Raw genomic sequence first — 72089 nt, forward strand, 5'->3', positions numbered from 1 at the left:
ACAAATGCTTTGTGAGACTCAGGCCTTCCTAATCAAGAGGGTGTTTAGGGGCCACATCAAGAGGGAGATAGCTAGAGCCAGAAGGGTTTCAAACAACAGCCCTCACTTTTGTTGAAGACAGAGTGGGACTGGATTTACAGTAACCAGCTGCTGTGCGTTTGAGCTACACCAAACTTGTCTGTTGTGACTGAGCTTGGGGGCGGACCTCTGGGAGACATTGAGGATAGCTCCCACAATGGGAACAGTGCGCTTTTAAAAGAGAAGGCAGAGTGTGTATTCTCTAGCGTTCTCCTCTTCCTTCTTCCCCCCTTCCCCTACCCCGTTTCTCATCTCTCCTCTCTCTCCTTCTTATACTCCCCACCTCACTGTGAGGACACAGTGGTAAGGCAGCTATCTACAAGCCAAGGGAGGTGCTCACAGGAAGCTGGCCATCTTGGTGTCTTGATCTTGGACTCCCATCTTCCAGAGCGCGAGAACACGTTTGTTTCCCTTCTTGTGCACGTCTTATCCAGCACCTCACACTGACCCAGGGGTCACAGTTTCCCAGGACTCTGCGATTCCTGATATTCTAAATTTGTAGTTTTCCAATCCAGAAGATCCCAGGAACACAGGGACAAGTGATATTGGGATGGAGTCTCCCTTCAGAGAAAGTCTAAAAGTTAAGGGAAAAAACACTTGCATGATCTTCATTGTTAATCCTAACAGACGATATTGACTTTCTTGTACAGTTACTGCTTACTCTTTCCAAACGTTTTAAACTCCTTTTTATTTATGTAGGCATGCGTATATTTATCTGAAAACTATGGTCTTTGGAAAAGCACAGGCTTTTACAGTTCTTCTCCCTGGCCATTTTAGCTTCCTTTGTACTCTCAAAAACGCAGCTCTGAGGCAGGTACAGTGGTTTGATCCTGTAATCCTAGCACTCAGGAGGCAGAGGCAGGAAGATTGGGAATTTGGGCTAGTGTGGGCTAGATAGCAAGATTCCATATCAAAAACCAAACCAAACAAACAGATCTGTAGGGGGAAAAATGACCCTTCCCTTTTACTAAAGGAGTCAATCTTGGAATTATAGATTGTAGCAGACTCTGAACTATGTGATGTCTAACAATGAAAAAAATAGAAAGTTATGATACATCTTAGTATTATTATAATGCAATTATCGTATTGGAGTGTTTAGTATTATGTAACTTTAAAGGCACAGTCATCATAGAAACAATTAGAGCAACACAGAAAATGCTGGACCTTCAGGAAAGTGTTGTATGTACCATAAAAAGTGGATGGTAAATAAACATGAACTCATCTGCTAGGAGGGATTGTGTGGAAGTTTCCTTGATTTTTTCAAATGATATTGCTCATCATTTCAATAAAAATATTAAAAATGAAAGTATAAAGCTGGAGGAAGCTGTGCTTAATTCTTATGTGATGCCAGTTATGGATGATTATGATCAATGTGATCCTGAAACCAGGACCTTTGTCGATGACCTGAAACCTCCTCACACTTCCTCTGCCCATCACCTCTCTCCTCTGAAGGCTGTGAGCTCAATGTCACTCTGGCTTTATGGTTCTAGGTGACTGAAGCTCGGAATGGTTAGATCCTGTTATGATGAGTGGATTTGGGACAGTGGGCTTCCAAAAACTTATGAAGGCACAGAGGACCTCAGCTCTCAGAACCAGGGATGGGAATGTCAGCATTGCTGGACACAGTCTCATAGGTAGGTACTGGTGGGACAACTATGAGTTCCATCTGCCTATTCCTGACATCATGGTACCAATCCCAGTACCAAAGATCCTATTTAGTTGACTCCAACACACTACTGGGCCAGAGTGGTAAATATGCAGTCACCAGACCCCTACTGGGACCCCAAGCTCATGTCCTATACCCACCTGCCTCCCAGGCACTCAGAGTACCCCTATCTAAGCTGGCCCAGAGTGTCTCCCACCAGGAGCTCTGTGGTGCCTGGTTGTTCTGTGGAGGACAAACCTTTCCCTCCCCACCCTCTTGGAAGAAACCACAAAAAAGCCTGTGCCAGCTTCAACCTAAGAGGACTATTCCACTCCTCTCCAACACTGTGCAGCTCTTTGGCCTAGAGCATAGGTGATGAAACCTTTATGAGGCTTCCTGGACGTGCTATGGAAGCTGATGTTTTTTATGTTTGTTCATCTTCTAAGTGCCAGTATTTACAAACAGACCTTACTAGTGCTCCTGAAAGCATGCCTTCCCTCTGAGTCCTGACTTCATCTCTGTTCAATAAATCAGTCATACTCTATTTTGTATGTTGGTGTCTTCTTGGTGGTTTTGCAAGGTCATGAATTACTCATGGGTCATATTTTACATTTCTTTATAGTCTGGCTGCTAACATAGTATACAACACTGAATAAATGGCTTTTGACAATCTGGAACCAACCCCAAATGATCAGCAGCAGAAGAATGGATAAACAACGTATGGTTTGCACACTAGAATATCTCTCCATTTTAAAAAAGAATGACATTGTATCCATGCAACAACATAGATGACTCTCAAAAATAATTCCATTGAGTGAAAAAGAGAGAAACCCTGCCTGATGTGCAAGAGTACAGACTGCGTGATCCCATTTGCACAAAGCTTTAGAACCACTGATACTAACCCACGTACTAGAGGCCTGTTGTGGACTGGGTGTGTGTTTGTTCCCAAATTCATACATTGAACCCTAGTCCCCAATGAAACTCAAAACCCCAGATTCTAAAGGAGCAATTGGAGTAACAGATGTCATAAGGATGGCACCCTGCTCCAATGGGATTATTGTCCTTATTCAAAGAAACACTGGGAAACTCCCACTCACTCCTTTTCACTGCACTATCACAAAGGTTACTCTGAGTTATCTACTAGACTGAGAATCTGAGCCTCTAGACATGCCTGTCAGGATAGATCTTGATTATGTTACTAGAGATAAGACCTGTCCACTGTGGCTGGTGTCATTCCCTGGGCTGGGATCCTAGACTGTATAAAAAGGAGAAAGCGAACTGAACAACAGCATTCATTCCCCTCCCTCTGCTTCTGACTATAGCTGCCCCATGCTCCTGACCCCAAGCTTTCCCTGACATGGAGGACTGACTATTCTCTGGAACTGTGAGCACAAACCCTTCTTTCCCTGAGTTGTTTTTGTCAGGGTGGTTTATCCCAGCAACAGAGAGGGAACTAAGACAAAATACCATGTGAGGATGGAGAGAGAAGAGAGCCATCTGCAAGACGCAGAGAGATCGGTCCTGAGGAAACAGAGCTGACTGGAACTTTGACCTTTGAGTTGTAGCTGCTAGACTGTGGCATTTTGTTATGAAAGTACAAATAAACCAGACTAAAGCAAGGTAAGAATAATAGTGTTACAGTCAGCTCAGGCAGCTGTAACAAAAATGCGGTGGAGTAGAGGCCAAGCAATGGGCATGACTGCCTGACCGTGGCTCTCCTCCTGGTTCACAGATGAAAGTCCTCTTGTTGGAAAGGGGTTTGCTTTTGTCTCTTCCTCTGTAAGAACACGAATCACACTTTGGAGATCCACCTTCGTGACCTCTTCTCTCAAGGACTCCGACTTCAAACACCATCCAGCTGGAGACTGGGGCTTCAATACACAAGTCCCGGAGGGAAAAAGTCAGTAGCAAGTGGTTGCATAGGGCTAGCAGGTGGGGTGCTTACTGAATGTACAGGGAACTTTGTAGGGAGATAGAAACTTCCTGTGGGTTTTTTTTTCAGAATACACAAAAATGCACTGAGTGGCATGCTGAAGATGTATGCATTTTACATACATGTAAAACTGCATCTCAGCAGAGAACTGAAATGAAAATCTGTTGGGGATATTGAACACGTCCTCCCCTCCTCACTTTTTTCTTTCAGTTTGGGAAGATTTATCAAGCACAGCATAGGCTCTGGCACCATAGTATGCAAGGGGCTAGGGGATGGGGATCAGCAGCCCCACTTCCTGGGTCTTTGGGAGACTTTCCAGCTCCAAAAACAGTTTCTGAAAATTCTCAGATCACAGCCATGAAGGCAGATTGTGCCAAATGCTAACAGCTTGTTAGGAGACTGAGGCACCAGGGAAATAGCATTAACTCCTTCATGTTTCCATGGAGGCAGCTGCGTCCCATTCCTTTGAGAACCAGCCAAAGCTTAGATCTGCTCAGCTGCTGGCCAGTTCCACTGGGAGAAACGAAAAGGAGCCAGGAAAGCCAGTGCGGAGCATCTTCATGAGGCTTTCAGCTGAAGTTCTGACCTTACCTGCAGTTCAGACACCCTGCACGCAAGCAAATCATGCAGAAGATGACTTACTCCATCCTTCTGCATGGTCTGCTCTGGATGGTGCAGCATTTATGGAGGTCTTGGCGCCTTAAGACAAAAATAAGGACCTTTTCCCAGGTGGTTCACATTCCTTTCTAGGACTTTGTCAACACTAATATGATGCAGTTAAACACCATAAAAACTTTGTGACAGGCAAAGGTTGGGGGGAATATGTACTCTCCTTTGGGGACACCAAACTATTTGAAAAACACCCTCCCCCCAAAAAAAAGCACAAAAAGATTTACAACCTATTTTCATGATTCTCTATGTGTGGCATGTAATATGTGGCACATGTATCCTTTATCCCCTTCTCTGTGCCTTAGCAGACATTATTAATAGATCACAGCCTAATCATCACTGAGCCCAGTTCTGGAATCAATAATGTGCTTATCCAGCTGGTACTAGTTCATGAGGGCCAATGATTTTCTTTTCTCCATTGCTAGCCAGTTGTTAATACATTGATTAAAAATTTATTTGTGAGGTTATAATTAAATGAATTATGCCAAAATATCATGGCTATCTGAAATTCTTCATTCTCTTCTTATTTACAATTATCTATCATCCTGAGGTTGATTACTTTTGTATAACTGAGAGTCTATGGACTAGTAAGTGTCCATTTCTTTCCAACTTTGTGTCCAGAAATCAGTGGCCTGAAATAAGTAACAATGCCAGCATGGCAGTATGTACATCATGGAACTGGGAAAATACTACAATTCAATGCATTTCTACATCCTATGCTTCCTACTGGGTCAGACAAGCCCAGGGAGACGTTTGTCTGTCAATCAAGTCCCTGCTGGCTGTGAGAGAGGCAGGGAGTGTCACCTTCCCACAGGACACTAGGCAGGAGATGTGTAGGTTCAAGAACTAGATCCAGCCATGCCTGAAGTCAGCCTCGCTGTCCCTAGACCAATGTGAGACTTGCTGAGGGGTCATTTTCCTATTCTTAGGTGCTATATGAACCAGTATCTTGGCCCCAGAGGACATGGGTTTTCTCTAGCATCTTCTGAGCTGGTACCTGAAATAGTCAGCCAGGCACCACTAAAAGTCAGTCAAAGCCAGGGGCAAGGATGGAGACCTCCTTCTGGAGGCAGTGAGTAGAGGGTGGGCCTTGGGGAGGCTGTCAGTCCTGAGCAGGTTGCAAGCCAAGAATGAAGCCTCAGAGCTGGTGTGGGATTCCTCCCTCCCAGGTCACCTGACCTGAATGCTTGGGGCAGAGGGCTTGAAGGCCCTGCCTCTGGGAATCACAGCAGAGAGGTTTTCCCTTTACTCTTGGCTGTGAACCATATGACAGGCAAGTCCCTGACCATGTGGGTGAAAAGAGGGGAACATAGGCATGGTGGAGTGGCCTCCAGTTCCACCTCCCGAGTCACCTCTCAGTCAACAACTTTCTACTGTCTCAGTGTCTTCTCTGCTCCTTCAACTGTTTTTTTTTTTTTTTTTTTTTTTTTTTTTTTTTTTTTTAAACTAAAGAATCTGTTTCTCTAAGAATCCTCCAGCCCTTTAGTTCCTGACTTGGACTACTGAGGCACCCATGGACTGAGAGGCTACTGGTCCTCTGCCTCTCCAGTGTACTAACAGCTACTGCGGGCTACTTAGCCAGAACCTTGTAAACCAAGCTAAAAACACTCCCCTTATAGTACACATTCATTCTATCCATCCTGCTCCTCTAGGAAACCCTACCAGAGCACTGGAGCACAAATACTCAGGCTGGGGAGTGTCTCTCAGACTTCCCACTGAAGCTGTCTTCTGGCCTCTCCTCACCATTGCAACATGGAACAGATGATGGCTTTCACCAGCCCTCTGTCCTCCGCAATCAAGGACACAGTTACCCTGATTTACAAGCTCCGCTCCACAATCTGGGAGAGGGACCTTGCTGTTGGTTGGAGTGCTGCCACAGTCCATTGTTTTAATTAATTAATTTGATTTATTTTCAGAGTTATAAGAGGGCTTTTTGAAATAAAAATGCAAATGTAATTTAAATTTTAAATGGTTATTTTGAGCCAAGGACACGGATATGTGGGCTAGTCTTAAACACTTGAAGGAGTGCTTTTCCTGGGGGGACAGTCTGGTTCTTTACGTGTACAGATGCCAGGAACTCAGTGAGCAAGGAGGTGGTGTCAGACACTGTGGCCAGAAGAATCACTACAGAAAGTCCCTGGGTGTGTCCTTGAAGGATTATCTAGATTATGTTAATGTAAGTGGGATGGCCCACGTTGAGTGTGGGTAGCACACACATTTCCACAGCATGGTCCAACTGCATAAGAAGCTGAGCACCAGTATCCTTCTGGTTCTGCCTCCTGACTGCAGATACAACGTGCCTGACTGCTTCAAGCTCCTGCCTCTGGTGACTTCGTGCTCGTGGAGGACTGCATCCTCAAACCACAGCCCTAAACACACTCTTCCTTCCTTCACCTGCTTTCCTTTTTTTGTTATTTGTTATTTGTTATAATGGCCACGCAGTAACTAATACAGATGGGCAAAATCTTTTCACTTTTTTCCTATTGCCTAATTTAGAAGACCTGTATGAACTGCTCAGGTATGGGCTGTTGAGATGGCTCAGCAGGTGACTTGGTACTAAGCCTGGCAACCCAAGTTCAATCTCCATGACAACATCCCCATAAGTTCTATACACACACACACCCCAAATATGATAAAAAAAAATTAACTTCTCAGGCAAAATATGCAATATTACAGACAATATGCCTGACATCCATGCTGAAAGTGTTGGAAAGGGGTAGCACTTCCCCTTGTGAATAAAAGATTAAGAGGCTTGTCCAGGGTCACCTGGTGTTTGGACTGGGATCCAGTCCCTATGGTATTGCCAATCAAGCCAGAATCAGATGCAGAAAGTTCACATCTAGCATCCTGTGTCAATTTCTCAAGAGATTTCCTCCAGCCCCAGGTGTCTCCAATCCATTCAATATATTCAAGATGTTCCCACAACACCTTTGTGTGTCAGCCATCAGGATGCATGGCCATCTGTACACAAACTGGGGACTCTTGGAGGCAAGCAGAGTTCTCTGCAGCCCCCAATCTGTCTCTTCTGTTGTCAGGGAACCCCTCCTTCTTGCTTGCCTGCTCCTGCTTATAGAAAACCCAACATCAACATCATCTTCTATCAGGAACCAATCATACTTTTGAAGAGATCACTCTTCAAGGCTTTCTTCAGAGGCAGCCTGAACTTGCAAAGGGGAATATGCTACAGATGACATACCAGGAGATGACCCAGTCCACCACTTGGGGTGGTTGCCCTGCCTTGCTGAACTGAAACTTCCCAACCACCGAGTATTTACAGAGGACACAGCAGGTGAAAAAGTGAGAAAGACTAGGGACAGTCTCCTTTCTGCCCCCGCCCCTGGGGAGGTGTGGAGAGGACAAGCTTTGAGTGCTCACAAATTCATCTCCTCTGCATCAACTCAGATTCTCTCTCCAGGGCCTTTCCGCCTCAAATGGCAGCTGACAGTAGAAGAGCTCAGGCCCAGGCATGCTTCCAAGAAGTCATGAGTTACAGGCATGGGACTGGTCGTTTGGTGTTCAAGGTTCTAGTACACTAGCTGGCTGGAGTTCATTACACACACACACACACACACACACACACACACACACACACACACCACTGACTCCTGCTCTCAGCCAGCCTACAGCGGCAGGGAGGCAGAGGTTTTCCAAAGCCAAGGTAAACAATGAGCTCGCAGCCCAGCCCTCAACAGCCCTGCCAAGAAAACAGTCTCAGCGGTGACAGAAGCCATGAGTCCACTCTGGGTCAAGGAATTAGGGTGGTGGGTCTAAGCAGGCAGGGCTCATAGGTTGGGAGAGCCATTTAGAGCAGCCCCTTAGGACTGAAAGAAGCTCACACACAGAAGCTTGCTTTCTCCCCTGGCTTTGAGTCCCCAGGGCAGGAACCAGCTCGTCACTAATAACCAATAATCCAGCTGCCTTCCCCAGAAGGACTCCAGAAATGACCATTGCAATGTCACAAGAGTGGTTTTAGAAACATCAGCCAGTCTTTATTTCCCTCATGCCTCTGCTCTGGATTCTCTCTGCCTATGGACCAGTTTCTTGGGAAGTTGCTAGGTCTGGGTCCTCACTCCCTGTGCCATCAAGATGGTTAATATTGATTGTAAACTTGATAGGATCTAGAACCATTCAGAAGACATACCTCCGGGCATATCTGTGAGAGAGTTTTCAGACAGAGCAAGCTGTGTTATTCCATGGGGTAGGATCCCAGACTGAATAAAAGGAGAAAGTGAGCTGAGCCCTGAATTTATTTCTCTCCTTCCTGAACTTGGATGCAAAGTGAGCAGCTGCCTCCCACTTCTGCCACCATTCCTTCCCCTCTCTAATGGGCTGCATCCTCAAAACCGTGAGCCCAAGTACCCCTTCCCTCCCTAAGTAGCTTTTGTTGAGTGTCTTGTCACAACACTGGAAAAAGTAATTAGTACAATCATAAACAGACTTTCCTATACCAATATGGCAGCCCCAGAGCACCAAGACCCATGGACAGCTGGTTGACTTTATAATGTGTTCATTAGCTGGGCAGATTTGCAGGAACTTCTTTCCTATATGTTTTTGGTTAGATGTGGAGTGAGGATCATTTCTGCAGTCTCTGATATTTGAAAGGTCTCCTAGTGAGGGTGCCTACTGCTGTGATGGAACACCACAACCAAAAGCAAATTGGGGAAGAAAGTGTTTATTTAGCTCACAGTTCAGCATTGCTGGTCATCATGAGAGGAAGCCAGGACAGGAACTCAAGCAGGGCAGGAACCTGGAGACAGGAGCTAAAGCAAAGGCCATGGAGGGGTACTGCTTACTGGCTTGTTCACCGTGGCTTGCTCAGACTGACTTCTTATAGAACCCAGGACCACCAGTCCAGGTATGGCACCACCCACAATGGACTGGGCCTTCTCCCACCAATTCCTAATAAAGAAAATACCTTACAATGTATCTTATGGAAGCATTTTCTCAAGTGAGGCTCCCTTCTCTCTAATGATTCTCGCTTATATCAATATGACATAAGACTAGCCAGGACAAAAAGAATTCCCAGGTTCCACAGAGTTCTCAAATAAGACTAAAAGCAAAGTTTCCAGCTGTGTTTGGTGGTGTACAGCCTTGACCCAGCTCACTGGAGGCAGAGGTAGGAGGATCAAGTTTGACCCAACTTAGTCTACATAGCAAGACCCTATCTCAAAAGACACAAGGAAACAAGCAAACAAAAACTAAAGGATGCAGCCTGGGGAGGCAGCTCAGTTGCTACAGTGCTTGCCTGGCGTGCACTAAGTCCTGAGTTTGATCACTAGTACTGAATGGTGCTTCATGCATCAAATCCCAACACTTGAGGAAGATCCAAAGGTTGCCCTCAGCCACCCAGCAAGTTCAAGGGAAGCCTGTGTCAGGAACCCTGGCTTCTGGAGACCCACTGCTGAGCACTAGGTGGTTCTCACATAGGCAAGCCTAGTCTGTCACACTGGCCGGGTGGTTGCAAACCCCTCTGAAGAAAGCTGCACTGAACATGGCAGGGAGCTTTGGATTTTAACCTACAGATTCCACCATACTTGCTTTGGGATGAGTCAAAAGTTAGATACTTGGGCACCCTACAAGTCAGAGAGCTCTGCCAGCTTCTGAGGTAAGATGCAGAAGAGGCCCTCAGAAGCAGATGAGCTGAGGAGGTGATGGCCACTGAAGCCAACAAATGTCACTGATGATGCACCTCACTGGCAGGAAGGGACTGTGGTTGTTCTATCTCCCTAGCTGTTCTACAGCACTCTGTTCCCACAGTTGTGGGCCCTGTGCCTCAGCTTTTCCACAATGCCTGTTCCAGCTATTGGAAGCAACAGGAGTTAGCATGAATGTAGTCTACCTTTATGTGCTCTACTTTGGGCTTATGGATATCTCTACTGTGTATCCATCTGTCCTTCCCAAGAGTCCACCCTGCAGGTGGAAAACCAGGGAGGCTGACTGATGGGAGCCATAAGCCTAAGGGACCCTTGACACACATGCTGCCATATTTAGGCTTCTCTCCTCTTTTCTTATATCTAGACCTTGCTTAAGTCTCCATAGCACCAGAACCTCTTCCCACAGGTACCAGAACCTCTTCTCAGATATCAGGTGAATGAGCTGCAGTTAACAATTAGGCAGTTAGACAAGGGTAGATAGATAGAGATGGCAGCTGTCTGCTTGAAGGACAAGTGGAGTTGTCTCACTGAAGTCATCCCCTGAAGGGCTATCTTCATTGTATCCAAAGCTGTCCAAACACTGGTCCCCACTTCTGCTCCCTCCACCCTCATGGACCTGTGGCCAATGATCCCCGAGGAAGAAAAAGACCCACACGTTAGAGACTTCCAGAAGTCATGACAAAAAAGTGATCCTTAGACATCTCATAAACCTTGGGGGATGTGGGGATGATCTAGCTGCAGCATCTGTCACCCCATTTAGCACTAGGGCCCATCCAGCTGACCTGGCTGGCTAGGCACGTGTCCCCTTCTTTCCTCAGCACTCTAGAGGTATTCCTTCTGTAGCTGTGTGCTTGATTGAAAAGGCTGGCCTTCTCCAATAAGGATGGCTGATCTTAGGTCAAGGGTATACAAGTAAATATGTTCTTTTGATAGAACCTCTGAATAAGCTCCCACAGTCCTTGAGGCAGCTGTTGAAGTGCCCAGGGTACATCTCTGACACAACTCCCAGTGGACACACAGAAGTTTTCCCCAGGTGGCAATTCAAAGCTATCGCTTAAGAGCCTCATTGACACCAGTGGGTACTGCCCAAATGTTTACCAAACAACAACTTACATTCCTGCTAACAGCCACAAGAGTCCCTTTTCTGGTGTATTTGACTGAATTCTATATTAACTATTTAAACTTTTAGATAGTTTAGCTAGGTTGTATCTAGATTCCTTGCTCTGATCCATTGATTTGTTTTTTCCTTCTCACTCATGTGTCAATACCACGTTTAGTTAGCAGTTACACACTACAATTTGGACTTAAGTGCCCACCCAAAACCCATGTGTTTGATGCTGGATCCCGCATGGTACTATGAGGAGGTAGGAGAAACTTTGAGAAGTGGAGCCTACTGGGAGGTGTAGCTGGAGACCTTCTCTCCAGCCCCCGCCAAGCCCTGTTAGTCCAACAGCCCACTTATAAAATAAACACACAGACGTTTATATTATATTATAATAGTCAAGGTGAAGATAAACTCTATATAGAGTGTCTTTGATGCCCATCCTCCTCTCTGAAGTAAATTAGTGCTGCCAGGAGCAGACATATTTCACTGTCTAGAAAGTATACATTTTAAAAAATATTTTAAATGCCATATTCTGTAGATCTTTGAAGTGTTTGAAGATTACCTGTCTATCTGAAATATATCTATGTATACCTAGAAGACTTAAGCTCAAGTATGATTATTATAGATGACTAATTATTAATCTATTTTTAATTATCCATTACAATTTTAAATGAGCTTTACAAATGTAATACCTTAAACAGAGTAGAAATATACACACAGTATAACAAAATTAACTTTAAGTTTGTATCCATAAACTAAAATCTATACCAATGTAAAACATTTCAAACAAGTTGTTGCTCTTTAAACGTAAGTTCATTAATTTACCCTTTCATCCTGTTATATCTATATCATATCCCCTTTTCTTCTTTAGAAAGAGATCGCACCTGATTTAAATAAAAATATTGTTTTTTCTCTGTCCCACACTAGAGGCTCTTGATTTAGGACACAGAATCTCTTAACCTTTTATTTTAGCAATATGTCTGGGTTTAGAGAAGGAGTGAGCCAATTCCATCTCCAAAGCCAGCTTAGTATATTTGGGAAATTGGGCATAGTTTTTCTTACTACTTCCTGCTGGAGGGGGGCGCTGTATCTTATGGGGACATAAAGAAAATTTTAGGATTATGGAGTAATCCGTGAGGGTATATCTTTTGAGCCAGTTGCCTTGAAACCATTCTGGATGTTGGATCATCTGGGCCGTGGTGTCATAGGAAACCTTTCAGGGGGTCTTGGCTGGTCAAACCTGATGTATCTTAATCTGGAACAAATCCATAGCCTCTTGCTTTCTGTGGAAACAAAAGCAGAGCCTCTTTTCCAAAGCAACATATCCTTACATCCAAATTTTGAAGTTAAGGTATCTTTAAAATATACAGATTGGCTTAACTCATTAAATATCTCTCTTTAGTTAAAAATCCCAAAGACAACACAATCCAGATTCTCTGTGTAATAGTCATCTTTACATGATTTATTTTTTTATGCTACCTTTATTGTCTCTTTAAAGACTATTTCTAAAAACTATCTATTTGTTTATATAACTGTATATATATATATATATATTCCTTTTTCGTACATTTTTACACACATTGTATAGCCTTTACAGTCTTGTTTCATCTGAATCTGTCTTATTATGAATCTATTGTTTTAAACTGCAGCATTACTAGGACTAAAGTAGCAGCTTTGGCTGGTGGCTCTGCCCACCTCAGTTTTCCAATTTGGCAGTGGTATGTTTACTACCATCTATGGGAGCCACAGTCAACTCTTAGAAATAGTGGTTCTATGCTTTTATCACAGCAGCATGTAGTCCAGAAACCTCTTTTTTTTTTTTTCTTTTTTTTTTTGTTCTAGCAAAGGCTAAATCCATCACACAGTGTAATGTGCCGCTTACAGACGCCTCATTTCTGCCACACGGCTGGTCAAACACACATGCCAGGAACCCACCAACTTAAGAGAGAGAACTAGGAAGCTGTTTATAGCTTCATTTTGAATTGGTTATTAAATATACTCAGGTTTAAGGTGGAAACTCAAGCTGTTGGGTGCCATTTGTAGCTGGAGACCTTCTCTCCAGCTCCCACCCAAGCCCTGTTAGTCTGACAACCCACTTATAAAATAAACACACAGATGTTTATATTATTTAAACTGCTTGGCCATTAGCTCAGGCCTACCATTGTCTAGCTCTTACTCTTATATTTAGCTCATTTCTATTAATCTATACTTTGCCACATGGCTCATGTACCTTACATCTTCCTCCTCCTGGTGGCCAATACAGTATCTCCTCCTGCCTTCCTCTTAGTCCCACCTATACTTCCTTCCTGGCTACTGACCAATCAGTGTTTTATTTACCAATGAATCATCCATAGCAGGGAGGTCACAGGTTATTGGGGTGTGCCCTTGAGGGAGGTAATGGAACTCTGGCCCATCTTCTTCCTTCTCTTTTTTGTGCCTCTCCAGGAGGTGTGCAGTTTTCTTCTGCCATATTGTATTGTTTCAATACAGGCTCAAAGCACCTCTTGGAGAGGAGAAACTGAGTCAAAAGTAGAAACACTTCTACCTGAAAATTTAAAGCTAACGTTCTAAGATCAAAATCAAAACAGAAAATAATGATCAAGTTTACTTCAAGAATACCACAGTGGCAATTTACCCATATCATGGCTACATCTATAAAAAGAAATGCAGCTCATGGCACAGTCAGCTACCCTTCTCCAAACATTGGACCCAGAACCCAAGATCTCTTAGTATTTTCCATCCCTGTGACAGTTAATGTTAACTGTCAACTTGACCTACTTGGAATTGTCTGAAGAGCGAGAATCTCAATGTGGGACTGTCTATGTTGGGCAGGCCTGGGGAATGTCTGGGGAGATTGTCTTAATTCATTGATGTGGGAAGACCCGTGGTGGATGGCACCATTCCCTAGTCAGGGGTGCTGAACTTTGTAAGAGTGAAGAGATCTAGTTTAGCACAGGCAAGCAAACTTGTGTGTGTTCATTTCTCACCTGACTGTGGTATGATAGGACCATTTGAAGTTCTTGCCTTGATTTTCCTACCAAGATTGACTGTAACCTGGAACTATAAATTTAAATAAACTCCTTTCCCCCCTAAGCTGCGTTCTATTGTATTTTACCACAGCATCAGAAATGAAACTAGAATAATCCCTTCTCTCTGTTGTCTGGACATGCCCTCAGTGGACTCACACCTCAAACCAGATTCTCTCTGTTGTCAGGACACACCTTCAGTGGCCTCAGATCTCAGACTGGATCATCATCTCCATGTGGCTGAGTACACAGCATCACAGCTGCAAGGTGGCCCTCTCTGCTACCATCCAGGAAACTGAGTTGGCATGCATCCCACCGACACTTTATCTTCTCTTGGACATCTGCCAGACACTGCCAGTGTCTCCTATCCCCAGATAAGCCATTGCTATTCATCTCCCTCACCTGCTCCCTGCCTTCAGCACTCAGTTGATGACAACTTTAGTCTTCTATGTGGAACCCTTCTGATGACTTCTTGTGGAACCCTTCCTTGACTTGTCTCTCTCATATACCAGATTTATTAGTACACACTACAGGTTCTTTCTTAAAATCCATCTGTCATGTTCAGTTCTCATCATCTCTGCTGACATCACTTTGAGCTTCACCAGTCTCTGCCTCTATCCTTCATCATCTCAATCCAACAGGATTCAGTTAAAACCCAGGTCAGACTGTCTCCCTTCTTCCCACAGGCCTCCAAGGGTTCTCGTCTCTCTTAGAGGAAAAGCCAAGGTCTCTTCCATGCACTATGAAGATGTCCTTCCTCATTCTTCACCCCGGCTCTCTGTCGTCATCTGTAGTGACCGACCTTCTATCACCCCACTTCCCACCCTGCCTCACCTCCATGGTCTTCAGCTTCCATGATGCTCTACCTAGCGTCGTATTCACATCTCATGAATTGAAACATTCCCTAGGGGAAGGAGAGGTTCAGAAAAGAAGCAAAAGGTCACATGTCTGGGAAAGTAGAAACCTGGAAGATTCTCAGAGGCCCCTCCCCTGCTTTCTGGAGGACTCTTCTTGGGGAGGAGACTGGCCAGTAGAGCTGCAGAGATTTGCTGGACCCGATGAGCTGCCTGCATGTTGTACATAGAGCTCTGTGTTGCAGCTCTCATGAGCCATCACCCGTGCTGGGGTGTGCTTCTCGGGTGGTGCAGCTGCCTTTCTGCATTATCCCTGTCCCTGACCCATACTCCTGCTAGTGACCCCAGTAAAGACTCCTTGACCTGCCAAACTAGACTTTGGTGCAATCATTGCTTTGGTCAATTGTGGGTTCCTTTTCTAGGGTGAGTGGACATGTGCCTGTCACACAACCGTGTTCCATCTCCCATCTTTGCTTCCGTTCCATTGCCTCACCTCTGATTGCACTTCACCTCCCATCATGCTCCACCTCCTATCGTGGGCCATCTCCCATTGTTCCACCCCCAGTGATGTTCCACTTCCCATTGTACTACACTTCCCAGCATGCCCCACCTCACTTCTCATTATTCCGCCTCCCATCATGCTCCGCCCCCTGTTGCGTTCCACCTCCTGTTGCGTTCTGTCTCCTGTTGCTCCTCTCTCCTCGTGCTCCTTTCCCATCATGCTCCGTCACACCATGCTTGGCCTGTGCTATTCTGGCAACACTGGCTCTTTGCTGTTCCACATATCAGGCCTACTCCTTTTAGAACCTCACCTCTGATATTTCTTCTGCCCAGCTCTCTCCTCAGACAGATGCTGGCTCTTCCAGGAAAACTGGAGTGCACCTTAAGACTAATTTTCAGCCCCAGCCCATATTTCCCAACTCCCATCTCTATCTCACTTTTTTTCCCTTCTTGACCTTTGACATAGTCTGACCCACTGCATACTCTAATGAATCATCTCGTCATCTCCCTCATTGTCATAGAAGCTCCATGAGGTCTCAGCTTGACTTTCTTTGTGCTGTACTCCTGGTCCAGGGGACAGTTTGGGGCATACAGTAGCTGCTCATCATACGTGTGAGTTGAATGGAGTTTGCAGACTGAAAGAGCTTGAAGCACGCCTCACAGCCTCCAAGTGCTCTGCGGGACCCAGGTAGCAGGACTGACAAGAGCTCCCCAGCCCCCACTTCTAGAAAGGGAGGGCTAGTGGGCCTTAGGAAAGAGCACAACAGAGCTGGGACTTATGTGGGAGGCTGAAGGTACTGACAGACAGCTGGCTCCTGGCATCTGCGTCACCTTGGCAGCCTGTTGAGCCAGGAGGGAACTCTCCTTCCTGCTCCTCTGGGTGGGGAGAGGATGCCTCCCTGTGAATGAAGCTCAAGTCCGAACTCCTGGGAGGATGCTGTTTTTTTAACTGGCTCTTGGGGTGATGCTGTGTGGTTGTGCAAAGCCTGGAACAGTGAGGGCATTAGGACCAGGAGCCAGACGCATGTTTGGCTCCCATTGTATCTGGCAGAGGGTTCGTGCAGAGCTGGAGCTATGTGTGAAAGGAAATCAGGCAGTGCCTGCCGGCTTTACATCTGTTGATCTGACCTGACTCAAGTCGTCCAAAGGAGGGTGTCTGTCACCCTGGCTTGACGGAATCCCCAGCAACTCGCCCCAGACATCTCATAGAAGTTAACCATTCATGCAGAGGGGGGAAGAAACATGGGACTAACCACCAGAGCAGAGTGGACAAGAGCAGGCTGAGAAGGGAGCAAGCAATACGGCTGCCGACCACCGGGAGACCCTTTTCAGAAGACAATTAACAAAATCCAGAAAGGACCCTGGCTGGCCCGGCTCCCATGGCTTTCTGATTCCAAGGGAAGTGGATCTTACAAATGCTGTTGGCAAATGTCAGATGGGATAAAAGGAGCAGGTGACTGGAAAAAAGCCTCTCAACTGGAATGAACAGCCCAGGTTCAATGACAAGCTTGAAGGTACTTGGAGTACAACGAGGAAGCAGACCTGATCAGGACCTGTTGCTTTGGGCAAGCGGCTGCGACATGCTCCTAAGGAAGTGGCCCAGGAATGGATGTTGCAGGCTTCAGTTCCTCCTGCTCTTCCTGACACTGGGATGTGTCCTGATGATGGTGACCATGTTGCATCCTCCCCCACCCACCCTGCACCAGGCTGTCACAGCCCAGACTGGCAGACACAGTTCTGACACTGGGGATCCCCTGGTCTTTGGGGACTCCCAGGAATGGGTTCTGGAGGCTGAGGATGAGAGTGAGGAGTACAGCTTCTTGGATGGTCTGCCACCCTTTATCTCCCTGCAGGAGGATCAGTTGCTGGTGGCTGTGGCCTCACCCAGGGCTAGGAGGAATCAGAGCCAGGGCAGGAGACGAGGCAGCTACCAGTTCATCAAACACCCGAGCAGGAGGCAGGATGAGGAAGCCCCTGAGAGGGATTGGAGGTCTGAGGGGGATGGGGAGGAATCAGAAGAGGCACTGCCCCCACTCAGCATGAACTCAGATGGCCTCAACATGGCACTCAGTGCCCGCCTGCCCCTGAGGAGAGTCCTGCCTGAGGTGCGGCACCCAATGTAAGTAAGGCCCCTGCTTTCCCTTCTCTGGTCTAAGTGTATGATTCAGTGGTAGCAAAGTCAGGCATGCTGCCTCTCCTGTCCTTGGGACAGTGCTGCTTGAGAGTGGTTCCAAGGGCCCCATAAGCCTTGATGACGAAACACTAGAATCGAAGATTCTCAAATCCCATCTCAGACCTGCTCAGTCAGAAGCCTCAGATCCACAGATCTGCCCCTAACAAGTCCCGAAGGAGAGAAAATCTCACTTGTTGACTCTCTGCCCAGTCCTGGGTGGTTCTGTTCCCACCATAAGTCCCCCCTGGGTCACATGGCTTTAATAGGGAGATGGAAGCAGAAGTTCTTCAAGGCTTCTTCCACTTCTCCTGCTGGAAGTTTGATTTTTCACACTGGTTTATTATTAGTGTTTGCCTTTATCTGGGATCAAACATGCATCGAAAAAATGCAAGAAATGCTTATGTTCTTCTTGCTCTGTGCCTGGTTCTCATCTAAGCTTTCCATGTGCAGCCCCTAAAGTCCTAGAGAGTCCTCTGCCTTATGCTAGGTTAGCTCCATGCCTGGTTTGTACAGTGGAAAGTAAGGAATAGAGAGGCCCTGTGACTTGCCCGCTGTCACACAGCTGATAAGAGTCAAAGTCGAAATTTGAGTTCAGGCATGTAAGCACTGATTGGGCCTGAAGTCCCACTCTCTACCACCCTCCTCAGTCCCAACAAGAACAGAACAGTTCCCGTGCCCGAGAGGTCACATACTGACCACAGCTCAGGTTGCTGGGTGCCCCACCCCAGGAGTGGGAAGTGTATGTGACATGCAGATCTGTGGATAGCCACACCATGGAGAGCCACATAGACAGATGAGATTGCTTCCTCAAATTCAGAAGCAATATGGCTGGAAAGCTGAAATGGTCTAGGGCCCTGCCCTAGAAGCCATGGCTCTTTCCACAGCCCATTGAGCTTTCTGAAAAGCGAGCATATCTTCTACCCCTGGAAGCAAAAGGATACATGTGCAGTGACTGCCGAGAGCAGGACCCTGACTCTTTGGACCCTGGATCCCTTTCAGCCTGGCTGCTCAGCCACTGATCACCAGAGAGCACAGATCTCCTTAGGTTGTGTGTCCTGGAGCACTCGCCTGCCCATAGTCCCAGCTCTGCTGTGCTGACTTCACACCTTGGTTTAGAAGTTCTGCCCAGGAACCTGCCCACTCCAGTTTCAGGCTTGCTCTGATCTCACAGCTCCTCACAGCTCCTCACAGTACAGACACCAATAGCCATCAGCATGTCCATTTGGGCAGTGCTGGCTTCCCCACTGTGCTGAGAGTCTGCAGAAGGTCAACTGTGCCCTGCATGTCTCAGTATCTAGCACACACAACCTGGTACAGAAATGACCTCTGGATAAAGGAACAACTTTCCAGTTCTTTCCATGTGTATTTTCATTGGCTGAGAGCAAGAGTGAACATCTTTATTCTGTAAACCAGAAACATTGGCTCTGGCTTTGGGAATGTGTGTGCGACTCTGGTTTCCAGAGCACTCTGCATGTGCACACTTGTGGATGAACTGCATGTGTGCTTGTGCACATATGCACTGTGTTGAGTATGCATTATTCTGTGTATATTAAACAGATGAGTGTTGTGTGTAACACATGTGTATAGTAGTTTGGGGTTTGGTATATGCAGGTTGTGTATGTGGGTCATACCACTCATTGTAGGGCACAGGTGTGAGCTGTATTGGTATGGTGTAATGTGTGTATGCATGTTGTATTTGCTGATGTGTGTAGTACATACTTATGTGTAGTGTATCTCTTGTACATTGGAGCCTGTATTATGTGGAACTGTGTGTGTGTGTTTTGATGTGTGTTTGTCTTGTATGTGTTTATGTAGTGTATATTGTGCTGTGGGACTGTTTCATATGTATTACATACCTTTCTGGGTACAGTACCAGGGTATATATTGTATGAGTTGTAAGTATTGTATGTGTTGTATATGTGCTGTAATTGTACTGTATGTAGGACACATACAGTGCATGTGTTATGCATTTATTATGTAGTGCATGGATATGTTGTGTTTACAGTACAAAGTGGGTGCATTTTGTGGTCTGAGTGCCATACACAGGTGTAGATGTACTATGTATGGGATACATGAGTATATTGCATATACCTGTAGTCTATGCTGTGTGTTTGATGTGATGTGCACATGTACTGTGCCTCTATGCATATGTATACATTATGAAACAGTTTATTTTTCATGACATATGGAGCATGTGTGAGTTATATGTTACAAGTGTTTAACATATGTCTTATAAATGTTTCTTGCAATGGTCATGTGCTTGTGTTCAAGTGTGATGTTGTATTATGCTTGTAGTATGATGTGCATGTGTGAATGAGGAGTTGGTGGTACAAGCAGATACAGATATACCAGGTGGGTTTTATGTAAGCAAGCTTGTACACTTGCGTATATGTTGGGCAGACCACTCTGCTGGATGTTTCTTCCCTCCATGGTAACCAGTGTGTTTCAGCTGTCTGGGACCTGCCCCGTTTTAACACTGAGAGACTTACCAGTGTATTTCATTTGTCTGGGACCTGCCCCGTTTTTAACACTGAGAGACTTACCAGTGTGTTTCAGTTGTCTGGGACCTGCCCCCTTTTAACCCGGAGAGACTCTAATAGTCAAGAAACCTTTCCACCTCAAGTGAAACATATAGTTGGGATCTCTAGCCCATGGTTCTCACAGTTACCAGCTCTAAGCAGAGGTGAACATCGCCCTCTGCTGGTCTGCACCAGTGAGTGCAGTCAGTGCTGCCAGCTCGCATCTGCAATCAGACTTCAGGGCCCCACTACCTTCCTAGCCTTCCTGAAGGCTCCTGGATACTCAAGAGTCCCTGCAAAGCCAGGCACAGCCCCTATCCACTATCCAAGGTGGCGGTGCTCTCCTCCCCTTCACCTTCCAGTGGGTGGAAAGACAAGAAACCCTACATATTAAACATCTGTGTGCTGTGTGGGGACCTGAGCGTTCCTACCAGAGGCAGGAGACCTCTGCCTCTGGTGTCCTCTGTCCCACACTCCTCCAGTCTCCCAGCTTCCTGCAAGCTCCTAACCCAGGTGTGTTCTTCTAACCTTCACCCCGACCCCACACCACGCCGGCTTTTGTCAGTCCCCTTGCTAGGTTCCAGATCTCCTCTAGGAACATGGCTGGAGGCCAGTTTGCACAGGGGCATTCAAGGGAATTGCCGATAATGCAAGACTGAAATAGTAAAATATTAGAGTAAAAGGAACCAAAAGACAGGCTCTGGGGCCAGGCGTGATGGAACATGCCTGTGCCTCCAGCACTTGGCGAAAGGAGGTGAAGGCAGGAGCGTTGTGAGTTTGAGGACAGCCTGGGCTACACAGTGAGACCCTGCCTCAGAACAAGTGTCTCTGGAAAGAGAGGCAAAACTCTAGTGAGTTTTTAGTGAGCACTTAATACACACTAGAGACCTCAATAAGTGGGTTTACTTCCTTAATCAGCTTCACAGATCTGGGCAGTAGCTTTCATTTTACTACTGAGAAAGATCAAGATGTAGAAAGGTGAGTAGATTGGTGCCGTGTGACCTGACAGCCTGTTCGACGCCAAAGTCAAGCTCTTAACCATCGTGATAGACTCTGAGTCTGGCAATTTCCAGACCAGACCCGGGCAAGTCACCAAGGCTGCAAGCATTTAAGTTTGCCAATCCTCAAGCCAGCCACCTCCTACGGCCCCTGAGTACACTTAGGTGGGTGACTACCACAGCATCCCCAGTAGTACCTAGGAGCTGAAGGAGCCCAGCATCTCATCCTAGGACACTAGAGGGCTGGATACAACCTACAAAATGCCCACCTGGCTTAATACTTAATATTTATGGTGCCATCCAATCACTCAGAAGGCTTGTTGAAGTTACAAGTTCAGACATCCTCCATGGCTCCTGGGCACTCCAGCTGCTCTGAAGATACATCCATTTTCAAAAAGCCCTTGTGAATACCCTGCTGAGGGGAGAAGCCAGACACAGAGACCCCCAAGACAACATCCATGGTGGAGGTGTGAACTGTACTTTATATGCTTTATAGGACAGTTCAGACTCACTGTGAGGGCTGCACTATGGGGAGGGGACACACACACAAATCAGAATACACAGACAAAATAAAGAGAAAGACCCTTGATGGGAGTCAGGAGCTGAGGCAAGGGGTTAGCTAAACCCTGAAGCTGCTGTCACTGAGGGCCAAGGGTCACGAACGTCCTGCTCACTGGTGTCCCACAGCACTGACAGCTTGCAAAGCTCTCCTAGTTCCCCTGCCCCACCCTTCTTTGATTGCCCTGGCCTCCAATGTAGACAAGGAGGGGCCAAGATCAAAGAGGCTCGCAGGGAGGGAGTGTATTGGATCTCAGAGTCCAGGCTAGCCGCTCTGCTGCTCTATGTAATACTTGTGCTGCCTTCCCAGCTCCCAGAAGGCTTATTGAAATACAGGTTCAGGCATCCTCCATGGGCTCCTGAGCACTGCAGCTGCTCTGAGATGCTACAGGGAACTCTGTTCAAAGTCAACTCTCTGGGCCAGGTGGGCCAGAGCAGGGATCCTCTAACTTCAACACGCCTGTGAACATACAGCAATGTGTTGACAGGCAGAGCTGGATTCAAGAGGCCGGGGCTGCAGCCTGAGATGTTAAGCTCCAGTGGTCCACAGGCCCTACTTTCAGCAGCCAGGGGTCACACCATCGAGTCCCAACTATGTGCATGGCTGGTTCACCCACCATGTATTAAAACACAGAAATTTGGACTCTGTGCTGACCTCCTATTTGATCCATCCAAGGGAGGTGGTCTAGCATACAGCTAGGCTGAAAAACCAGGGCTTTGTCACACCAGTGTCCCCAGCTTTGAAAGCCAGAGGGGAGCTGGGGAGGAATCTCTTTGCCTGAGCCAGGATCAGAGCAGGGAAGGGAAGCATTTGGTGGTAGCTGTGTTGTCAAGCAGAAAGCAGTACAATTTACAGGGTTCATTCAGTTCCCTGTGATGCCCGGGGCCTGCCAGGCAGTGAGTCACTGGATGACTCCTTGTTCATCCTGAGTTCAACAGCCTGACCTGTAAGAGGAAAAGGAGCTGTGGCTGACAGCATCAGTCAGTCAGAAGGCAATCTGAGAAGCAGAGAGAGGGGAAGCAGGACTAGGCAGGGACCCAGCTTCCCCATTCCCACTGAAATGGAGGGACAAGACCCAACATCATCAGCAAATTTCTGCACCTTGGCCTAGCTGGCCACGTCGTGAAGGCAATCCACAAGCACCATGCTTCTAGCCCTTGAGGCTCACGTGGTGTGGCCATGGGGGACAGTGCTTCCTCTGATCCCTCCCCTGTCATATGGCAGAAACATCTCCATATAAGCCATGGTTCCAAAGTGCTTGGTGCTGGTGTGAGAGAGGCTTGCTCTATGCTGCCAACATTCCAGCTGGCCATGGGGATCTGAGGAGAGGAGGTCAGTCTGCACATTGTTCCCTTTCTTTTTTTTATTGTTGTTGTTTTGTTTTGTTTTGTCTCTGAGACAGGGTTTCTCCGTGTAGCCTTGGCTGTCCTGGAACTCACTCTGTAGACCAGGCTGGCCCCAAACTCAGAGATCCACCTGCCTCTGCCTCCCGAGTGCTGGGGTTAAAGGTAAGTGCCACCACCACTAGCCTATGTTCCCTTTAATTTCTAAGGAGGGGTTTTACACCAGTGTTAGGTACCTGGTACTACTCCCAGTGGGGTCCCTAGACCTGCAACATCAATCCTGCAGACTCCAGGGCCCCACTCAGACCAGTGGGATGAAAATCTCTACTTTAACATGATTCCTGGGGTGTTTATACTCGTGTTAAAGTTTGATGCTCGGCACATAGCTCAGTGGAAGGGCACTTGCCTAGCCCATGCGTGGTCCAAGAATCAACCCCCAGTACTGGGGGCAGGGATGTGAGGGCTGGAGAGATAGCTCAGAGGTTAAGTCTGCACTGTTCTTGCAGACAATTTGAGTTTGGTTCCCAGTATCCATGCCATGTAGTTCACAGCTGCCTATAAATCCATCTCCAGAGGAGCCAATGCCCTCTTCTGACCTCTGCAGGCACCTGTATGCACACACACACACACACACACACACACACACACACACACACACACAAGCACGTGCACATGAGCGCACTTTTTTATAATTTTTTTTCATCTGTCAATGAGAAAGCAGACAAGTACCAGACTTCTATTTCAGTTGTATTTGATAACTCCTCAGTTTAATTCACAATCTTTTCCGACATATATCCATATGATTTGAGGTCACTTTTCTGAAAATGCACTAAAATTACTTATGCTTGCCTGCAGCTTTTTAAAATGCTGATGAAGGAATATTTAAATGTGTGTTCTCAGGGTGTTAAATGGGGGATGCTAGAAATGAAGTTACGTCACAACAAGAACCTAGGTTAGAAGGCATGAGGCAAGTAGAGGGCCCCTCTGGCTGTGGCCACACGCACACTCCAGTTAGACCAGACTCTCCAGGTTTTTCTGTGCTCACAGGCTGACATGGCCCTGTAGATCAACCTTGCTTTATTGTGTTCTATCTTGTTCCATATTTGCTTGTTTCACCGTTTCATAATTAGAGAAAAGTGAGAGGTCTAATTAGTCTAAGAATGCTTAGCCATACCTCAAACCATCTTACTCAAATACTTTTATCCTTCTGAATGTATATCTAACTTCCACCTACAATTATTTTTAAAAAATATACGGTAAGTCAGCTGAAAGACAGGTGGAGCATGGGCTAAGGATTGCCACCATCCTTGGGCATGGTGAGTGAGTTGCCAGTGGTGGTGGGCAGGACCAGCTAGTGGGTCTTCCATAGGAAGGTTTGCAGGGCCTGAAGCATTGCTGGTCCACCAGCTCAGAAGTCAGTCATTACCATTACAGGGATCTCCAACAATGAGTTGTTTCTGTGGCTCATAGCTCCCAAGTAGCACAATGTTAGGGCTCCAGTTTTTAACTTGATTGTTTTTTCTGTTCAGATCTCTTGGATTATTTTCATCCATACATAGCATATAATAACCAGATGTGGCAAAGTCTTCTCTCATAATCTGCCATGCAATGTGGGCTCACTGGGGTCCATGTTTTCTCACACAGCTCTGCCCTCGATAATCAGGGGGTTCCCGCTTCACAGGTAGATGTAGCTGCATTTTCTATCCTCCAATTATCTGAAACATTTCCATCAGTTACTCATTTTCTGAAAACTGCCTCTGCAATGGGCAACTACCAAATGTCACCGAGGCACATGAATAGTACTGACTTAGACCCAACCCTGGAGCCCAGTGTCCTCGGCAGCACATACAACTTTTTTTTTAATGTGTGAAACCCTGATGAGTCTCCAATAGGATTGGCTGGAACTCACCTTCTGAGTGATTCTAATATGTGAGCAGCCAAGAGCATTTACAAAGTCCTCTTAGGTATAAAGACAGAGATGCTCACTTTATTTAAGGGAGTGGCCTTAGATTAGTCTACAGTAAGGATGTGAGGGATGGACAAGACTGGAGAGCAGGGACATATTAGAGACTCCCAATCCACTGCCAAGGATCTGGGTTTCCTGACACCCCAGAAATAGGCATTCTGACTCCTGTCCAACTCCTTTGCTCTGTCTCTTTGCCTGCTACTGTCCTGCAATTACAGCTGCGGCCCAGGGCTTCCATGTCACTCAAGAGTCTGCCTGAAATGCAAGGCTTCAGGGGCCCATGCAGACATAATGTGACCCTACATTTAACAAGATCCCATTGATTGTGGTGCCCAGTGGTATCAGAGCTCTCTGAGCTAGCTCTCCCAGGGTGTTCCACTTCTTCAGAGACCTCCTCTCGATGGCTGGTTTTCTCTGAACTTCTGAGGAGCAAACTCTTTGGATAAACATTCTGGAAGGTTTGTCTGGATGTTGTCCAGGGAAGGCTGGCCCTGGAAGATAGAAATGTTGCTTTAGGACACTTCTTGGGTCTCTGATCAGGGTTCAGACCCATGACTCCCATTTGGTGCCCATCTGTGATCCAGAGCAAGGAGCCAGGGTCAGAGGTGACAAGGGACACCATGGAGTCCCTGGGAAAGGGTGCTGCTGCCTCAAGAGTGTGTGCCTTGGTGGAAAATGGCAGGGGGCAGAGACAGCCTACTCTGTAGACTGCCTTTTCCATGTACCTGTCCATCTGTGAGCATCTGGGCCACTCTCCTGAGGGTTGCTATTCCCACCAATTACCCACAGGCAAGATACAATGTTAGGATTTTTTTTTTTTTCATGATGCTGGAGTTGCTTTATGATACTAACCCCCTGTCAGTTCACACTGTGTATTCCTTGAGAACAAGAACAGAGTCTTCCTTCACTCTTTGGACAATCCCATTTTTTAGATTTATTTATTTTATGTCTGTGTTTGCCTATGTGCATGTATGTGCACCATATATTTGCTTGACGTGTACCTGAGGAGGCCAGACGTGGGCATCAGATCCCCTGGAGCTGGAGCCAGATATTGGGGTAAATGCTAAAAGATCAGAGAGACAAAGGAAAAAGCCACTAGAGAAACTTCTCATCACTACCAAATCCTCAGGTCAAATGGAAGATGCTATCTCCATGAATCCTCTGACTGAAAGCCCTTGAGTCCCCAGCTGAAAGTGTCTAGTTCCTGACTCCTCACACCTTACATGCCTTTCTCTGCCCAGCCATTCCACTTCCTTCCTAGTGCTGGGATTAATGGTGTGTGTGCTTCCCAAATACTGGTAGCAAAGGCATGAGATCTCAAGTGCTGGGATTACAGGTGTGTGACTTTCCGAGTACTGGGATTAAAGGTGTGTGTCACCACTGCCTGGCTCTGTTTCTCTCCTAGATGAAATCAATCTCATGTAGTCCAGGTGGTTTTGAACTCAGAGAGATCCAGATGGTGCTAGGATTAAAGATGTGTACCACCACTGCCTGGCCTCTATGTTTAATCTGGTGGCTTGTTCTGTTCTCTGATCTTCAGGCAAATTTTATTAGGGTACACAGTATATCACCTCATATGTGGATGCTGGGAACCAAACCTGGGTTTTCTGCAGTCACGAGTGCTCTTATGTGTAGAGCCATTTCTCGTGACCCCCCTGAAAATATATTATTTAATAGCTATTACAAGTAAGAAGAGGAGCAGGACCAGCCCTAGCCCTACCGCCAGAGTTCTTCATACACTGAAGGACACAGACTGTCAACTGGGGTTTGGAGAGGTGAGAGGTGAAACCTAATGTGGACTTCCGCTGCTTCAGTGGGAGCAGGGAATCAATCAGTAATGCCAACACAGCTTTAGGAAACTAACAAAAAGCTTTCTACCCTGGCCAGGCAATGTGGGTGGGAGGAGGCTAGTGCTCCAGCCAGGCCATCTGGTACAATGCAGTGACTCAGCCTCTTCAGAACCACCATCCAAATGTGTTTGCCAAGTTCACAGGGGACTTGGAACAGCAGGGAGAGGAGGAATGCACCGGAATCTGGTCCTAAGATCTTAGAGTGTGATACAGACAGTGAGCATGCGCTGAAATGCTCCTTGGCATGGGAACTGTCCCTTTGCATTCAGGCCATACTCCTGACCTGGAGAAAGGTGGTGTCCCTGGGCTGGCTAATTGGTGATGTCAGCAGCAAAGGCAGGCTCCAAACCGGAGTCAGCTCGAGTCTAAAGTCCTCTGTTTAGGCTGTCCCAGCGCTCCACTCAGAAGGTGAACCAGTGTTAACAGGGGTGGACACTTAAAAATTGAGTTAGTAAGATAACTGACAGATAGTAGATGGAAATTCTAAAGTCCCACCATTTAATAATAACAGCACACATGTTTTTCAAGGCCTCAGCATGAGGACCTGGTCATCTTCAAAATCCCAAGGTCTTTGCAACTTACTCCCTCACTAACAAACTGAATAAGGTTGAGCCACAGACATGGCAAAAATGACTTGTGGCACATTCCACACAGGTGTTTCAGGAGGCAAAGTGACCTACTGGCCCGGGATCTCTTGCAGGATCCATCTGTTGTTCAATGGCCTTATTAGTTCCTTTGATTTGAAAATGACTCAGAAAAGATACCTTTCAAAATTCAAAATTGTTGTTATTGTACATGTTTGGTAAGGTAAGTTAAGTATAGATGAAGTTTGTATTTTGGGATATGTTTCCTCAGTTCCAGGCCCATGAGTCCCTTCCCCTGCCTGGTCCCTTTTGGAGATGCGGCACCTGCTGTGAAGGACCTGCTCTACTTCATCCTGTCTGCACTGTCCTCTCCACTCTTCACACCGACCCCCCTCGGGTCATCCTGTCTGCACTGTCCTCTCCACTCTTCACACCCCCCCTCAGGTCATCTTGTCTGCACTGTCCTCTCCACTCTTCACACCCCCCCTCGGGTCATCCTGTCTGCACTGTCCTCTCCACTCTTCACACCCCCCCTCGGGTCATCCTGTCTGCACTGTCCTCTCCACTCTTCACACCCCCCCTCAGGTCATCCTGTCTGCACTGTCCTCTCCACTCTTCACACTCCCCCCCCCCCCCCCCCCCCCGGTCATCCTGTCTGCACTGTCCTCTCCACTCTTCACACAGCCCCCCCCCCCCCTGGGTCATCCTATCTGCACTGTCCTCTCCACTCTTCACACCCATCCCTCTCGGGTCTCCTTTGGCATTTGTATAGCTCTTGCATATTGGTTTGATTTTCTATGTGATTGGATATAAACTCCATGGTGTTAGAAGACCCAACACAGGATGTTTTGGTGAGGGTCCTGGGAAGCTGTGGCAGAGCTTGGGATGAGGTGCTGAGCAGAGTAGGCTGCCAGGGCAGGCTGTGTCTTCCAGGTGACTCTCGAGGGCAGCCGGAGTTTGGGCCTGCTGGGGAGTTCTGAAAGATGGTGCAGTGCATGGCTCTGGAGATGTCGCCCTCCACTTTTAGGACTGAGGCTGCTGGGACAAACACCCCAACTCTTAGAGAGTGAAAGAGGTGTCAAGGGCAGATATTGCCCACACATGGAAAGTTCTTCTCTCAAGCCAGGATGGTTAGGACAACTGGACAACTGGATAACTCAGATGTTACAGAATGGCGGCTATGGGTCACATCCCGACAGAGAAGTGCTTATTTGGGAGGGAGAGAGAGAGAGAGAGAGAGAGAGAGAGAGAGAATATAACACACTGGCGATTAACTCATGATCCCCCCGGCTCAGCCTCCCAGGAGGGAGGATTACAGGTGTGCAGTGCCACACCTGATGGACTGCACACTCAGTCTTTAAGACTCAGGAGAGACACAGAAACAATTCGTGCATCTGACATTTTCTGAAAATCAGGGAGGTCTTGGAAGAGCAGGATGGATTTCTTCTGGTTAACAGCAGCCCCTTTGAGGGTAGGGAAATAGGATCTGGGTCATTGCTGTTCTGGCTGTCTGTTAGCCCATGAACAGGAGTTAGAGCACCTGGGGCAGTTGGCCTAAATAAGCTTTAAATTTTTTTTTAAACCCTGGTTTTTAGAGAACTTTGGGGGTCTTAAGGCTCAGTATTCTCTGGGCACAGCACCTGCTAGTGTTGGGCAGTCAACAGCCCAGTGGTGAGGACTAGGACTGAATGGATAGGGCACAGGGAAATGCCTGTGCTTATTTCCAGAACTCCGCATCAGTCCTGCTGTGTTGCAAGACTCAGAGGGAGCCGAGCACAGCTAGTACAGTTACCTGGGTGACGAACTTAGGTGATGCTCAGCTGGCTAGCAAAATCTGTGGTCAAAGCACAGAGTGAGTGGTCTCTTTGCTTAAATGCTTCACACAGCCCTCTAATAGATTTCTAGTATCCTCACTGTGCAGGGGAAATGAGCCTCAAGGAGTTTCCAGACCCATGAGAGACTTGCAGAAAATGAGCATTTTCTGAGCTCTTACGAACTATGCACTTATATGCACTGGCTCCTTCCCATAGCCCCATTTCACAGATGAAGAAGTTGAAGTTATGTATATTGCATGCTCAGGAAGAACTAATGAATCAAAAGAATTGTGAAAAAGGGAGGTGAGGGATGAATTACTAAAAAGTAACTGCTGACTTAGAAACTATTGAAGGAAGGGCGGTCCTCAGAGATTTCAAGTACTTTTCCAAATCTCAGACGGGACTGTCCAGGGTTTGAGTGTGGTAGGCGTTCTTGGTCTCCTCTCTGTTTGCTATACTGGAATAAACTTCTAAGATGCCCTCAGCCAAGAGCCTTGGAGCAAGGTGAGTGAAAGTGTTGTCTGGCTGGCTTCAGGGTGTGTCACACTCTATCTGCTGCACTGCCAGTCATGGGCGTAGTGAGGGCTCTGCCTGATGCCCACTTGTGGATGACGCCCATCTCTAGGACCACAGAGACCCATAAGCCCATGCAAACGTCACACACATTTGATACCTCTTTTGTCTGTCCACCGTGTGTGGGAGCTGCACAGTTTGCGTCATCCCCACCCCCTCCTCCAGACTCTTTGCCCACCAGGAGCAAATTAATAGATTCCTGCTCCTAAAACAGTTTAACATGCTCTGAGCCACAGGGCTTTGCCAGCTCTTAAGTCACAGTATTTGGTTCAATACTGTACTGATGGGCATGTTGAGGGTGCGGGGCCTGGGCACACACCATAGGCAGAGCCACTCCAAGTTCTGCTGGCCATTCCTGATACATTCAAACATTCCATGGTGGTCTTCTGGCTTCCTATTACTTGAAGAGGTGGTCCACATGGCCTGTGTGACTCCTAAAGGTCATGAGGGCTTCTCCCTGGGAGAGGAGGTAGGTCCTGTCCACACTTCTGCATGTGTGGGGTCCTATACTCTTTGTCCATCAAACCCACAGAATCCTTGTCAGCCTGTATGGTATAGCTACGCATACTGCTCATCCATCTCCTCCCCATTTCTCTCAGTGTGAAAGGAAAACACACTTACACCTAGTCATCAAATTTGATGTTGAAATTTCTGCTCCTTGGATTGTCCACCTGCTGAAAAGGGACCCTAAAGAATCAAGAACAAAAGCCAGGTGGTCGTGGCACACGCCTTTCATCCTGGCACTTAGGAGGCAGAGGCAGGTGGATCTCTGTGAGTTCGAGGCCAGCCTGGTCTACAGAGCGAGTTCGAGGACAGTTAGAGCTATAGAGTGAGACCCTGTCTCAAAACAAACCAGAACAAGAATCAAGAACGGTACGTTCCAAGACCAAAAGGGCCTTCGTGACTCCTCTTACAGCTGAGGCACGTCCGGAGATGATGAATGGCAGCAGCAATCCATGTTTCCCTAGGGCTTTATGAGGGCCATTTAACCTGACCGTGACCTTTGCAAGTGGGGTTGTCGTCCCCATTAGGAGACCATTAGAATCTAAAACAAGTGACAAGTCCAGGTCATCTGCACAGCTGGTGAGTGACAGAGACTTCTGTGCTACAGAGAATGTTCTGGGAGGTCAAAGAGAAGTCAGAGGCCTGACAGTCCAGCTCTCTCATAGCTCACAACTGTGGAATCCACAGCAACAGTTGTCTAAAAGAGGCTAGAACTGAAAGGCTGCCTTCTCCAAAGGGGTCGCTACTGAGTGCCTGGCTTGATGCTAAGCACTTACAGGACTTGTTCCTCCCAAAAGCTCTAGAATGACATCTGTGGGCATTCCCATCATGAGGAGAAGAGAAAGCCAACATGGAAGCAGTCAGTGAGTGTTTATATGCTGCAGAGCACTGGTTAAAATAGCAGTATTTGTTCAGGTGGTGGTAGTGCACACCTTTAATTTCAGCTCTCAGCAGGCAGAGTCAGGTGGATTTCAGTTCAAGGCCATCCTGCTCTACAGAACAAGTTCCAGGACAGTCAAAAACAAAAACAAACAAACAAACAAACAAACATAGCAATATTCAAGAACAACCATGGTGATCCACACTACAATCCTACCTCTGGGTAGGCTGAAGCAAGAGCCCTGGGGCTTCAAGACTAGCCTAAGCTGCATAGTAAGGCCTATTTTTAATAAACAAACAAACAAACAAACAAATAAATAAATAAATAAATAGATGAGGGCTAGAGATGGAGCTCAGTGGTGGAGCACTTACCTGAGTAAGTGAGCTCGATGCAGCACTGACAAATTAAATGATAAATACACACATAAACAGTGGCTTACAAAACTGATGATAGTACATTCATGCTCATATTTGTCACACTAGGTTCAAAGAGTAGAAATTTCTCCTAATTTTTAAAATGAGGAAACTGATGCTTTCAAGCATTGAGCAAGGCCAGCACAATGGTGTAGCAGCTAAGGACACTTGCTGCCAGGTTCAGTCCCTGGAACCTACATGGTAGAAGGAGAGGACTATCTCCAGCAGGTTGTTCTCTGATCTCCACAAATGCACACCATGCATATGCACACAGACACAGACACAGACACAGACAGACAGACAGACAGACAGACAGACAGACACACACACACACACACACACACACACACACACTGTAAAACCCTACACATACTGGATACAGTGGTTACTTTTCTCATCTCTATGACTGACTATCTAACAGAAGCACTATAAGGAAGAGGAACTTATCTGAGTTTATTTTGGCTCATGCTGGAAAGACATGGGGGCTGGAACAGCTTACTCCATGGCTCCCACACAGTGCTGGTTTCTCACATGGTACTGACTAGCAAACAATGTATAGCCCTCAATCCTACCCCTAACGGCCTGCTACCTCTGTGGCTAGGTCCTGGAGCCCTGTTACTTACCAGCTATAGAAAGGACTCTCAAAACCCGGAAGGGAAGGCAGTTCCCTCTGGATATTTTATTTTAGCATTATTTTGTTTACCTTGAGGATTATTTTGTTTATCTTGGGGATGATTTCAAAACTGATAATAGAGCATCAAAACTTACAAAACTGGTAATTTATGCTCATGTATTTCTTTTTCATACCAGGCTTACCTGTACAATGCTTGCGACTTCTTGGGAGTCTTAAATTATCACAAAATAAAAAAATATAAACTAAACCAGATCTGTGACTTCTCAGATAGTTATCGTTACATTAAGCATCAGCCTTTTTTCTAACCTTGGCTGTTAGGAATCTCTAAATCAAACTTCACAGTCATTCTAGAAAACCTTATGGCTTATGAATATACATTCTTCTGTTTCCCTGGCTTGTCTCCTGTGTCTTAATGCCATTCATTGTACTTTGTTTTCAGTCCTGGGGTTGGAATTCAGGGCCTTGCACACACCAGACAAGAACCCTAAACTGAGATACATCTCCAGTCCTGTTGTATGTATTTCTTGTAAGAGGCTTAAAAAACTTTGTGGAAAGAAATTCATTAACTAACAAATTGTCTCTCGGTTTTATCTTTTAATTACACTTTTTATTTATGGTGGGGCACAAGGGTGTGCCCAAACACGTGTAGAAGGCAGAAGACAATGTGAGGAGTTGGTTCTCTCCTTCCACCATGTAGATCTCGGGGATCAAACTCAGGTCTTGATCAAACTTGAGTCCTCAGACTTGGGCAAGGCTAGCCCTTTACCTGTTAGACCATCTCACCCCACCCCCACTCTCCTGCAGGTTTATGGGGTCTGAAGCACTTTCTCAGAGCCAATGTCTCTCTACTGGTCACCACTGCTCCCCTGCCCACTAAAAGCCTCTGCCCTGGTGAGGAAGGGACCAGGCAGAGGACATTCAGCTGGACTGTGGGACTGTGTCCCTCAGACAGGGCCAGGGCCAGACTGGTGGCTCTGATGTCCCTCTGAGGAGGGACCCAGAAAGAAATTTCATTTCAGGAGGGTCCTTTTGTGATGTGCTGCAATAGACCTGTTACCACAGTTCCTCCACAATGGACTCCATGACAGCAAGTCAGACAGTTGCTGAGCCCCTATTCCCCTACAGGGTGTAGGCAAAAGAATGGGTCAGAGTTTCCAGCCAGGGATGGCTGAAGCAGAAATGACCTAGGAATTCTGAAGGCAAGGTGTCTCAGATTCTGTCCTGTAGCCTGACCCCCTTGCTGAGCTTCAGGTCCCTCACCTGAGATGGTGACATTGTCATTCACTCCCACTGTTCACACAGTTGAGGGGCATCATCTCGGTGAATGTTACCAGCTTGCTTGCTTCTGGTACAAAGAACTTGCTGGGTTCAGCAGAGCAGAGTTCTTGTGATCTGAAGGAAGAGAGTTAGAAGGTGCTGCTGTAGAGTGTGTTAGGATCTCTGTGTGGGTACCTGAAGAAATCCCAGGAGAGCCACTAAATTGGAAGGACGCTGTGGTTGTAGTGACTCGGCCAGGCTTGAGGAAGGAGGGGTGTGGGGTGCTGGTTTCTCTGCAGCATCTCCTCCTGAAGGCTCCCTAATACCCCTCCCTTGCAGGTGTCTGCAGCAGCGTCCTGCAAGTGGCCTGCCTAGGGTCAGCATCATCCTGTGCTTCCATGACGAGGCCTGGCCCACGCTCTTGAGAACCGTGCACAGCATCCTGGACACAGCACCCAGGGCCTTGCTGCAGGAGATCATCCTTGTAGATGACCTCAGCCAGCGAGGTAACTGAAGTTGGCACCTGGATCACTGGGAGGGGCTGGCCTTGGACCAGAAGGGAAGAGGGAAGGACAGTGGGAGGGGGAGGTCGAGGCCCTAGGCAAGGTTCAGATGCAGAGCTTTGGATGAAGAGGGAACAGTGTGAGTAGTTCATACCTGAAGGACCCCAGAGGAGACCAGTGAGGCAACAAGGAAGGGACAATGGAGGAATCATCAAACAAGGAAGAGCCCTGGGACAGGGAACTCCCAGGGCAGGGTAAACCCAAGAGGCCTCTAGGGAGGGTCACTTTGGTCTGATTCTGTTAGGGTTCTCTTCCCTAGGCTCCAACCCCCACACACCCTATTAGCCTCTCCCGAAGATGCAGTGTCTAAAGAAGGTGGTCTTGACATGGGTGCTCACTGCCTCCTGGGTGCTGAGCAAAACCTACCTACAGTCCAGATGGGGAACTGAGGACCAAAGATGAGAAATGACCAGAGCTGAGTCATGCTAAGTGAGGCAGAGTTGGGCCCAGAGTCCAGACTGTAGGGTGTGCTTGGGTGCTGCCTGGGGCAGGAAGCTCAGGACAAGAAAAAACATCAAGAGAAGGCAGCGACAGAGAAGCCCTGGCCTGAACCCCAAGTGAGTGGCACTCAGACTTCAGTTTCCTGAACTCCAAAGGCAGACTTGTTAAAACACGAATGTGGCTGTGTGGTGGAAGTGGGAAACTGTAGTCCAAGCTACCGAGGAAGCTGATTCAGGAGGTTCACAAGTTTGAGAAAGCCAGCCTGTACTATAGATGGAGTTCAATGACAGCTTGGGCAATTTAAAAAGAATTTCTATAAAATGTTTTATAAATATGAGCCAGGTGTGGTAGCTCACACCTTGAATCCCAGCACTCTGGAGGCAGAGACAATCAGACCTCTGTGAGTTCAAAGCCAGCCTGGGCTACACATTGAGACCTCTAACGAACATGCCAAACCTGATGGGCAAAAGCCCACGAAGCCTTAGTAGTCCACAAAGAACTATAGGCAATGGAGGAGAACTGGGAGCTGGAGAGACTGTCCTCTGCAGGGAACAGTTCATCAACTGGCCAGACAGTGCCAGTCAGCCCTGAAACATACATTCAAATAACACTAGATAGATTCAACAGGTTGTATTTAGAAATATATATGTATGTACAGATATATATATGTATGCAACAACAATTAGTGAAATAAGAGGCTGTAAATTTGAAGGAGGATGGGAAGGGATACATGGGAGGGTCTAGGGGGAGAAAATGGAAGGGAGAAATGTTGTAATTAAATTATAGTTTCAAAAAGAAAACAAACAAACAAACAAACAAAGGGCTGTGTTACAGGTTAGTAGTAGAGCACTTGCCTATTTTGTGTGAAGCCCTGGGTTCCACCCCCAGTACCTTCACCGGATCACCCCGGAGTCTCTAGATCTGGGTTGTGCCCAGGTATCCATAGTTCTAACAAGCTGCCAGGCGAAGTGATTCCATCATCCGAGGGCCCACATTTGTGTAACTCCTGATCTTTCTTTCCTCGGGGGTCAAAGTCCTCCATTCTTCCTCACCTCAATGACATTTAGCAGCCCCACTGGCTACAAGGGGAAGCAGAGGCATTGGGCACAAAACTGAGCCCTGCTGAGGTCCTCACAGCCCTTCTCTAACAGAGGATGGGAGGGAGGGGTGGAGCCTCTGTTAGTGCCTTCTGAGATTCTCCCATCTTGAATTTGCCAGCCTGGCCCTTGCAGAGGGTTAGCAAGGAATTGTGTGGGGTTAGCAAGGCACATTTGGCCAGCATTTGTTGAGTTTGATGGGCAGGCAGTGGGCTGGGCTGGTTGGTAAAAGTATCTGAAGTCCCTTTGGGTCCCTGCTGGGGCAGAGTTCTCTGGAGAGCAGGCCTGTTGTCCCTTCCTGACAGCTGAGGAGCTGCATTGGTTCCTGCTGTGAACTCAAGCCCTGACTTCCCTCAGTGATGGAGTAGGACCTGAGAGTTGTAAGATGAAATAACCCCGCCCCCCTTGCGACACCCCAAGTTGCTATTGGTCATTGTGTTTTATCACAGCAGAAACCTAACTAAGACAGGCTTCCTCCCAAGGCCTCAGCTGCAGCCCTTCCCACCCTAGGGCGTCTAGATCCTTGGCTACCAGCTAAACCACAGCCTTTACATCCTTTCTGAAGCTCCCAGCTGGAAGTACCCTTGGTTTCTCATCCCTCTCCTCTTCTCAGACTCAGCCTGCCACAGGGATGAAACCTCTGAGACAACACCTCAGTGGACTACCAGCTGCAGGTTCATGACCCTGTTCTTAACCCCTTGTCCTCTGTCTTTGGACAGGTTCTCTGGATGAGAGCCGAAGCTGGGATGCAAGAGCAGGTGGTTTTTTTGAGGGGTGTACTCTCATTTGGAGGTCAGTTGCAAGATCGCTCTTCTTCTGGTTTTCCACTCCTGCCCCCTGGTGGTTAAGAGAGAGAACTGTGTGCCATCCCAAACCTTAGAAATGGCCACCCTTTAGAAACACATTGGAGGCTCAGAATCTGGTTCCCACTAGGGTTTCTGAGTGACCTCTGCAATGCTCATCACAGTCCTGTTTGATGTGGCATCCTTGACCCCCATTGACAGGACCCTGTCCATTCCAGAACAGCTGAAGTCTGCTCTCAGTGACTATGTGGCCAGGCTGGAGACCGTGAAGTTGATCAGGAGCAACAAGAGGCTGGGCACCATCGGGGCCAGGATGCTGGGGGCCACCAGGGCCACCGGGGACGTGCTGGTCTTCATGAATGCCCGCTGTGAGTGCCACCCTGGATGGTTGGAGCCCCTCCTCAGCAGAATAGCTGATGACAGGTAACTCATTCCACCAGGGATCTGCAAAGCGGGGAGAGGGTGTGGGTGAGATACCCCAGCCCAGTCACTCTGAGAACAGAGCACCCACCCACCATTTGAGAAGTGCCTTTGGTCTCCACTAACTGCTGTCTATTCCTTGGGGTTTCCAGATGCTTGAGCCTTGTAGGAAATGTGGGGAGTTCCTGTTGGAAGGGAGGCTAGAGAACAGCTTCTGCAAGGTCCAAATACAGCCGGTCCTGCTAAGCTGCACAGGAAGGGCAGCACACACCATGCTTGTCATTAACCTGGACTTTGACATAGTTCCCACAGAGACTGTAACACATTGTGGAGGAACAAATTTTTAAACTAGCCTAGACCACAGGTGACCCATGCCCAGGAAGAAGGCATTAGATTCTCCCATCCCTAGCATTTTTGATGACTAACTTTCTTTGCTCCTCTGTAGTACACACAGGGCTCCTAATTTTCTAAGTAAGTCAAGTTCTGGGGAATGTGGAATTGAGAGGGCCTCACCACATCCCATAGGTCAACATTGCTTTGACCCTGATCATGCTGTCTTCCCCACTCCCTCTTTCTCTCCACTGCCGTCCATCATGCCCCTCAATGTGAATATCCTATTCAGAAAAGCATAACCCTGGTAACCAGCTCACCTAGGAGTGTGGGGAGGGCTCAGCCATTCACCACCCCTGCCACTCAGGCCTGAGACACAACAGGACCTCCTGGCTCCCAGCCAGATGGAGCTGTCAGAACCAGACCTCATGGTTCCTATTCTTGCACTCTGTGGCTTAAGTTGGGGGTAATCACACAGAAGAGAAACATTTCTAAACCAAGACCCAATTGGCCCAATAAACTGTTTGGCCCAATTCCACGATGAACATGCTTTTGGCCTACATTCCAGTAAGTAAAGGTATTGTGTGCTAAGTTTAGCACCAGACTGAGGGCAAGACAAGTTCATCAAGCCTACAGGGAGGCTATCTTTGATTCTGTTCCATGTACCAGCTCCCCCCAAATCCTGGAGCTCTTGCTGATCAGAAGGTTTCTGGACCATTCCCTTTGTGTGATCCCCACCATGGTGTAGCGGATGGGTGACTCGGGGTACCTTGGAGATCATCATGTTCTCTACTCATGATTTCACATTGAAAACCTGTTTGGGAACTAACTAATGTTCTCTCCTGTCCCACTCTTCAGTAACGCCCCTCCCTGCCCTGTGCAGTGGCTTTCTGCTTCTGTTTCTGGAGGAGGGAAACTGAGGCTCAGAGAGGCGAAATCATGTGCAGAGTATGAAGGACAGGCCTCTGGTCGGGCTGTCTGGTACCAACTGAAGCCGTTCTTAAGAACCCCTGAAGCCGTTCAGAGAGAAATGGCCTCACTTGTTCTTTCCCTGGTGCTGGGACATGTTAAACACGGATATCATTCTTCATGCCAGCCTCTTCCATGAATGCCAGCTCAGAGCTCCATTGTTCTCACTGTAGGTGGAGGCAGAGGGATGCAGCCGAGTCTCAGCAGTCCTTGGCTGTTATACACGTGACACCCTCAGAAATTCCAGTAGCCTCTCTTCCACCCTCCCCTCCATGCCCCATCCCCTCCCATGCCCCATCCCCTCCCATATGTGTGTGTGTGTGTGTGTGTGTGTGTGTGTGTGTGTGTGTGTGTGTGTTAGTTATGCCTGCCCCCAGAACCTCTAGTCTTGGGTGTGTGATGTGGCCTTCTCCTCACATGCCCACTGCTCTGCTCTCTGGGATTCCACTATCTTTTTATCCTCTCACAGACTTCATGGCTCCTGGCTCCTCTACTTCTTGTGGCCCACCTTGTCCAGCTCATTGAGAACCTGAAAGAAAGTCACCTCTGCAATCTGAGGGATCCTCTCTGGACTCTCTACACAGAAACACTCTGAGCACTGGGCAAGTCTAGGATCCCCTTTCTAATCTGTGTAGCTTCCTTGGGGACTTGGTACATCAGCTCTTCTGAGCTGCCTGACACCTGCTCTCACCACACTACACACCACACCATACCACACCATACACCACACCACACTACATCACACATCACACCACAGCACAGCACATCACACCACACCACACCACACCACACCACACCACACCACGCCATACCATACCACACCACACCACACTACATCACACACCACACCACAGCACAGCACATCACACCACACCACACCACACCACACCACACCACACCACGCCACGCCATACCATACCACACCACACCACACTACATCACACACCACACCACACCACACCACACCACGCCACACCACACCACACCACACCACACCACACCACACCACACCACACCACACCACACCACACTACATCACACACCACACCACACCACAGCACATCACACCACACCACACCACACCACACCACACCACACCACACCACACCACACCACACTACATCACACACCACACCACACCACACCACACCACACCACACCACACCACACCACACCACACTACATCACACACCACACCACACCACACCACACCACACCACGCCACACCATACTACACCACACCACACCACACCACACCATGCCTTAGTGAAGGGAAGCTGCTCTGGCCAAAGTGCTGCTCTCTGAGAGAGAAGAGCGATGGGGCTACTGCCTCTGGAACCTGGGTCCGGAGACATTCTGTGGACCCAGTGTCTCCAAAGGAGGAAAAACTCTCTAGCACCTCCATCACCCAGGTGCAGTGGGAGTCCAGAGGGACAGGGTGCAGCCAGATAGCTGCCTTGCAGAGCCATGGCTCCCTCCACACCCTGGCCAAAGCATCTGGAGTCCATGACCAGCCCTGGCCCCTCATCCTGACAGTGACTAGCTTGGCCCCTGGCCAGGTGGCAACTTTGAAACGTTTATTGTTCACCTTTACTGCCCTCAGACATGTGTCACGGCGACTGGTTATGTTGTAAGAAGGCCACTTTCTTTCCTAGTGTTACAGGTTTATTTAGTGTGTGTGTGTGTGTGTGTGTGTGTGTGCAACACAAGTGTGCTGTGACCACAGAGACCAGAAGAGGATGTCAGATCATCTGGAGTTGAAGTGAAGAAAGGCTCTTGTGAGCTCCTGACGTGGGTGATGGGAACTGAACCTGGATCCTCTGAAAGAGTCACAAGGAAGAGTTTTAGCTGAGCCCTCTCTCCAACCCTGGAGTAAGATGTCTCAGTGTCTTATTTTATTTAGGAAAATTGTAAAAGTAAATATGCAATTTTACAACATGTATAGTATTTGAGCTGAGTGGTACACTATCCCTATAACTGTAGAAAACAACCCTACATAGAAAACAACTGGTTTTGGGTAGGCCTGGGATGCTGATTGGTGGACGGCAGCTTCCTTATAAAACAGCAGTGTGAGCAAGGGTATCTGCCATACCCACCTTCCAGCTTCCTTGTGCTGTCTGCCAACTCTAATGCCTAACCAAGCAAGGCAGAGAATCACACATCTAAAAAAGGCGATTTCTAAAGGAAAGGGGCACTCTCTAGGAAGAGCTAAATGACTGTTCTCCCAAGTTGTATCCCACAACTGGCTGCCCAGGGCCCTGTCTGAAGCATATCAAGTTATATGCAGATATAGTACAGTGACATACAACATGGGCTACATGTCTAATTAAACCAGTCATGTTACAAAGTAAAAACATCTGAAATTAATTTTAATAGTGTAAACCCAGTATATTAAAAATATAATATCAGTATGTAATCAATATAAAATTTACTGAAAGTTTTTCATCCTTTTTTTCTTATTAATTCTTCTAAATTGGGATTCTTATCTGAGACAAAGCACAGTTTCAAGGCTAAGAGGTATGAATGGCCTGTGGCTGCTGCACTGGGCCATACATTACACAGATCTTGTTTCCGTTCCTTAGCTAGTGAGTGGTCTGCATCGTAGTTTGATCCTCTGCTCTTTCCAGGAGCCGAGTGGTGTCTCCAGTCATAGACGTGATTGACTGGAAGACACTTCAGTACTCTCCAGCCCAGGAGCCGCAGCGAGGGGTGCTGGACTGGAAGTTGGATTTCCGATGGGAGCCTCTGGGGGAGCAGGAGCAGAAGGCCCGCCCATCCCCCATCAGCCCTATCAGGTGAGCCCTGCCACAGCCTGCCCTTCCCTGAGCTCCACACTTGGACAGCAAGCCCTGTCACCTGAGTGCCAGCTTCTTGATGACAGTGCCTAGCACACCAGGTGGATATGGAAACCAAACAAGCTGGTGTGTAAAAAGCATCCAGCCAGCTACAATGCTTCCGTCATCGTGATATCAATGAAGTCCAGTGAAGATAGTCAGGGAAGCTGTCTTGCAGAAGATTCTGTCCAGGGTGAGGATGAGGAAGAAGCTGAGCTGACCTCGACCCCAGATAACACAACTCCTTGGTCTCAGGTTCCTGCTCAGTGAGAAAGAAGACTTAGCTGGCCGAACACGGTGACACCATAATTCTCAGAATAGATAACAACTTTGAAAGTTGCTGCTTCGGTGTTTGGTTTCTGAACAATTATTTTAGTTAAGTAGGTTTTTTAATTAGAAGTTTTCTGCTGGGTAACAAGCCATTTCAAATTAGTGTGTGAAACAACAGCATTCTCCAAGCTCACAGACTGTGGCTCATGAATTCTGGAATGGCTCTACTTCACTGTGCCAGGATACATACAGATTCAATTCCCAACATCATGACGACGGAAATCCAGGGTAGCCAGCTCCTAAACCACACACTTCCCTGATATGCTAAGCTGGATGGCTGGTCCACATCCATAGTTGACAACTGATAACCACAATCCAAAGCTCTCTGAAAGCCTCGTTTGTTGTCATAATGCACTGGGCAGCAGATGTGTACCTGAGCTGACATGGTGCCTGAGCCCACTCTGAGAGTAGTTACATGCTGACTGAAGAAGTTTCTGAGCACCACACTAAAGGATGCAGTGGTCAAAGCTGAGAGGCAGTATGTCATGGATGCCCCTTTTTAAAATCCAAAAATTCTGAATTAAGAATTCAGAAGAGCCAGATGTTGGTGCACACCTGATAACCCAAGAGAAGATCATGAGTTTGAGGCCAGTCTGTGCTGCACAGTGAGACCTTGTCTCAAAAAACAAAACAGAAAAGACAAACAAGCAACAACAACAACAACAAAGAAAAACAGCAGCACTATGAATTTCAGAGAGGAATAGCGAACTGTTTAGCTTTGTCTTTCAAATATGCAAGTATGATGCCTGGCAATGTATGCAACTCTTTATTCCAATCCCTACAAACCAAAATGTGAACTGTTTTTTTTTTTTTTTTTTGTGGATGGTTGTTTTATCCCAGTTAGAGGTGAGGAAATCAAATGGAGAGAGGTAACATATCTAGGGTCCTCTAGAAGAGCAGCAAACACTCGTTACTGTTGAAACATTTCTCCAGCTCCCAGTTCTCTTTATAAAATGCTTGGATTTCAAACATTGTTGCTCCACTCTGGTCTTGTGGATCAAAATGTTAAGCTCCACCAGAGCCCGGAGTCGGCGGTCTCACTCGATGGACCTGCCTCTGGGAAGCCCCACCCAGCCCCTGTTTTTGAGTTTGGGGTTGCACTGTAGTGTTAAGTCTCTCATGTGACTTCTCTGTTCAGGAGCCCTGTGGTACCCGGAGAGGTGGTGGCCGTGGATAGACATTACTTCCAAAACACTGGAGCTTATGATCCTCTCATGTCACTACAGGGTAGTGAAAATCTTGAGATGTCATTCAAGGTAGGTTCTATGTCAACAGTGAACATGGTGGTAAATCTGGAGTCATGTATGTATGTATGTATGTATGTATGTATGTATGTATGTATGTAGTCAGCTTAGAGGCAGACATTAGAAAGGGCAAATGTTGGGAATAAGCTTGTGGGTAAATTACATAATTTGTCACTGCAACAAGATAAGTCAAACCTTCCGTCTCCTCCCAGGCCATGTCTCTGGTGAGCTACCTTGACTTTACTCTCAGCCTCCTCTGTGAACTTGACTTTCAAGATCCTTATCAGGAGAAGATGTACTATCAGTTATTCAAATCTCAGTGAAGGCAATCCAGAGCCTCTGGCACTTTCTCCATTTGTGGTACCCTTAGCATCTAGGGGATCTTTTACAGCACCCACCAGCCAGATGTGAAACCGTTCTTGGCACTGAGTAGTTCCATCCAAACAATGGGTGTTCTCTTGATTTAGGACCTGCTGGGCTTAGCTGGGCTTAGCTGGCCTCTCCATCCTGGGAATCAGCCACCACCCACACTTTCTGTTCCACACTGGTTCTAGCATTGTACTTGCCTTTCAGTCACACCTACTGCCCCAAACCCAACCCAGCAAAGTTGTCTATCATCTAACATGGGTAGACCAATCTAATGTGAATGTGGGAATTACATCAAGCTTGTAGTTTGCATAATGTCCAAGTTTGTTATTTCTCTAAAAAATGAAGGATGCCTGCAGTGCTCTCTGAGTCCCTGAGTCCTCTGAGGTATCCTGGGGAGTAGGGTTGGAGAACCCATGCCCAGTGTGTTTTTAGTTCTTGAACCACAGCCTGTCCCAGCACTATTCAATTGCAATTTCTGTCACCAAGTATAGAATGAAGGGTTCTTGACAGTGAGCAGTGGGGACCTGGGAGAAGCTTCTGGAAAGAGTGAAGAAGGCTAAGAAAGCTGTGCTTTCATCTCTACTGTCTTTGCGGAAGACAACACAGTGTTTTAGAAATTCCCTAGCCACTGCTGACATATTTTCTCTGTGAAAACATCCTCTGGTAGTGGTGGGGGTGGTGTGTGCCGATCCTGCATTGCTTTGTGTGCTGACTCTGCACATGTTTCTGCCCCTCCCCCATGCTGCCCTGCTGCTCACACTCTTGGATGGAGGAACTGCATTCTGGGGATCTGAACTGGTCATTCTGGCTTGACGTCCTGGTTTTCTGCCAGCTGCTCACAGACAGGGAAGTAGAAGAAAGAGCCATTCACCTTCTCCTTCTGTGACAGGCATGGCTTTGTGGTGGCTCCGTTGAAATCCTTCCCTGCTCTCGAGTGGGACACATCTACCAAAGCCAAGATGCCAGCACCAGGACTGATCCTGAGGTCATTCTGAGAAGCAAGGTCCGAATTGCTGAGACCTGGCTGGGGTCCTTCAAAGAAACCTTCTACAGGCACATCCCAGAGGCCTTTGCCCAGAGCAAGGTAAGGATGGGCTGCTAGGGGTCTTTGACCAACATAAGGTCAGCAGGTTAAGGTTGGCCAAGAAGAACCCTCTCCCTTTCTGGTTTGAGCTTGCTTGAGTTGGGCCTCTGGAGAAACCTTTCTACCTGGTGGGGCTGTCCTCTGTCCCTCTCATCACCTCCCTGGAGTACCACAGTTGACCTTGGCCTGGAATTCACACTGTTATGGGATTCTGAACTGGAGGCAACCTTTCCACACAAGGCCAGAGGAGAGGTGGGTCCAGATAGGGATGAGTCACATCTCTCAGCGTTCTTTCTTCCTGAGTGGCCATCAAGGGTTAAGGAATATCCAAGACAAAGAACAGATTTGAGTATAAAAATAAATATGAAGACTCAAAAAAGCCACAGAAAAGTTGACATTTTAAACAGGTAGTTAAATGTCCCCCAGTTCACTACTGGTTGGTCAGTTCCTGTGCAGTGATGCACAGGTGATAATGAGCCACAGGCTGCCATGACACTCACTGCACTTCAAGTAGGGTCCCAAAAGAGTAAACAGTTGGGAAACTGTTCCTGAAAGTCCCTCAGCAACCCAGTGCTGGATAGCATAAATGAAGGCAGGATCATTAGAGAGACACACCCATGCCCACTACATGCAGGGAAGTCAGACAAGGGTGAAACATGCAGGAGCCCCAGTACTCCCTTTTCTTGAAGTCCTCAGGATTTTGTTTTTCTTTATCCAGACCTACCCCCTACCTACAGCAGACTGACCTACAGACAAGTCTCAGAACTCACTGAATGTCTGTTTGTCTCTTTAATGGGAGATGACACTCAAAATTTCAGTTCGCCGGGCAGTGGTGGTGCACGCCTTTAACCCCAGCACTCGGGAGGCAGAGCCAGGCAGATCTCTGTGAGTTCAAGGCCAGCCTGGGCTACAGAGTGAATTCCAGGAAAGGCACAAAACTACACAAAGAAACCCTGTCTCGAACCCCCCCCCCCAAAAAAAAATTTTTTTTTTTTTCAGTTCAATCCCAAGGCCTCAGTAGCTAGAGTTCTCTCTGGGCCACCCTGCATGACTCCAAGCATCACCCAAAGTATCATCCGCTCTCTTTGTACACGGGAGGGACCCTACTACTGTAGCTTCCAGTTGGGTTTGTAGAGAAGCATTGGAGATGAATGGGCAGTTCTCACCAGGACTCCACGCAATCCTAAATCTAGACATTCCAGAAATACTCCTTAGAAAAGTACTTCCACATGGCTGCATGGGATCACTCAGATACCAGAGGAGGGCTTGGAGGAAGATCCTGAAGCCTCTGAGGGTTGAGCTAAAGAGTTTAGGCTTTACCCACTTGACAGTGGGGAGTAGGTACCCTTCTACAGAGTTCTAAAAGGTACCACAGAGTTGCTGCAGCTTTTGATGCCTGGGCTTTCTTTAGGCTGGAGCATCACTGGTATGTTTTTTTGTTTTTGTTTTTGTTTTTTCCTTTCATGTAATGGATGTCTATTACTAAATTTTCTCTTTGCTTTTAGAGGATACTTGTTTAATATCAATACAGACTTCATTTATAAAGAACCCATAAAAAAGAATTAAATATATCTAGGCTTCTGATTCACTTAACCAACCCTCCACTAGACAGGCTCATTAGAACACAGCATGCTGGATGAGGTCAGCCTAATACAGCATACATTTACAGCCTGCTTGGCCCCAGTGTGTCTTACTAAAAACCAGAGACTACCAAGGCAGAACATTGATGTGGACATCAACCCCTCTCTTTTTTATTTCCCCTTTCCCATCCCTCCTCCCTCCTTTCCCACACCCCTCTCTACATATTTGATTATTCCAACCCCTCCTTAAAGCTTCTTTCTCCCAGGAAATTTATTACCAGCACAGCCTAAATCATAAAACTAGTGTTGAGGGCCGGTGTCCATCCTACAGTTGTTTATAAAGGGAGGGGCCAGTGTAGCCTAAATGAATGGTTCATTGATGGAGAAAACAGACACTCAAGGAAGAAGAAAAACCAACTTGCCTTTCCTCAGCCCCCACCCTTGCAATTTCCCAACTTACTTCATCTCCACTACCCCTGGGCCAGCTCATAGTACAACCCAGGTACAGAGCCCATCATTTCTTCACATTCCAGAGAAAAAGACTTTAAGGCATAGACATCATGGTCTTCATAGCCTGAAGATTTGGGGGTCTGTGAGAAGAGGTATACTGCTTCCAATCTCTCTGGTTCCATGCCTCTCTAGAGAAGTTACTGGGTCTGTAACTTCTAAACCTCTCTCAGCATATGAGCTTTCCTCCTGTTTGCAGTCCTATCCTGATCCTTCTGCCTCTTCATGTCTACCTCTATTTCTCCCCTACTTGGTGGGTTTGGGGGAAATACGCTTTCCTGGCTTCACTCCCCATGTCCTTCTCCAATGGCAGGTTGCAAAGCCAGACTGCATGGAACGCCTGAAGCTACAAAGGAGGCTGGGTTGTCGGACGTTCCACTGGTTTCTGGCCAATGTCTACCCTGAGCTGTATCCATCTGAGCACAGACCCAGGTTCTCTGGAAAGGCAAGGCATGGCCCAGGGGAGGTGGGAAAGAAAGGAGAGAGAGGGTCACTTGCCAAGACAAGAATGTTCATCCCTTAACTAGGCAACCAGTTACAGGCTCAGCAGGGTTTCAGAGGCCTTTGGACTCCCCATCTCTGCCTCCCTGTCAGCCAGAGGAAAGCAGCAGTGTTACCCTGTGACCCATGCCAGATCCTTCACCAAAATTCATGTGGCCTGACTCCTCCTGAAGGCTTGTGTCTTAAGATAAGTGACTTGGGCTTGACCCAGCTCACTGTGACTGAAGCACACCCTTTGGGATATGCTCTAAAGAGGACAGAGGGTTAGAGTCTACTCCATTCATCTTCATAGTGGAGGTCAGATTCACATCTTTGTGGATGTTCACTTTCAGCTCCACAACACTAGACTTGGCTTCTGTGCAGACTGCCAAGCAGAAGGGGACATCCTGGGCTGCCCCATGACATTGGCCCCTTGCAGTAACAACCGGCAGCAACAGGTGGGTGATGATGCTTCTCTGGGAGTGGGTGAAGTTTCCTAGGGTGCTCTTTAATTCCCTTCAAAGTAGCTCCTCTCTGTGGTCCTATGTCCCATGACAGGTTGTGGTCTCCCACTGTAATGACTTGTCACAGGTCTGTCCACATCATCCTCACCTTAGACCCGGACCAGTATCAAAGAATGGAGCATCTCAGTTATAAGGAAGGAAGAGGCTACTTAGCCAGCCCTTGAATCTGGCAGAGGAGGAAACTGTCATAGAACCACCAACCCAGGAATGTCCACCTTAGATCCTCCAATCTTGAGGAAGGGTCCAAGGGTCTGAGTAGAAAAGAAGTAATGGAGTCGGGAGAAGGGTTTAGATTCACATGGACTCTTTGGCCATTAGGAAGTTCACTGTCATCCTTGGAATGTGTCTTATTTGCTTCAATTTTTCATCATAGGAAAAGCTGACCAAGGTAACAGAAAGCTGTCCATCCTGGCTGAGAGGTCTTGGGTCCACTTCTTTTCAGAACTTGAATAACTTCTCAGTGTAGACTGGCCCCAGATCTGGTTCAGACTGTCATGGGGGTTCCTTTGAATTGAGCTGTCATACTTTAAAGTTACCTAATGAAAGTAAACAAGAGTTAAGTGAGACCCAGAGAGCCTGAGGAGAAGGGGGAAGCATCTCCATGGGAAGTTTGGGGCCCAGCCTTGCAGTGCCAGCCTAGAGAGCTGGGGGCAGGCTCCAGGCCTGGACAGAACACAGGGAAGGAGCTGGCTCAGGACTCACTTGGTCTCTTGCATCTGTGTACCTCACCATTCTCTCCTAAAATGCCAGTGGGCATTCATACCAGATATATCAGATAGCTTTCACACCCCTAGGCTCTAAACACCTGACAGAAACAAGGGAGGGAAGGTGCTGTTGTTGTTGTTGTTTTGGTGGTGGTGGTGTATAGTTTTTAGCTCATGGTCTCAGGAGAATTTCAGTTTACTGTGAGAAGGTCATGGCCCTGGAAGTGACTTGGTCCATGGTGGCAGAAGCATGAGACATTTGGTAGCTTGCTCACATGGTGCAGACTGAAGAGCAGAGAAAGCAAGCCAGATGCACACACTCCTCAGAGGCTTGCCTCTAGTGATCTGCTTCCAGCAGTCAGGCCCCACCCCCTAAGGCCCCACAGCCTTCCAAGCGGGGCCATAAGCTGGGGCATGTGAAGCATTAGCCCATGGAGGATGCTTCACGTTTAACCCATAGCACTAGACACAAGAGATGAGTACAAATGTGGAAGTCACATGTTAGGGTGACAGCTGTCTCCATCTTGACTGACATCTGGACCCAGGTTTGAGTCAAGTTCCCACTGGTTAGCTGTGAGATCTCAGCAGGCTTTTTATCATCTGAGTCTCAGTTTCTTCATGTGCTATGGGCTTCCTTTAGACAAAGAGAATATTTGTTCTGTGTATTTTTTTTTAAATTAGTGAGGTCTTGTGGAGCCTGAAATATTGGAAAGTCAATAAGCTGACTCCCTCACCAAGGTGGGGCTGGGGGTGGGGCCGCGGCGGCGACTAGATATGTGCTAGATAAGAAGAATATGAAATGCCCCTTTCCAGGCACAGTTCATTGAGTTTGCAAGAATGAAAGGAAATAAAGAACCAAGACCTAAAACTTAAGTGGCAAATAAAAATTTGTGTGAGCTGGGTGGGCTTCCTTGAGAGGTGACAGGGCTCACCCACCTCTGGAGCTCAGCAGTGTGGCTGCAGGCAGGGAGAAGCAAGGAGGGCCCCGCTTCAGCTCAGGAGAGATGAGGTTTGGAACTTTGTATTACCCGGCTTTGACCGTCACAGGGTAATCTGTGCTTGCAAAGCTGTGCTAAAAATATCTCCCTATGACCACAAGGAAACAAGGAAGTCATTCATCACTGCAGATGAGATTTTGAGTAGGAAAAAAATTACTCTCCCCTGAGAGTCGCCCACAAGCCTCTGAGATGTGCTTAGGGTTCAAATTTATGCTAACTGTGCTGTTTGGGAATTTTCAAGTACGGAAGACCACTATATTTAATTTGCAAATTAGCAGGGTCTAATGCAAATTTAAGATGTGCTGTCTCTAATTCGACAGTTATTATGAATTTCAAGACAGTGGCAGCAATGCTTAAAGTGAATAGATTGAACCAAGAGCATGAAACCTTTCTGAACACAGGGCTCACACGACTGAGCAGGCTGCACATCCATGATGCCAGTGCTGTCTCAGAGTCACACAGTTAACATAAAAATCAGTTCATATTGCATCTGGCAAGAACAAACAGAAGATAGTTTTGCCAAAACATGCCATCCAATTGGTAAGCACAGGAGCCTCACAGTTAAAGCCCCTCTGTAAAGGTACACACAATTCAGCTTTCTAAAATCCTGGAGGCAATGGGGACCACGATGGAGACAATGGGAACCTTGACCAAGAGTCTGCAGACACCATAGACAACAGGGAAATTAGCGACAGTGAAAAGATGTCTCTAGAAGAAAATCAACCTGGGCTTTAGCCTTTTAAAACAGCCTTATCTACATACAGACAATAGCAGGATGCCACAGAAGCCTGCCAGGATGTGGAAATAGGAATTGTGAGAAAGCCCAAGGTGCTGGGACTTCAGAATCCAGGAAGAGCCTTGCTGTCTGCCCCTGTGGAATCTGAAGAATGCAGCTCTGCTGTGTGTTCCTTTGTCTCCTCATGGCTCTGGAGAGGGTGTCTTTTGGGCTATGTTAACTGCCATCCCCTCTACCACAGAACCTGCAACACACCAGCAGGAAGGAGATTCTCTTTGGCAGTCCACGGCAGTTGTGCTTCGACATCAGAGGAGAACAGGTGATTCTGCAGAAGTGCACAGAGGAAGGCCCTACCATCCATCAACAGCACTGGGAATTCCAGGAGGTAATTAATCCATTCCAGAAATGCTGATCACAAGGAACTTCCTGGCAGCTGACCTTGTTAGCATGGCAGCCTGGGCTCTTCCAGGACATCAGGTACTCTCCATGACAGTACTTCTGTTGTTAAACCTAATGACTTGACACTAGGGTCTCTGGTGAGAGTAAAATCAACCCAGCCTATGGAGATGTACTAATTTGTCACTACACCTTTGACAGGTTATTAGCTTGGATCACAGGTAGGATGGTATGTTATGCTCAGATCGCAGGGACCCCCAAAAGACCACCATGGAGACTGAATCCTAAAAGCAAAGAGCCTTTATTTCAAGCTCGGATCTTGGTTCTTCTGTCTGCTCGACACAGTGGTGAGAGCAGAGAGCCCTGAACTTAGGTGGGGCAGAGTTATTGTCATAGCAGAGGTTGGGGTGAGGGGATTTCCAGGGTCCAGGACCCTGATTGGCTGACAATTGTCTAGGGGTATCTGTAAAACAAACAAAAAAATAGGTGTGTGATAGACCCAAGGATATCTGGCCACCTTATCTAATGGTTGGAATGTTTGGGATGTCAGGTACTTCCTCACTCCCGGGTGGATCCCTGGGTGTTATCAGCTTAAGGCTTTTCCTGGATCTGGGTGTTGCCTCCCAGTAAGCCTGTCACAGAAGCTGTGTCTAGTCCCCTAAGCCTGTCATTTTGGGTCATGACTTGTTGGCTTTAGTGTTTTCTTTGACTGATGAGTCTATTTCTTCTACCGTATCTTCAACACTAGACACTAGAGATCCTCTCTTCCATCTCTTGCATTTTTTTTTTTTTTGGTTTTTCGAGACAGGGTTTCTCTGCAGCTTTGGAGGCTGTCCTGGAACTTGCTTTGTAGACCAGGCTGGCCTCGAACTCACAGAGATCCACCTGCCTCTGCCTCTGCCTCCCGAGTGCTGGGATTACAGGCGTGCGCCATCACCACCCAGCTCATCTCTTGCATTCTGTTGGTTATACTTTCATCTGAAGTTCCTGTTCGTTTACTCAGATTTTCTATTTCCAGCATTCCCTCTGCTTGTGTCTTTTTCATTTTTTCTATTTCCCTCTTTAGGTCTTGGACTGTTTCCCTCATTTGTTTCATTGCTTTTTCATGATTTTCTTTCAGGGATTTATTGTTTTCTTCTGCTTTATTTGTCCTTTCCTCTAGTTTTTTTTTTATAGCGTTTTTCCCATTTTTTGTTTGTCTGTTCCTCCACTTTATTTTTGATTTCTTCTATATAAGGCTCTAGCCTCTTCATGATGTTACTTATAAGGTTGTTTTCTTCTGCTTCTTTCATTCCGTGATGTTCAGGTCTAGCTGTTGGAGGAGGGCTGGGTTCTGGTGATGCTGTATTGCTCTTTATTTTGTTGTATGTACTTCTGCCTTGGCGTCTGCTCATCTCCTTGTGGATTCGTTCTTGATCTTATCAGCGCACTTGGTCCAGATAGAGCTGACAGATTCAGGAAGCCTCTCTCTGGGCCGGATGGGAGCTCTGGTCCAGGTGGGAGTGCTGGTGGCATAGGAGCTAGGGGCTGGTCTCTAAGTCTCAGGAAGTGGCTGATGGGTGTGGGGGCAGGGTGTGGAGATTGCATGGTCTGCCTGAAGTCTTAGAAAAGGGGAACCTTCCCGCGGGCCCTGCTGGATGGCCAGAAACTAAGGCCAAGTTGGTCAGGTCTTCCCCGGGATGGCTGGTGCCCAGGGGTAGGACCTAGGGGTGGTTGCCTCTCTGGGTGTGACCCCAGGCACTCACCTCTGGTCCAGATGGGAGCTCCGGGGCAGTATCAGTACGGGTACAATATAATTGGCTAAATCTTCCTGGGCTTCCATATTATTTTATTTTAGTTTGTCCATTTGCTCTGTTAGAACTTTTACAGCCCGTCTCTGGCATTGGGACATCCCGTGGTTAATCAGTCACCACCAAATGGCCTGGCTTTTGTCCTGTGTTTGGGGCACTCTTTTGTTAATTAGTTGCTACCAGATGGCTGTACTTTTAAGTTCCTGGGGCTGGTGCTGTCATTTCTGGGAGCTTGAAACTGGCCTGGGTTTATCTATATTAAGATATCTGAGGGTCTCACATCACCCACTTTGAGGCAAGCAAACTCCAGTTCAAGAAGATCCAATGCCCTCTTCTGGCCTCTGCTGGCACTTCGTGCAAATGGTGCACAGGCTAACACTCAGACATCCATAGATATAAAATAAAAATAAATCAATATTTTTAAAGTTAAAATATAAACATGTGGCTGTCATTTTCTTCATTTTAATGAATGTTCTGTTGTGAACATTTCATCACTTCTGTGAAGTTTTACTCCTATATTTCCTGTAAGGAAGTTCTAGAACCTTCCCAGAGGATACACACCAACAGAGAGAAAATAGGGGGACTTAAGTACTTAGTTAGGTGAATGAGCTGGCCCCACGTACAAAATTGGGAAAGGACCAGTCCTTCAGCATGACTGTGGACTTGACCATGAGACAAGTCCTTGCTGCAATGGAACAATCAGGAGATGGTCTCAGAACCTCAGTTCCGCTGTGAGTCCCTCTTGTTCTGTTCTGGTGAGGTTCTCTTTGGCCACCATCACTCTGTCTCAGCACCAAGGTCACTGTAACTGGAGTTTTCTCCAGTCCCACTCAGACCCGCAGCCACTCAGATTCAAATAAACACACAGACACTTATATTATTTAAACTGTTTGGCCTAATGGCTCAGGCTTCTTGCTAGCTAGATCTTACATCTTAAATTAACCCATTTCTATAAATCTATACCTTGCCACATGGCTCGTGGCTTACCGGTATCTTACATGTTGCTACTCATGGAGGTAGTTGGCAGCGTCTCCTCCTTCAGCTTTTTACTTCCCAGAATTCTCCTCTTTGTCCCATCTATACTTCCTGCCTGGCTACTGGCCAATCAGCACTTTATTTATCAACAAATCAGAGCATACAGAACATCCCACAGCAGGTCACTATATCTGCAATATACATCCATGCAATCTCCCCCTTCCATCCTTCCTGAGCTGATTCAGTGTACTACTAAGAAATAGATAGACTCATTTACAGTTTTTCTTCTCTTCAAATTCTGATTGGGTAAAATTAGTAGAACTCTGTACAGGTGACTCATAGAGGAGAGAAGAGGAAAATCTCATCATGGAAAATTTAAGCTGAATTTTCAGCAAGCAGCCAAAGGCAGAGCCAGGTGGATCTCTGTGAGTTTGAGGCCAGCCTGGTCTACAGAGGAAAAGAAATGAAATGAGACTGGGACTTTAGTCCTGTGATCTGGAGCAATTGCCCATTGAATGTAAGGCCCTGCAGTCAGTGTCCAGACTCGTAAGGAGGAATATATATGAAAGGTATCGTTCAGCCAGAAAAAGAATGAGTCACTGTTTTGATGGACTATTTATAATATAAAAGCACTGCAGACAATCCGAACACCTATCTATAGCTAAACAGAAAACATGGACACACAATTATCCTAAAGCTTTCCACTTAGAATTACTTACCTTCTAGAAGTAATTCCACCTAATGTAATATTACTACTCAGCCTTAAAGTAAAAGGAAGTCCTGTCATATGGTACAAGAGTGACCCCTGAGGACATTAAACTAGATTAAATAACACACACACATACTCACATCCCAAAACTGTATCATTCCACTTAATGCATTTAATGTAAAGCAGTTAAAGCCATAGATGCATGATGGTTACTAGTGGCTGGGGAAAGAAGAAAGGGGAATTATTGTTTAATGAGTAGAGAGTACATTTTTATAATAAAAAAGTCATGGAAAACTAATATATTTAACTTTTCTGAACTTTATAGTTGAAAATGCTTAAAAAGTGCCACATTTTGGTGTGGTTTTTACCACAGTAAAAAGAAAAAAAAAAAAAAAGGAAATGACTTACTAGTTTTTGCTACAACATGAATAAATCTGAAAAACTTGCAAAATGAAAGAGGCTAGTTATAAAGGGACCATACTACATAATTCTATTTATATGAAATGTTTAGAATAATGAGTACATGACCACAGAAAGGAGGTTAGTGATTCTGGGTGGCCAGAAGAAGGGAGGAAGGGCAAATGACTGCTAATGGGTAGTGATGTCTTTGGGAAGTGACTGAAATGTTTCTGGAATACACTAAAGACAACAAGTTCGTGTCTTTAAACAGTATGTATTTTGGAATGTCTCAATAACGAGCAGGAATTTATAACATTATGGCTAAAGATGTTTAATTTTGTAAAGAAATCATTTTTCTTGTAAGGGGATGTTATGGTCAGTATTGAACCTGGTGGAGTCCAGTCATACCTTTCATAGGGCAGGTCTAATTAGATCTTTAGGATAGCCTCTCAGTCTTGCTCTCTACTGCATCCTAGTGGCCACAATTCAAATTGCAGGATTAGCAGAGGGTGGCACTAGTGAAACCCTTCTGAAAGTAGAGATTCCTGAATGCAGTGATAATAGTGATTCTGACAATACATCACAAAGAGTGAACACACCCTATCCAGGGTCACCTGACCAGAACTTTCCAAGAAATAGCACAGTCATATAACAGCAATACAAATAATGGGTTTATGATTCTTTAGGATTGAATGACATCCAAGTTTTAGGGTAATTTAAATTATATTTTTCTGTTAACTAAAAATTCTACCATTTCTTCCAGGCTAATTCCCATCAACTCTGTTAGTCTTTTAGTGCTCAGCAGAAATCTTAAAAATGTCCTCCTTTGCTGACTTTGTCAGGAATTGGCTCCTTTCTCTTTTCAGGATGGAATGATCATCCACATCCTTTCTGGGAAATGCATGGAAGCTGGGGTTCAACCAGACAATATGGATCTGCACTTGAGTCAATGTGATGGTAAAAGCAGCCAGCTGTGGCAATTCGACCAGGTCCACCCTGTGGATGAACGATGAGTAACAGTGATGAAGAGCAAAACAAACACCGAGCATCACCTTCCTGCTCCTGTGTGTCCCGAGCCAGTCCCCTGCACCTTGGCTTCTGGTGTAGTAGAGAAGAAAGTGCCATAAAGGAAATCATAGAAAATCTCTCCATGTACCTTATGACATTTATTGTTGCTGTTATTTAGAAAGAAAAGCAATGGCTTCTTTGTCTTCATCACCAGACATGATCATCGTGAAGTAGTGCATAGTCTTTTCTTTCCCTACTGAGCATTAACACTTGCTTTTATCCCTGATTGGGGGAAGAGGCATAGGCATTGTCTGACATCACTTCCAGGAGACATCAAATGCAATAGATAAATTTCTTCAATCTCATGCAGCACTTACTCAGATGCTGTATGTGGTCAGTCATTAGAGTCAGAGAGTTGTGTATTTAATGGCCTGGCAGTCCCAATATTTTGATTAGGCTTGCTAGAATATGTTTTGTGTTCATTCATTGAACCCAAGCTCAACAGGAAGCAGAAGGGAATGGAGAGGAATAGGGTGGGGCTGGGAAGAAGACAAAATGGAGATTTGTCTCCACTCTTCAGGACATTTCTCCTGTAACTCTCTGTCTCCATTCACCTGCTCTAGCTTTCTCTGGCTCAGTAATACACAACCAGATTTTCTTTCAATGTAGTCCTTCTTCAGTCACCCATGCTGGAAGGATCAACACATCTGTGCATTCTCGTGAACAAAGGTATCATGGTAGATAAACTCTCTTAATGCCTACTCTCTTAATGCTGGCTTGACGAGATGTAACAACATTTGAAAAGGGGTGACCCTCTCTTGAGGGAAATGCCAGCATCAGAGTCAAAATCCTTACAAAGCAAAATAGATTTGGTTATTAAAAGTTCCTGACACTTACCAGGGTCATCTATGAACCCACAAAGATTGTCAGGGGTCCCCTAAATGTGGCTTCTGGTTAAATGCTCACAGTTGAGAGAAATCCACCTCAAGCAGAGCAGAACCAAGGCACAGCTACAATGGTTGCTGAGTGAGTTAGGGTGCAGTTGAGGAATAAACAAAAAACATTCTTGCTCATTTCTCTCTGGATGGAATTAGCTCTCTATATGGTAAACTTAGAGACTTTGCACTAAAGATACCTCTGACTGTTGGGCTATTGTTTTAAATAAGAACTGGGGAGTAAGTTTATGTTCCTAAAATATCTGACATAATATTTATTCCTTCTCCAACTTCCATGTCCAATACCCACTGTGTTTCTCCCGCCTTAGAATCACTCCAGACTAACGCTATCCAATATGATGGCCACAACCCAGTGTGGCCATTTTGATGGAAATTCACTACAATTCAGGAAATTTTCATACTGTTCCTTGATTGCACTGGCTACATTTCAAGTGTTCTACCGAACCTGAGAACACAGTTATGAAATATCCCACCAACACAAACAGTATTACTGAATAGCACTGGCTAGACCCATTCCTGTGTAGAGAAGAGATTTTAGCCACCATCTTCTTACTTCAGATCTGTCTGTGTTTAAAACAAATTCTTCTAATATGTTGAGGAAAGGATGGATCTTAAAGTTTTCAAATGATCACCTTGTAAAGGGCAGTAATGATTGAAGAGCAAACATTTTTTAAAGATCTCTATTCTGAAATGAACTCTGTTGTTAGCATTGTGAGTATTTGAAGCTGTTGGGATAAATTAATATAGTTAAACAAAAGACTAGATTTTGTTGTGTGAGTTGTACTTCATGGTGGTTACCAAAAGGACCCAGATGGCTTATTGGTTAACTGTTCTAACAAAAAAGAACGCGGTATTTCTTGCTTCCTTTACTATCCCCATGATTCATTACTTTATTACAGGAATGGCTGTCAACTCAGTCCCTGGCTGGTACTTACAGAACCTTAATTTAAACAAAACAGACATGTGGTGATATATTGTGTCCCCCAATATATTGTACACCCTAATAAAGCTTATCTGAAGATCAGAGGAAAAAGCCAGCTACTACAGTAAACATAGAAGTCAGGCAATCCCAGCATTCAAGAGGCAGAGATGCATTCTGGTCTCTGTGAGTTCAAGGCCACACTGGGAACAGAGCCAGGTGTGGTGGCACATGCCTTTAATCCCAGCCCTAACCATAGAGGTCTGGAGGTTTGTACAGGCAGAGAGAAGTGAGATGGCAGGACAGAAAGGCATATAGGCATGGGTATACAGGAAGTAGGTCTCTTTGGAAGCTGAGGAGTTGGTGAGGTGAAGTTGGCTGTGGCTTGTCCTGTTCCTCTGATCTCTCAGTTTTCACCCCAATATCTGGCTCCAGGTTTTTTTTTTTTTTAAATTTATTAATAAGACCGTTTAGCAATTCATCTTACACAGACATGTCTACTTGTTTCTGAAGAACAACCTACTTACAGTGTAACTAGTGTTTGAATTCTTATCAGTGGTCCAGTTAGAAGGAGATTCCTGAGTTTGATTTTGCTTGTCTGTCTGAATTTTATGACTTTTTTTAAAAATTGGGGTGGTGTTGTGATTTGTCTCTCAGAGCACACCACCACTATGAAGGATCCCACTGGAAGGGTAGAGACACCCGACCAGCAGACTGCAGTCTCTCTGCTGTGAGGCAACAGTGAAAGCAGGCATTGTCCCAGAAGGAGCCTGATGTCTTTCCTCTTTTGCCTCAACATCATCAATCCCACAGCAAAGTCAGATCCATAAGGATATTGCCGCTGACCAGGACTCGGCATTTTTTAAGGAGCCTTGAAGGAGCTCCATTTTCAACTGATATGCCATGAGAAAGCTAGTTAGACACTAAATGACCCACCAATTCTAGACAAAAGAAATGCAAACAGGTTGGTGTTGGAAGGGGCCCTGAAAGAATAAACTCGCAGTTTCCATAATAAGTAGAGCTGGGCAAGCAAGGAAAACACAGCTGGCTCAGGGATTAAGCGTATATACTGCACCCACATTGAGCAGCTCACAGCCACCTCTAACTCCAACCCTCAGGGAGCTAAGACCCTCTTCTGATCTCTGCGTATCTGTATATACCCACCCCAGACATGCAAGCATACATGTAGTTAAACCTAAACACATTAAAAACAACATCTTTTAATAGATCACCAGGAGTGAGTGGATAAGCACAAAGCAGACAGCTCAGTCTCACTGCAGCTCACATTCAGAAAAGGCTCTTAGCTTTTCAGCAAAGTGTGACCTTTATGAGAGGTTATCAGGAAGGCGCTGCTGTCTACAGCTCCCTCAGGCACAGGCCATTAGCATGGTAGGTGTCACTTAAGGCTACACTTGATTCAGAAGAGCCTGCACAGCTGTTTTGAAAGTCTCAGAAGGCAGCCAGCCAGGAGCACCATCCATTCTGCAATCTTATCTAGCTCTGGTCTCGTGACTACCACATGACTACTGGGAGTGCTGGCCAGTTGTTCCCACCACAGGGTTACCCCCTTTCTCCAGCTAATTGGCCTGGGGAACACCTGGTCCATGCTGGGCCAGTCAACACATTCTCATGACTTCTGTTAGTAAGAAATTAGTCTCTTTATGAGACCTGAGAGACAAAGTGGAAACTTGTGACCCTAGAGTTTCTGGATGGTCCCTAGGACAGAGAATTAGAGAGAGGTCATTGGATTGGGACTTTTCAGAGTAAGGGGCTGATCCTCTCTGTAGTTATTTGCTGTATTTCCATTAGCCTCTACTTTCTCCCCAGACCTCCTGACTTATATACATAGAGGGTGGTGAGAACCAAGACTGAGTCAGGACATGGAGGGAAGACCACAGCTGGGCAGACTGGGTTAACACCAGTGAGACTGAGTATTTTGAGCAAGCAGGACCACAAAGTGTGTGACAGAGGGACAGGGGAGAATTAATACAGGTTCCTTCCACATACTACTAAATGCTGCCAATTGGGATAAAGCACTTCAGTAAACCAATGCTATAACTTTATGTTAGACTGGATAAGGTGGGGCTGGAAACTTTTCTGTACCAGGGCAGATAGCAGTATCATGTCTTGTAAGGTCATGGTGTCTCAAATACTCATCTGTGCACTGATGCGCAGAAAGGGCCATAGATGAAAATAAACAAGTGACCAGGGTTGTTTTGTGTAAACAGTTGGTTGGTCAGACTTATCTGACCCTTGCAGTTTGCTGTTTCCTGAACTGGGGTATTTAACCCAGATGCAGAAGAAGATGGATTATGTATATTTTTAAAAAATAAAACCAAGAAATGTTACCAAAGAAACCATGAATGGAGTTGGGTATGGTGGCTCATGACTGCAATTCAGTGTTTGAGAGGCCAAGCCAGCTTGAACTACAGAGGGAAATCCTGTCTTAAAAGCACCAAGAGGAGGAGAAGGAAGAAAGAGATAAAGGGAGGAAGAAAGGAAGGAAGGAAGGAAGGAAGGAAGGAAGGAAGGAAGGAAGGAAGGGAGGAGAAAAAGTTATGAATAAAATGCCACTGGATTTCATGCTTTAAACATGTGGATGTTGTCATCTACCTTAATAAAGCTATTAGAAAAACAAACCCTTTGAAGAGAGAAAAAAGAAAAAGCACTAAAACGGTTCTTATAAAAAAACAACAAAAGCAAAACCAGCTGAACAAACAGCAACAAAACCACAATGAGGGGAATACTGTTCTCATTACAAGGGTACTCTAATTAATTTTAGATACAGGAATAATACTGGAAAATAGAAGCGGGAATCAGAAGTTCTAGATCATCCTAGGCTCATGAGTTTGAAGTCATCCTCAGATACATGAGACCATCTCTCTCTCACATACACACAAAAAGTGAAAACAAGCAAATAAATCTTTTTTAAAAAGTCAAAATAATGAAGCCTTGATGTCTTTCCTTCTTTCTTTAGAATACTTGCAGATTCCAGCTTCTGTTTAGAGAGGCTAAGGAACACAAGCTTTCTAACAAGAGGCATTTGTTTTGATTGATGATTAATGTGGAAAGGTCCAGCCCACTGTGGTGTTGGGTCCTGGGGTTGTGCAAATAATGGGGAACAGACCACTGAAGTCTATTAACCAGAAGCAAACTTTGTTCCATCACCCCAGGGTACCAGAACTTCTAACTAGTTAGGGCCATAAGCAGGGCCAGGTTCTGACACGGTGACTCTGAATAGAGGGAGTAGGTCCTTTTAAAACAAAAACCGTAAGTGGGGGGTCAGGGGTCAGGGGTAATATAAGAATTTTTACAATTTGAGGTTAAGTCCTGGGTGACTATGTTTTGAGAATTTACAACTTGTGATAACATAGTGTTTGTACAAGCTTAACAGGGGGTTGCTTACACAAGTCTGTGGTTATCTTAACATAGCTCTTGACACAGTTGGGGTCTTGTCTTAATTTTTAACCAACTGTTCTTCCTATGACTGAGAAATATAGGGCAAGGGTCAAGCAATAGGAGACGCTGTGTAGGAGGGCTAATGTTCGGACTTACTCTGGGCCTTTCAGTGGGTGATCGTGATCACCTGAGTAGGTGATCATGAGAAGCATAAGAAAGCAAATTGAGCAAACCAATCAGCAGAGTTCTTCCATGGCCTCTGTTTCAGTTCCTGCCCTGGCCTTCCTGCATGATGGACTGTCCTCTACCCAAGTTGCTTTTTGTCTTGGTGTTTATTACAGCAATAGAGACCTAACTATGACAGTGAGTGGTGCTGTGGGATGTCTTTCTGTGTGCTTTGATATGTGCGGTTCCCATGGGATAATATAGTTGCATCAGCCTATGGCAGGGCAGGATAAGGTTAGGCAGTACATTCAAACTGAAGACAAGATGAAAAAGGGTGGAGTTGAGGGAGATGCCAGTCTACTGCTCAAGGAGCAACAAGATGGCAGCAAACCGGTAATGCCATGGCCACGTGGCAACATATAGATGAATAGGAATGGGTTAATTTAAGATGAAAGAGCTAGCTAGCAAGAAGCTGAAGCCATGGGCCACACAGTTGGTAATTAATATTAAGCCTCTGAGTAATTATTTTATAAGCGGCTGCAGGTGGGAGAGATTCATCTGGACCTTGGGGCTGGGCAAGACTAGAGAAACATCTGGCAACAGAGTGGTCCATGCCTGTGACCTTAGTACTCTGAAGGCTGATGTAGGGAGGATTGGATATAGAGTCAAGCCTGAGCTACATGGCAGAACCTCATTGTGATAGTTAACCTTTTCAAAACTATTATGTTTATTTGGTGTGTGTGTGTGTGTGTGTGTGTGTGTGTGTGTGTGTGTGTGTGTGTGTGTGTTCATTCAAGCTCTCAGGCACACATAAGTGGACCATGGCACAAGTATGGAGGTGAGAGAACAACTTGTGAGAGCCAATTTTTGATTTTCAACTTGATTGGATCTACAATTAACTAAGAGATAGGCTCTGGGAAGATCTTTGAGGAAATTCCAGGAAGGATTAATTGAGTGGAGAAGCCCCTCCACCAGAGTGGCTAACATCTCTGTCACAGCCCAGATTTTCAGTGAAGACTTTCAGAGGTCTTCACAGAAAAAGCAGAGCTGCTTGCTTGTTTTCACTTCTTGCTGGTAAGTACATTGTTGCTGTATTGTACACCCCACACCTGGTGAGCCCCCCTAATAAATAAATCACCTTTGTAAAATATTTTTTTTTTGAGAACTCTGATTAGCATTTCTATCTAATAAACAAATATAGCAATTCAAGGAACAGCATTAGCGAGGAAGTGTTTCTAAGAAGCAATGAGTTTTTAAAGTATTTTAAATGCCATGTTCTGTAGGTCTTTGAAGTGTTTGAAGATTACCTACCTAATTGAAATATAACTATGTATTCCTACCTAGAAAACTTAACTAACATGGCTATAAGTTTGATTATCATAGAAGACTAATTATTAATCTGTACTTAATTATCCATTATAATTTCAAATGAGCTGCACAAACATAATATGTTAAACAAGAGTAGAAATATTCATACAGTATAACAAACTTAACTTTAAATTTGTATCAATAAACTAAAATCCATAGCAATGTAAAACATTTCAAACAAGTTGTTGCTTTTTAAAAGTAGATTCAATAATCTACCCTTTCTTCCTATCATATCTATATCCTATATTTCTATATCTTATCCTCCTTTCTTCTTTTAGAAAGAAAGTGACTATGACCAATAACAGTTTGTAACCAACAACCTAAACAAAGACAAACATCCATAATCCATTTTTTTGGGACTGTGGGCATAGTTTTCTAGGCTACTTCCTGCTGTTAAAGGGTACTGTATTCTTATGGGGATACTGAGAAAATTAAGAATTATAGTCACGTCCTGACTGGAATAGTCTGTGAGGTTGCATTGTCTGAGCCAGTTGTCTTGAAATCATTCTGGATGTTGGATCATCTGGGCCATGGTGTCATTGGAGACCTTTCAGGCGGTCTTGGCTGGTCAAGCCATATTGGCCTGGAAAGCAATCCACAGGTTTTCATCTTCTGTGGAAACAAAAGCAGAACCTCTTTTCCAAAGTAACATATCCTTAGAAATAGACTTTGAAATCAAGATATCTTTAAAATATGCATATTGATTTAACTCAGCACCTTTTTATAATCAAATGTCTCTCTGCAGTTAACAATCCCAAAGACAATATAATCCAGATTTTCTGTGTAATATCCATCTTTACATGACTTATTTTTATATTACCTTTACTGTCTCTTTAAAGACTTTATTTTTTAAAACTATTTCTTTATTGTAACTGTCTATATTCCCTTTCCTCTTTCTTTTAAGCCTACATACATTTTTACACACACTATAAACCATTTAAAGTCTTGTTCTATCTGAATCTGCCTTACTGTGAATCTATTACTTTAAACTGCAGCATTGCTAGGACTGAAATAGCAGCTTTGGATGCTGGCTCAGCCTGCCTCACTTTTCCAACATAGTGGTGGTACATTTACCACCATCTCTGGCTCTGAGAGCCATGTGTACCACCAACTCTTGGAAGCAGTGGGTCTATACCTCCATTAAAGCAACATGTAGCCCAGAATCCTGCCCCCCTCTCTTGTATTAGTAAAAGCTATATCCACCACGCACCATGTTGCATGGCTTGCAGAAACCTCTGTATAACTCAGCAGAAATCCGCCATGTTGTACTTAAGCCCGAATGCTGTGGTGTCTTGCTGCCTGCATGAGACATGAAACAGGAACCTGGATTTGGCTCCATTTAGAATCACTTATTAAGTATTCTCAGGTTTTAGGTGAAAACTTGAGCTGTTGGGCACCATTTATAGCTGAAGTTTTCTCTGATCCTAGCCATCCCCATGCACCCCACAGCCACTTATAAAATAGTCACTCAGAAGCTTATATTAATTAAAACTGCTTGGCCATTAGCTCAGGCTAACTACTGACTAGCTCTTACACTTAAACTCAGTCCATTTCTGTTAATCTATGTTGCCATGTGTTCTGTGGCTTTACCTGTGTGTCATTACATGCTGCTCCCTGGATGGTGGGCTGGCATCTCCTGACTCAGTCTTCCTTTTCCCAGAATTCTCCTAGTCTGCTCGCTCCACCTATACTTTCTGCCTGGCTACTGGCCAATCAGCATTTTATTAAACCAGTGTACAAGGGCATCATCCCATATCATCTCCCCTTTTCTGTTTAATTGTTTTAGAGCCTGCCAAAATTAGGTGCATCCATTTGGATGAGTTTAGATGCAAGTGACAGAATGACCAGCTGGGGCTTCAGAAATACCAGTGCCTAGCCATGATCAATCTAAAGGTAAGTAACCATATACTCCATGCAGTGGTTCACCAACACCTGTGATTTAGGCTTGCTTCCTTTTTAGAGTCTCCTTCTGAAGCTCAGGATAGCCTGAGATTCAGTATGTAGCTCAGTCTGGCTTTTAACTTACAGTGAGCCTTCCCAAATGCTGGAAATACAGACAGGAGCCACTGTACCTAGCTAGGCAATTAACTTTCCATTCACCACCCTTGTTGGCTTTTGCTTTGAGGAGTCTTCTTTATGGTGGTTTGACTAAGAATGCCTCCCACAGGCTCATATATATTGAATACTTAGTCATCAAGGAGTGACACTACTTGAGAAGGATTAGGAGGTATGGCCTTGTTGGAGTAGGTGTGGCCTTGTTGGAGGAAGTGTGTCACTGGTGGTAGGCTTTGAGGTCTCAAAAACTCAAGCTAGGCCCAGTGGCTGGCTCTTCCTGCTGCCTTCAAATCTGGATGTAGAACTCTCAGCTACTTCTGCAGCACCATGTCTGCCTATAAGCTACTATTCTCTATGCCATGATGATAATGGACTAAATGTCTGAAGCCATAAGCCAGCCCCAATTAAGTGCTTTTTTTTCATGAGAATTGCCATGGTCATGGTGTCTCTTCAGAGCAATAGAACCATAACTAAGACATAATCCAAACATGAAAATTGGACAAATTCTATTCCTGTTTCTATATGAGTCTAAAAAATACATAGAAAGCAAGCAATTGGGGCTTATAAAATAGGGAAGGGGCTGGAGCAATGGCTCAGTGGTTGAGAACACTTGCTGCTCTCACAGAGGACCCAATGTGGTTCCCAGCACCCACATGAGGCAGTTCACAGACACTTGTAACTCCAATTCCAAGGCATTCAATGCTCTCTTCTGGCCTCTGAGGGCATCTGCACTTACATGCACACATGATTTAAAAACAAATAAAATTTAAGAAATAAAAGTGAGTGAGTTTCACTGGGATTTCTGATGGCTTTCTTCCTTAGAGGTATGCAATGAGAGCAAATGACTGAGGAAGTCACTCGAGAATGTAGCTTAAAATGAGGACAAACCTCTAGGACAATTTGCATCCATCAGTGGAGAGAGCCATTCCAGGACAGCATCCAGGGCCCTCTGTATTTTCTCAGGACTTTCACACAAGACAGGTTGCTTCAGACACAATCTTCCAAGCCTTTGATTTTAGTCCTCCTCTTCTCAGCCCTGTCACTGTCATGAACTGCAGGACACACAGCACCTAGCCAGTCCCCTGGGAATGTGCATTGTCCTGCTGGTAATCTCAGCAGCTGTGACTTGGGTGGTTTGCAGGACACATAGCTAAGGCTCTAGATATATTTAATGTTAGCAGCTTGATTATAATGCTTTTCCAGGATGAACTCTAGTTCTGAAGTGGCTTTCCGGATTATAAAGCAACGGCTGTTTATGAAAGTCTATTATGTACCAGTGGTGATCCTTAGTCTCTGCCTTATGTATTTTCTGTGCCATTGGCTTAGAAAACTTTATGAGTAACCCATGAATCAGAAAATTGTGAAATCTCAATCTTTGCTGCATTTTCTGTCAGTGCAAAGTCAGAGCTGAATGTATACTCTCTGGCTTATGGGAAGGAAAGGCCATTTCAAAAACTATTCCAGGAAAGCAAATGAATGAGAATTTTGAAGCATTTGCGAAGTGAGATGCAGAGCAGCTCTAGATTTGCAAATGGTGATTATGTTTCCAGTGTTACTATGAGGGAATGTCCCATAGGTACAGTGGTCTTACAGCACATCTTTGTGATGTAACTATCTATCTGTGTGCTCATTGCTCCTAGGTACTGCTTGGACCTTGCCCTTGAACCTCAGGTTCACATGTTGAAGCACCTCCACTCTTGAGTAGACCCTTTATGGACTATTAAAGCCTTCCTTGCTGAAACTTCTTTAATGATTCCCTATCACAGTCAAAGCAGTGTGGGCTCATTGACTCTGCTTCCCTACATGCTCTTCCTTTCTGCGTTAGCTAATTTTTATTGCAAAATACTCAACAGGAACAACCTAAAGGAGAATGGATTTATTTTGCTCACTTAGTCCATGGTTGATTGGTCTTATATTCTCAAGCAGAACATAATAATAGCAGAAGCATGCGGGAGAGGAAAGCTTTTAGCCTCATGGCAAACAGGAATCAGAGAAGGGTACAGAAAGGGGACCAGAGCAAGATACAACACCTGAGGGCATGCTCCCAGTAACCTACCATTGTGGAATATTACTTTAGGCAAATATGTGTTACATTTGCTTATGCTATGGAATATTTCTTTAACTGTGCATTTGTTTATCCTGTATTTTTTTGATTATGAAAAGATGTATTGCATTTGTTTCACCTTGCCTGCCCAGGGCACCTGATTGGTTTAATAAAGAGCTGAATGGCCAATAGGTAGGCAAAGAGAGGGATAGGCAGAACTGGTGGAAAAAATAATAAATAGGAGGCAAATAATATAGATTTGGAAAGAATGAGGGGAAAAAAGAGGGACACATGCAGGGCTAGAATCCAGGCAGTGGCCAGCCAGACATGGAGACAACAGGAAAGTAAGATATACAGAAAGAAAGATGAAAGGTTTCAAGGCAAAACTGTAGATAAATAGAAACAGGTTAAAATAAGAGCTAAGATAAGGCTGAGCAATCATAACTAATAAGAAGTCTTTGTGTCCTGATTTGGGAGCTGCTTAGAGGCCCAAAAGAAAGTCTAGAGGGGAACTCCCATCTGGACCAGAGGTGAGTGCCTGGGTTATAGTTATAGTCAGAGAGGCAACTGCGCCTGGGTCCCACCGCTGGACACAGACCACCTTGGCAGGACCTGACCAACTTTGCCCCAGTTTCCTCCCAATTGATGGGCCCTGCAGGAAGGCTCCCCTTTTCCAAGACAGCAGGCAGACACTGCAGTCTCCACACCCTGCCCCACACCCATTTGCCCAAGACCCCAGCCACTTCCTGAGATTCAGAGACAAGCCCCCAGCTTCCATCCTGCCCTGGAACTCTCATCTGGACCAGAGACCAGAGGAACTCCCATCTGGACAGGAGGAGCTCCCATCTGGACAAAATAAGGAGACATCAGGGACTTCCCGAGACTCAGAGTCCAGCCCCCCAGCTCGTATTCAGCCAGCACTCTCATCTGGTATCCAGCCAGCACTCTCATCTGGACCAGTGCTCCCATCTGGCCCAGAGCTTCCATCTAGACCAGAGAGAGGCTCCCTAAATCTGTCAACTCCCTCTGGACCAAGTACACTGATAAGACCAAGAACAAACACAAGAGGAGATGGGCAGACATCAAGGCAGAAAGAAGTACATACAACAAAATAAAGAGCAATACAGCATCACCAGAACCTAGCCCTTCTCCAACAGCTAGACCTGAATATCACAGAATGGAAGAAGAAGAAGAAAACAACCTTATAAGTAACATCATGAAGAGGCTAGAGCCTTATATAGAAGGAATCAAAAATAAAGTAGAGGAACAGACAAACAAAAAATGGGAAGAACTCTGTAAAAAACTAGAGGAAAGGACAATTAAAGCAGAAGAAAACAATAAATCCTTGAATTAAAATCATGAAAAAGCAAGGGAGACAATCCAAGACCTGAAGAGGGAAATAGAAAAAAATGAAGAAGACACTAGCAGAAGGAATGTTGGAAATAGAAAATCTGAGTAAACAAACAGGAACTTCAGATGCAAGTATAACCAACAGAATGCAAGAGATGGAAGAGAGGATCTCTGGTGTTGAAGATACAGTAGAAGAAATACATTCATCAGTCAAAGAAAACACTAAAACAAACAAAGTCATGACCCAAAATGTCCAAGAAATTTGGGACACCATGAAAAGACCAAACCTACAAATAATTGGGATAGAGGAAGCAGAAGAATGCCAACTCAAAGGCACAGAAAATATATTTAACAAGATCATAGAAGAAAACTTTCCCAACTTAAAGAAGGAAATGCCTATGAAGATACAAGAAGCCTATAGAACACCAAACAGACTAGACCCCCCCCCCCCCAAAAAAAAGTCCACTTGCCACATAATAATTAAACAACTAGATGTACAGAATAAAGAAAGAATATTAAGGGCAACAAAGGAAAAAGGCCAAGTGACTTATAAAGGCAAACCCATCAGAATAACACCTGATATCTCGATGGAGACTTTGAAAGCCAGAAGGACCTGGACAGATATAATGCAGACACTAAGAGACCATGGATGCCAGCCTACACTAATATACCCAGCAAAACTTTCAATCATCATAGATGGAGTGAACAAGACCTTCCAAGACAAAACCAGATATAACAATACTTATCCACAAACCCACCCCTACAGAAAGCACTAGAAGGAAAACTCCAAACTAAGGAAGGCAGATACACCCATGAAAAAACAGGCAATAGATAACACCACAGCAGTAAACCCCAAAGAAGAGAAGTACACACACACTACCACCAAAAAATAAAAATAATAACAGGAACGAACAATCACTGGTCATTAATATCCCTTAATATCAATGGACTTAATTCACCTATAAAAAGACACAGACTAACAGAATGGATACGAAAACAGGACCCATCTTTCTGCTGCATACAAGAAACACAGCTCAAATTCAAAGACAGACACCTTCTAAGAATAAAAGGCTGGGAAAAGACTTTCCAACCAAATGGTCTTAAGAAGCAAGCTGGGGTAGCCATCCTAATATCCAGCAAAATAGACTTCAAACTAAAATCAATGAAAAGAGATGATGAAGGACATTACATACTCATCACAGGAAAGATCCACCAAGATGAAGTTTCAATTCTGAACATTTATGCCCCAAACACAAGGGCACCCACATATGTAAAAGCAACATTACTAAAGCTTAAATCACAAAGAAAACCCCACACATTAATAGTGGGAGACTTCAACACTCCACTTTCACCTCTGGACAGATAGGCCAAATTGAAACTTAACAGAGACATAATGGACTTAACTGATGTTATGGCACAAATGGACTTGATTGATGTCTACAGAACATTCCACCCCCCCCCCAAAAAAAGAATATACCTTCTTCTCAGCACCCCATGGAACCTTCTCTAAAACTGGCCACATACTTGGCCACAAAGCAAATCTCAACAGATACAAAACAATTGGAATAACCCACTGTGTTCTATCAGACCACCATGGTTTAAAGTTAGATTTCAACAACAAAAAATACTACAGAAATCCTACAATCTCATGGAAACTGAACAATGCTCAACTGCTCAACTGAATCACCAATGGGTTAAGGAAGAAATAAAGAAAGAAATTAAAGACTTCCTAGAGATCAATGAAAATAAATACACCACATACCCAAACTTATGGGATACCATGGAAGCAGTGCTAAGAGGGAAGTTCATAGCACTGAATGCACACATACAGAAGCTGGAGAAATAAATAAATAAATAAATAGTCCAATAACCCCTAAGGAAATAGAATCAGTCATTAAAAGTCTCACAACCAAAAAAAGCCCTGTACCAGATGGTTTCATTGCAGAATTCTAGCACATCTTCAAAGAAGACTTAATACCAATACTCTTTAAATTGTTCCACACAATACAGGCAGAAGGTATATTACCAAACTTCTTCTATGAGGCTACAATTACCCTGATTCCTAAACCAAACAAAGATGCAAAAAAGAAAGAGAACTACAGACTGATGTCCCTCATGAACATTGATGCAAAAATACTCAATAAAATACTGGCAAACAGACTCCAAGAACACAGCAAAACAATTATCCACCATGATCAAGTAGGCTTCATCCCAGGGATGCAACACATAAAAGCCCGTCAATGTAATACACCGTATAAACAAACCCAAAGAAAAAAAAACCACATGATCATCTCACTAGGTTCAGAAAAGGCATTTGACAAAATCCAACACCCCTTCATGATAAAGGTCTTGGAGCGATAAGGAATACAGGGAACATACCTAAACATAATAAAGGCAATCTACAGCAAGCCAACAGCCAACATCAAATTAAATGGAGAGAAACTCAAAGCAATACCACTAAAATCAGGAACAATGAAAGGTTGTCCTGTCTCCCCATACTAATTCAATATAGTACTTGAAGTTCTAGCCAGAGCTATAAGACAACATAAGCAACGTAAGTAGATTAAGGAGATACAAATTGGATAGGAAGAAGTCAAGCTTTCCTTATTTGCAGATGACATGTTAGTATACATGAGTGACCCCAAAACTTCAACCAAGGAACTGATACAGCTAATAAAAACCTTCAGCAACATAGCAGGATACAAGATCAACTCAAAAAAATCAGTAGCCCTCCTATATACAACAGACAAACAGGCTGAGAAGGAAATCAGAGATACATCACCCTTTACAATAGCCACAAATGATATAAAATACCTTGGGGTTACTCTAACTAAGCATGTGAAGGACCTCTATAACAAGAACTTTAAGTCCCTGAAAAAAGAAATTGAAGAAGATAACATAAAATGAAAACATCTCCCATGCTGATGGATAGGTAGGATTAACATAGTAAAAATGGCGATCTTTCCAAAAGCAATCTACAGATTCAATGCAATCCCCATCAAATTACCAACACAATTCTTCACAGATCTGGAAAGAATAATACTCAACTTCATATGGAAAAACAAAAAACCCAGGATAGCCAAAAGAATCCTGTACAATAAAACAACCTCTGGAGGCATCCCAATGCCCGACCTCAAGCTCTACTATAGAGCTACCATAATAGAAAGAGCTTGGCACAGGCATAAAAACCGACATGTGGACCAATGGAATTGAATTGAAGACCCTGACATTAACCCGCACATCTATGAACATATAATTTTTGACAAAGAAGCCAAAAATGTACAATGGAAAAAAGAAAGCATCTTCAACTAATGGTGCTGGCATAACTGGATGTCAGTGTGTAGAAGGCTGCAAATAGATCCATATCTGTCACCGTGCACAAAACTTAAGGCAAAGTGGATCAAAGACCTCAACATAAATCCACTTACTCTGAACCTGATAGAAGAGAAAGTAGGAAGTACTCTTGAATGCATTGGCACCGGGGATCAATTTCTAAATATAACAACAGTAGCACAGACACTAAGAGAAACAATCAATCAATGGGACCTGTTGAAACTGTGAAGCTTTTGTAGAGCAAATGACACGGTTAACAAGACAAAGCGACAGCCTACAGAATGGGAAAAGGTCTTCACCAACCCCACATCTGACAGAGGGCTGATATCCAGAATATATAAAGAACTCAAGAAATTAGATATCAAAATGCCCAACAGTCCAATTAAGAAATGGGCAATAGAACTAAACAGAGAATTCTCAACAGCAAAAGCACAAATGGCTGAAAGACATTTAAGGAATTGCTCAAAATCCCTCATTATCCAGGAAATGCAAATCAAAATGACTCTGAGATACCACCTTACACCTGTCAGAATGGCTAAGATCAGAAACACAGAAGACAGCTTAGGTTGGAGAGGATGTGGAGCAAGGGGAACTCTCCTCCTCTGCTGGTGGGAATGCAAGCTTGTACATCCACTTTGGGAATCAATATGGTGCTTCCTTAAAAAATTGGGAATCCATCTCCCCCAAGACCCAGCTATAGCACTCTTGGGCATATACCCAAGGTATGCTCAATCATATCACAAGGGCATTTGCTCAGCTATGTTCATATCAGCATTGATTGTAATAGCCAGAACCTGGAAATAACCTAGATGCCCTTCAACTGAAGAATGGATAAAGAAAATATGGTACATATACACAATGGAGTACTACTCAGCAGAGAAAAACAATGACATCATGAGGTTTGCAGGCAAATGGATGGATCTAGAAAAAAATCATCCTGAGTGAGGTCACCCAGACTCAGAAAGACAAACATAGTATGTACTCACTCATAGGAGGATACTAGATGTAAAACAAAGATGACTAGACTGCTACACAACTCCAGGGAAGCTACCTAGAAAATGGGACCCTAGGAAAGACCCAAGGATCTCCAAATGACAGAGAAATGGATGAGATCTACATGAACAACCTGGACAAGAGTGGGAGTAATGAAGTGCAAGATTTGAAGGAAAGAAAGCTTAGGGGAGCAGGAGATCCCAGCTGGGTCAAGAACAGAAAGGGAGAACGAGGAATAACAGACCATGATAAATGAAGACCACATGAGAACAGGAATAGGCAGAGTGCCTGAGAGGTCCCCTTAAATCCACAATGATATATCCTCTGTAGACTGCTGGAATTGGTCGAGAGAAAGCCCGATCTGACCTAGTCTGGTGATCAGATGGCCAAACACCCTAACAGTCATTCTGGAATTCTCATCCAATAACTGATGGAAGTGGATGCAGAGATCCTCGCCCAGGCCCCAGGTGGAGCTCCAGGAGTCCAATTTTCGAGACAGAGGAGGGACTGTAAGAGCGTGAATTGTGGAGCCCAAGATTGCCAAAAGCACAGAGACAAATAGCCAAATGAATGGAAGCACATGAATTATGAACCAAAGGCTGTGGATCCCCCAGCTGGATCAGGCCCTCTGGATAAGTGAGACAATTGAATAGCTTGATCTGTTTGGGAGGAAACCAGTCTGTGG

At 45.5% G+C, this 72089-nt stretch overlaps 1 protein-coding gene and 1 pseudogene across 4 annotated transcripts; one reads left to right on the forward strand and one right to left on the reverse strand.

The window, feature by feature from the left end:
- Positions 1-16370: 16370 nt before the first annotated feature.
- Positions 16371-56770, forward strand: Galnt15 (polypeptide N-acetylgalactosaminyltransferase 15). 4 transcript variants are annotated; one of them, XM_036176724.1, is made up of 10 exons: positions 16371-17584; positions 33872-34038; positions 36655-36859; positions 40783-40950; positions 42458-42575; positions 43822-44016; positions 46417-46548; positions 46937-47041; positions 49787-49930; positions 54681-56770. In XM_036176724.1, the coding sequence occupies exons 1-10, from the start codon at positions 16947-16949 to the stop codon at positions 54825-54827; spliced, it is 2019 nt and encodes a 672-aa protein (XP_036032617.1). In that variant the 5' UTR covers positions 16371-16946; the 3' UTR covers positions 54828-56770. The 4 variants fall into 4 exon arrangements, with proteins under 4 accessions (XP_036032617.1, XP_036032618.1, XP_036032619.1 ...); XM_036176725.1 differs by lacking the exon at positions 46417-46548; XM_036176726.1 differs by lacking the exon at positions 54681-56770 and having other exon boundaries at positions 46417-46535; positions 49787-49845.
- Positions 24409-32145, reverse strand: LOC118576465 (annotated as a pseudogene).
- Positions 56771-72089: the final 15319 nt, after the last annotated feature.

The sequence above is a fragment of the Onychomys torridus genome, unplaced genomic scaffold, assembly GCF_903995425.1.
Source record: "Onychomys torridus unplaced genomic scaffold, mOncTor1.1, whole genome shotgun sequence".
Classification (NCBI taxonomy): Eukaryota; Metazoa; Chordata; class Mammalia; order Rodentia; family Cricetidae; genus Onychomys; species Onychomys torridus.

Bases quoted from the DNA above. Each gene is read 5' to 3' on its own strand.
- Galnt15 (XM_036176724.1), top strand. From the start codon at position 16,947: ATGAACAGCCCAGGTTCAATGACAAGCTTGAAGGTACTTGGAGTACAA. The intron at 47,042-49,786 runs GTGGGTGATGAT...CCTCTACCACAG, and splicing joins GTAACAACCGGCAGCAACAG to AACCTGCAACACACCAGCAG. The intron at 49,931-54,680 runs GTAATTAATCCA...TTCTCTTTTCAG, and splicing joins AGCACTGGGAATTCCAGGAG to GATGGAATGATCATCCACAT.